The sequence below is a fragment of the Sylvia atricapilla genome, chromosome 2, assembly GCF_009819655.1.
Source record: "Sylvia atricapilla isolate bSylAtr1 chromosome 2, bSylAtr1.pri, whole genome shotgun sequence".
In the NCBI taxonomy this organism is placed as follows: Eukaryota; Metazoa; Chordata; class Aves; order Passeriformes; family Sylviidae; genus Sylvia; species Sylvia atricapilla.
The window spans coordinates 13,169,961-13,241,078 of NC_089141.1; the positions used below are offsets into that span (position 1 = coordinate 13,169,961).

Sequence of the window (71,118 nt, forward strand, 5' to 3'; positions counted from 1 at the left end):
GGCAATATTGGCATGGGCCCTGATTAACTTTTGGCCTGGTTTTCCTTGGCCAGGGCGTGTGATGTCTCCCATATTCTTCACTCTTCCCCTGTCTTTGGGGCAATCTCCTTCAGCATCTGTCTGCTTCTCATGCAGCCATCTTCAGTGGAGTTACCCAGAGAGTCTCCATGAAAATAAATAGTGCAGCACTGATTTGGAAGAGTCTTTGCAATTCTCCATTCCAGAATCCTCTTGAATTTACTGTCAATTTAGACATAAGGATAAAAACAGCGATGAAACACATCCATGCATTTCCAAATCACTGGCAAATTCTGCCCCTTTTCCTCAATCCAGCCACTTTTTTCATCTTTTGGTAAGTCTGCTCAGCTCCAAAGGAGGTAGCTGTTGTTCAGGCTTAAATCTTTGACTTGGCTGATTATGTTTGTCAGTGCTGGAACTGCTGTCAGGTAAAGTCAGACCAGGTTGCTCTTGCATCTCCCTGGTGGCAGGTTTCTCTGAGGGTTAAAAAATGCTGCCTCATTCTAGAGGCTGTTCTGCCATGCTCAAATCTTGTGAAACAGTTTGGTTTGTGTTCTGCTTAGGAAATTTGCTGTTAAACATACAGGAGGAGTCAATCACATTCTTAAAAATTTAGAAAATCATGATGTAACCTCAGTGAGAACAGGTAAGCATTTTAATGTCACTTTTACTGCCGTGGAAGATAATTTATATTCCAATCTAGTTCCAGATATATTAATGCTAAGTCTCTGAGGAAAGACTGCAAGAAATGACTTGTATCTTGTAAATATAAACATCTGCACAGAGCCTAGTTCTTTCAGGCAGAAAGGCAAGTGTTTACTGTTATATTATTGTAAGAGTTGTTGCTAGGAGTGCATCTGTGCACTTGTGTTTTATTTTTCTTCACATCATATTCTTTTCTCTCATGTGCAGCTTTGGGACCCACCCTTCAGCAGCCCTTCCTTTTAAAGAAATTCAGATAATGTGTGCATCAACTGTTTCAAAAACACGAGGCTCCAGTGATAGCTCTCCTAGGGCAAGAGGTGTGGTTGGAAAATAAAATTCATCAGCAGTAGAGAGAGAAAGGATTTTCCTATGTGGGGTGGGGGTCAGATTAAGAAAACAGAGAAGAGATCATTTTCAGAGCATCATACCATCAGTATTCTTCCCTAGGGTCCTGAGGAGAGCCCAATGCCTCTGAAGAAACTCATGTTTTAAATTTTCATTTGTCTGCTGTTTAACTTAGCAGGCAAAGGACTCGACCATTTTACACTGATCTGAAAATAACATTTGTACTGCTGGAGCCCTTCTAGCAGTTAACAACAAGTATTGTGCCAGTATTTATATATTACTTGTGGGTTGCTTTTTTTTTTTTTTTTTTTTCCTTTTAAGCACTTAATTTAGTTAATTGATATGCCAACAATTTAAGTCCTCTGTACCTGGCTTTGGAAATGCAGCTCCAGAATTTACAAAATCAGTATAAATGGTCCAGAGAACTCCTCTGCCAGCCTGTGCTTTTCCATCAATGCATGGAGTTTGCCAGTATCTCAAAATAGGGTCCATGTACCCTGGTACTATACGGACAGAAAAACTATCTGGAACTTTTCTGCCAGTAATATATTCAGTCAGGATTCAAGGCTGTAATCTTCCCTTGCAGTTTTTTTGTCAGAAAGAATGAGCAAAGTTATTCTAAAAAGCATGGCAGTGTCTACATCTGCTATTCCTCATTTACCTGCTGGTCTGGGGCTAAGCACTGCTCCACGAAGGGAAATATTTGGTGTTTATGTTTGAGGAATCAGGCCAGATCCATCAGCCCAGGAGAGGCGAGGCTGGTGCAATTCCACACTCCCGGGTCCAAGTGAAGGGAGGTCAAGTATGTATTCCCAGCCTAACCCAGCTCCTCCTGTGGTTTTCCCATTAGAGATGAGCCATCCTCTCTCCCTCCCTGGCTCTCAGGGCACACTACCTTCCCGCCAAGAAGTCCAGCTGGATTGTAACTAAGGCTGTCACACTCGCTCCCTCCTGGCACCACTGACATGAGGGCTTCTGGCTGCCGGTCTGCTCTAGGGGACAGTAATCCTGGTCACTCCCTCGGGGCTCTGCCGCTGCTGGCAGCCAGCCACACCAGTGCCTGCAGTCCAGGCCCAGCTGGTGGCACCCAGACGGTCACTCATTCCAGCTCCTGGATCCAGGGACACGTGGGGGCCCTATCTACCTGCAGTCCCACTCCAGGTGCTGGCGTTTAAATCTCCTAACTCCTGTCTGTCCAGTCACTGTCACCCAGGCACATGGATTTTCCTACTCATGGCATGACTAGAGGCTGGCACCAGACCCTCATACACATGGACACACCCAAACCAGAGAGTTGTTCACTTAGAATAAAGTTACAAAGGAATTTCATAAGAAAAAAGGAACAGGCTATGCATGGCAGATAAGCCCATCACCCAGCAAGCTCTTCACACACAACTGGCTCCTTCTAGCCCCTTATCCATCTATTTCCCTTACTTGTTCCTTCTCAAATCGCCTAGATCTCTCCCTTTCTGTGCCTTTGATTCTTTCCCTAAGCATCCCACGAGGGATCCTGAATTTCAATCCTGAAATGCTCTTCCCTTGCATCCTCTAGTAAATCCTATATCTGTAGGATGCAATCCCCCTCAGTCCTAAAGTTGCTGTGCTGTTGACTCATCTTGATAGGCTCCAGTCTGCACCCTGGGGCCGAGGCTTTCTTGAGACAGCCCTGGGAAGAGCCTGGAATGGTTTTCCTTTTTTCTGAGTTCCTATCTTAGGGTTCCCATCTGCCATTGTGTCCCGGTGTTTCCTTGGACTTGTGAAAATGGGCCATTGACGAGCTTTTGTGATGGATGTGGGAGGAGCCGGGGCAGGGTGTTAGTTGGGCTACCAACCACTGAAGTGCCATTGTCAGTTGCACTCCTTTGTGTGCTTTGGAGACAAGCTTTTGTCACATAATCTCACGGCTGATTTCTTTCTCAGCCTGGTTATGGAGATTTTAAAACCTACAAATTCTCTGAAGAGTGACACAAAGTATAGACCAGTAATTATTATTGTTTCACACGCAATGCATAAACATCTCAGGGTGAGAGCCTGCAGGCTTCCTTCCCCAAGTGAATGATTTAACCAGTCAGCTACAGCTGCCAGCTTTCTTTTTTGACCTTTTGACTTAGTGAATCTTGAGTTTCTTTTAGAACAGTGCCATGACTGCAAGAGTGCTTTGCACCTCACCTATGTGATGAAGGATGTAACTTAGTGCACCTAGTTCTTTTTACAAGAACTCACCTTGCCTTGTTCCCATGCAGGGTTTTGCTGAGCGTTGGACTTATGAGTGTCCTGGACCATGTCTCATGGGTGGTATCAGCACCTTTCTTCCAGGTTTCTCCGGGAACTCACACTGGAGCTGATAATGCTTCTGTCTTCTCTCCAGAAATGGTAGCGTTTGTGCTGGGCGTTGCAGCGCAGCAGGTCACAGAACTGTGGGATGCACGGGACCTGCTGGGCAGGTGCTGTAACCCTGCTGACCAGCACATCCCAGGAACACTAAACCTGGTACGTGGCAGCCAGCTGCCCAAGTGTGCTACAGCTGCATCCCCTCTGAGCCATCAAACACCTTTAATGCCATGGCTCCAGTGAAACCACCACATTGTTCTAAGTATCCTGCACAAAGTCTGGGAAATCCTTAACATCACATCAGACCAGATTTTCAGGCAGGAAACAAGGACCTGGCTGTGACACCCCAAAGGTATGAAAGCATTACCTTGGGTGTTGGATATCTCTGTTCTCAGGACTATCTGGGTATGCAGAGAAGGAAAACTGTAAGCCTTTAGGCAACTTTGACAGTACATGTGTGCTTTCATTCTCAATCTACTGCTGAATGAGGGTGTTTTTTTAGATTTGAGTTCTTAATGTTAGGTACCAAAATTTTTCTGAAGTCTTGTTTTGGATCTGGCCCTAAGTAGGATGACCTGAGTAATTACAGACCTGTTAGACTGACAGGGATCCCAGGCAAAAGAATAGAATCACTGATACAGGATTTGCTTCAATAATGAATTAAAGAGAAGTAACATAATTAATGCCAATCAGCGTGGGTTTGCAGCAAATACATTCTGTCACATTGGACTGTAATTGCATCAAAAAGATATTAAGTGTGGTTACTAAAGGTAATGCATTCAGACACGTGAAGCATGTGACTTGACCACACAACACTGAATTAAGGATACAGATTTGTGATACAAAGACCATCCAGTCCCTGGTTAAAGCATTAGCTTAAGGTGTCTCAAAATGTAATTTTAAATGATGTATTGTAATCACATGTTTTATTAAGATTTTTCTTAGGTTGTTTCTTGGCTGCATACTACTAAATACTTGTTAGTAGCTTTCAACAAAATGTGTAGTCATCACAGTTACTTGCAAAAAATACAGAGCTTGAAGGAATACTTAATAAGGTAGGTGATAGAGTGGGATATCGACCAAAGAGGAGTTCTCTATGTGATGCTACGTCAAGAGGACTAACAGCATCATCCCTGGAAGGATAAACAAATATTAAGTAGGGATGATGATGCTGTAATACTTCTGCTTTCATGCTTTCAGCAGCTGGGCCTGGGATGCTCTCTCCAGTTCTGGTATTAGCTTAAGAATATAGCAAACTAACAGACTGTTGACCTTCCAGAGAGGATGTTAAGGGTGCTTTGATCACAGCCTGCCATTGCCTCTTCAGAAATGCCTTAAGTGTTCCTTGCCTTCTGGCTTGGCACTAGAAAGTGAAGTTAGATTAAATTAGGGGCAGAATGATGTCCCTTCCTACCCAAAGTAATCTGTAGTTCGTTTTTGTAACATACAGGCTGTAGTTCAAACTAATCGATGTAGTGTGACAAAGTGATGTGGCCTATTTTATTGGGAAGGCTGGACTGGGCAGTCACAAAAGTCCAGGTTGTGAACTCCAAGTCCCTGAAGGTATTTGTGCTGCCCACGGTTCCTCTACAGCCAAAACCTTAGAGGATTTAACTTTTGCTTGTTACCGCCTACATTATCTGTAGATATGCAAACAGAGTTTTTCCTATTGTGTATTTTTGCCTGTAGTGGCACACAAAAGATGGTGAGCTGGGACGATTCACTTGTGATCCTCTACCTATGTGATAACAAAACATTACTGCTGGCATGCCACTGGTGTTTTAAATGAAAATTTCAGGTTCACTCTATAAGTGTAGCAAAGGCATACTGTGGTTTTTGTTGTCTAAAAAGGAGTTAGGAGCAGCATAGGAAATTTATACAGAGGAGTTAATACTATAGGAGGATGCTGTTCTCTTGGGTTCTTCCTAATGCTGAATTTAAATTACAGACCTGAAGGTTCATTGTAGTGAGGAAGCCAAATTTCTCCATTAAATATTCTAAACATTTCTTGGTACAAACATCATGATTAACAAACAGTAGCAGTTTATATATACATATCACTCACTCCTGATGTTAATGGGACGTAAAAGCTCTGTATTATTGTGCTATCAAATGTACCCAGGCAGCTTGGAAAAAAACAACATAGAGAGCGAATATATTTCAACAACGTCTTGCTGTGAAGCTATCAGGGATTAATAGATTGGAGTGTAACGCAGCGAACGAGGAAAAGTTTTACTTAGTAGCTGTCTAAAGAGACTCACTAAACGCTATGAACTGATGGTGTGTCACCCAGTAAGTTCTGCGACGTGCTGATCTCAGTATTAAATCAAGAGAGCGGTGTCTAATGGCAGAGTCTAGCTTGGCGTCCCAGAAAAGATGTTGAACTCACTGTTTCTATGGAAATTTCTACAAGGGAAATCCAGGGGGCTGAACGGCACGAAAGTCTTCATGCAGCAGAGTGGGTTTTCAGGGATGTTGCCGAGATGGGTCATTCTGAGCCAGGTGCTGGTGTAAATCATTCCACGTGGTGGTAACTCAAAGAGCTGACTCTGCGTATCAGCACAGGAAACAGCCACTAAAGATTGGTACTGGAAGAGGAGACGAGGGAGGGAGGAGTGAAGTACTTGGCAGGGAGAGAAAAGAGCCAGCAGCTGCCGCAGCATGAGTAAAAAATTAGTTTGTTTGTTTCCCCATTGTTCGGCTGAATTTGTTCATGATCCCATGGCTTAAAGCCCTCCTTCAGGTGGAGTCACGGTATCAGCAGTGAAATCAAACAATGTCGAAGTGTGATACTCCTCCGATTTTGCCCGGGACTAAACCACGCAGGGCAAACACCGGGAATTTGCTCATCCGGTGTCAAGGTTGTCAAGTGACTGAGGGAGATGAAGGTTTAAGTCCACCAGCGTGTTGTTTTTCAAAGGACAGAGAATCCCTGCTGGGCAGTGGCTTGAAGCCATCTGGCTAATTGCGCAGGAATTTCCCCACCGTTTGAAGGTGAACTGGGGCTAACTGCAGTCATGCAGCTTTCTGTCTTGGGCTAAAAGGAAAGACAACATCCCAACATTAACTATTAAGCCAGCTCAGATGTTGCAATCATGAGATCAAAGGTCTGCAGAGATCTGGAACATCTCTTCAGGGCCTGGGCATCCATCTTAGGTGGATATACACAAATGACAGCTCACGTTAAATGAGAAAGGACCCTACAGTAAGTTTATGAGAATTTCAAAGCAGATATAAATCCAACGCTACATGCGAAACAATGGTGCTTCCTTCTATTGAAAATCTTTCCTTCCTTTGTCGTGAGTCAAAAGTTTAGCAAAAGTGATGCATGCCAAATTTATTTGCAAAAGCTGGAGAGATTAAAAAAAAAAAACAAAAAAAAAAAAACCACAAAAACCCCCAGTAGTAGCTAACAATAATGACGCATAAGGGATTGTACTGCTCCCAGTGTTGAACAGATGAGATAATATCAACATCAACATTGTCTCAGGAAACTCCGGATCAGAATCCTGACCAGCTAAATTACAAAAAGGCAAGGAACCAGGATTTCACTTGAAATTTTGAGGGTTATCAGGAAAAATGTTAAGGGGAAGGAGAGAAAAATAGCTTTGCATTCACCTTTTAGGAGTTTTAGTTCAACCCGTACAAACTTTCATGGATTATATCCCGTAGATAGGTAACAGTGGTGGGGCAGGCCCTGAGCTGATGCAAAGTATTATACTTCCATCTGAATTTTCTGGAACCACACATTGCTGGAGGCTGAATTTTTGGCCCAAAGGTGAGTTTTTACTTTGTCTTCCACCTGTGAGTATGCACGAAGGCAGTGGGGTGTCAGGTCAGTGTGCTGGAAGGAGAACAGCACTGCTGCACATATATATACATTATTTAGTGCAACAGAGACTTCTTAGTAGTAACTTTTAGTACTGCAAAACAGTTAAATTCATTATGTATCAAGTCAGAGGAACATCAGGACACTGATTGGGGTGGGTGTGTATTTTTTTTTAAAGCAATGCTGAGTAAAAATAAACCTCCATGTGAAAAAATATTTTTAAATAACTTTGAATAGCTCCAAATAAAACACTTGAAAACAGATCAAATGTCTAGGGATTATCTCTTTGCTTAATTCCGTTTTAACTGTACTAACAGAGGGACTACACCTGTCTGAAAACAGCCAAAGATGTTTCAACACATCTTTTATCACAGCAAGCATTCTGGTTTGGTTTTTCCTTCAGAAATTATTGATCTTTTTTTCATTCGCACTCTTTAAGAAAAGCTTATCTTGCCTGTAGATAAGTTCAGTCTGAAAGGCAAAGTGATGAGGAATCTACAAGCAACTGGAAAACACCTGCTAGAATGTAGACAGCTTGTACAGATTTCCTGCAGGCGTCCCTGTGCACCCTGCCTTTAGCAGCAGGATGCACCAAACGCTTTGCTTTAGAAAAATCAGAATCGTTTATGTTTTTTGGCTCCAAAATTCCGAGATTCCAGATGAGAAGAAGAGACTACTCCCATCTCTCATGTGGATCACTGATGCCTGCAGCATCCCAGCTGTGGTTACAACACCCCGTGAGAAAAATGCCTGAGGATGAACAACACTCAAAGGGAAGCTGTGCTGGATGCTGTGAATGAGGAGTGCCATTTTGCAAGGTGCTTCTTTCCCGTGCTGAGCCACAAAAGAAAGCATGATGCTATTTTCGCCAGCTATTTAGGCCCATGAATAATTCCGCTGACTTATTAAGTTTTCACATAAACTTTAAAAGTTTTACGTACAGTTAATGTGTATCCACCTGGGTTTGCTGAGGCCAGGACCATTTAATTTCTAAGCAACATCCATATTCTAAAGTTTAAGGCTGTCATTTAAGGCTGTATGTGACCCCTTTCTCAAAGAAAAAAAGCAAAAAACAAATCAAACCCATAACAAGCCAAAACCAACCAAACAAATCTCCATCTCCTTCCAGTGTCATGTGGGCATGAAAACTTAACACCCCGCAACTCGGCTGCCCATTGTTAACAGCCAGGACACCTCCTCCCCTAAAATTATACTCCTTTATCTAAAATCACAATAATTAGTTACTGTGCTCATGCTGGAAGTGGAAACCCCAGGGAAATTTAGAACAGGAATCGTCTACGCTCATTTCCCAAGGTGTTCACCCGGCTAATTTGGGGAGGACAGATGATCGGCGAGGACATTTTTTAGCGCTTACTAGAGAAGTTGTAAGAGCCCGCTAAGAAGCGGGGGTGCCGGCGGCGGCAGGACTTGCAGAGAGAGGGACGTGCCGGGCTGCCCGCGGGCCGAGGAGCGGCACCAGGCGACCGAAACGCGCCTTCGCCGGAGGGCGGCAGGGCGGGAAGCGAGGCAGTTTCGGGAAGCCGCGTCCCCCTCCCCTCCCCGCCGCCCCCCGCCCGAGGCCGGGCAGCGCCGGGGGCGGCCTCGGGGAGCCGGCCCGGGGGAGGAGCGCAGCGGAGCGGAGCCACACGGCGCGGCCGCTCCGCCAGCCCGGCCGGCTCTGCGGGGAGGCGGCTGCCCGAGCCGGGCCGCCCCCGCGCCTCTCCCGCCGCCCGGACCGCTGGGAAGATGGATGGGCACGTCTTGGGGTGGATCGTCCTCCTGTGGCTCGCAGGTAGGGCCGCGGGCCGGGGCGCGGCGGGTCGGTGGCCCCGACGTCCCCACGCCGTGCCCAGCCCGCCGGGCTCCGCGGCTTTCCTGAGGGCGAAAACGGGGGCATTCGGGGAGATGCTGCGGAGGGAGCCGGCTCGGGGCCGGGAGCTGCTCGGGGGCGTCCCGCGGTGCAGTTTGCGGAGACTTGCCGGAGCGGGCCGGGGCCGGGGGCAGCTCCGAGGGGCCCCCGGCGCCCTCTTCGCCTGGGGCCGCGCTCGCCGCGGGGGACAGAGCGCCGGGGTCGGGAAGGGGGAGAGGGGGAGAGGGGGAGCCGGAGTGTCCTTGGCCGCGGTGCCGGAGGGATGGCGGCAAACCCCGCTCCCTCCGCCCGCCCGTCACGGGAACAATCGCAGGAACTTCTCCTTTAGCCGGTGTCCTGCCCGCACATGCCGTCTCAACAGAGGTGTGAGGGGAGGGGGCTGCCCTGCCCGCTTCCAGGGGGACGGAATTTTAGGGCGCCTTCCCCGTGACGGTGCACTTGTGCCCAGGCCTTTGTGAGCGCAGGACGGGGTGCCCCCAGCCCGGCTCGCCGCCCGCCGCTTGCCTCGCCGGCGCCCGAAAGGCTCGGGCAGGTCCCCACCGGGGGCAGGGGAGCCCGAGAGGAGAGCAGAGAGCGCTCGGTGATGGGGAGAGGGCACGGGGGGCAAGCCGAAATGGGGCTGGGTCTGAGAGCTGGGCAGCGAGGAAAGGAGAGCGATTACAGCAGGGCGAGAGCGGCGGGGCAGCCGGGAACCGGGGAGAAAGCCATGTCAGGTCAGGGGCGAGATCTGCCTCCTGTGAGCCGGTGCAGCAGCCAGGAGCAGCAGGCTATAGGAAAAGCTGCAGTAGGATGACTTAGCCAGGCAGGCTGGTTACAGGCTGAAAGAAGAAACAGACACACTTGGGTTAAATGGCATATATTTCCCACTGTCACCTATGTATCCCACAAAAAGACCTCAGCCTCTTCCCTCTTCCTATTCGGATTTAGTATTCACAAGCAGTAAATTCGGCTTTTAGTCATAACACCTCTCTCCCACCACCCACCCACCCCTTTCCTTGCATTTTCACTCTGAGTCATCTTCAACACCGGTGCCTGCCTACTGCTCCCTTCCAGGGTTTTACGGCCTCATCTGGGGCTTCAGCAGCTTCCAGCTCATCCTCCCTCCCTTCTCTCCCTTCCACCTTCCCTGCCGTTTGGCTGCTTCCAAATGTATCCCACTTCAGTGAGTTGGTCTGGAGTGTCAGCGCACCCACAGCGGTCCCTCCTTTCCTACTAGGCATAGTAGTGTGCTGATAAATAGCATCCAAGGACCGGCAAAGGAGTACAGGCTGTAGCTAAACATGACATGACATTCCTCCCTCTTTTTAGAGAGCTTCTTTATCTGGACATGTCAGGCTAATCAGGACTTTTTTATCAAGCTAAAAGCCCGGGCTGTTGACACTTTTCTCCTTCCACTGGGAGCAGTTCACGATTCCTGGCGGCGAGCACTGTTTTGGAGCGTGCAGGGTCAATGCAGAGAGACAGGTACTACCGCTGCAGTGGGAAGACCTTCCAGTTTCCCCTAGCCCTGTGCTTTTGAGACAGGACTGCGTGCTGCCGGTGCTGTGGAGAGCTGGCAGGCACAGGCTTCCGGCGGGCAACAGGTTATCCATGGCTGTGTGCTGAGGGATGGAGGCAGCCAGTGCTCACCTGCTCCCCTCCGTCCTCCAGCAGCTTCTGCCCAGCCATAAATCAAGCGCTGATGTCCCTTTTCACAGCCGAGAGAAAGCAAATAAGCAAAGGTGTGTGTGTGTGTGTGTGTGCGTGTGTGCACAGAAAAGGAAGGGGGGGGGCTAGCAAACATGGATTCAAGGTTTTCCTCTCCCCAGTGGCTGTGCAAAGGAATGAAAGGTCTGCCTCGAGGTAAGGAGCCCTAATCCGGGCAGAGTGGTACACTCCACTCTGGGGAAGAGAAGTGGGGGTTGGGAGGTGGAGGGGCCAGGGGACAGAGTGCAAGATGGGGAAGAAGCAGGGAGACAAAAGGGAGCACGAAAGAGGAGGCTCTCATTCCCTTCCCTCCCCTCCTCCCTCCTCGAGATGAGCTGAGAAATTTCTAATCAGCACTTTCAGTCCCTTTCCTCCCAGCAGTAATTCCTCTCTGTCCTTTGTTTGTGTTTAATTTTTGGCTCTTGCATTTATCTTTTGTTTGGTTTTGCGCATTGTGAGTTCTTACTGCGATTTCAAAAAAATCCTGTGCAAGGTACAATGGATTGAGTTTGGCTTCTCCCCCTCTTGTCCTGCGCTCCCACGTGCCTAGAGCGAGTGTTTTAATAACAACAGCAAATGGATGAAGAGCAGGTCATTCTTTATTCCTTCCTGTGAGGTCACACGGGTTAAGATATGTGTGGGACTGTGCTCTCATTCTATAAAAAGAAGATAAAATTTGCCAAGTATCCTTAGTCCCTATGTAAAGCCTGTTCCTGTAAATTACCAAGTGCAGCTTGATTCTGGAATGAATCCCCCCCTTGTGTTTACCATTTTTGTATAAATGTTGTAATTTCTAATGTATTTAAAACAAGAGCATAGTGCTGCACTAGAGGCTGAACTTTGGTTTTATGTACAGAACAAGCAGATCAAATTTTTCTGCCTCACAACTTGGACTAAGCTTGGAAAAATTACAATTCAGAGGCTGTCCATGTTAAAATGGGATCTCTTCTTCCTGGTAAGTACTTTTCCACCAGTAATTTAGCACTCAGTTCCTGTATACTGTTTCTGTACCTGCTCTTTCCCAGCCACAGCCCAGGAAGGCAGGCAGAGGGGGCATGCTGGAGCACAGTTGTGTTTTGCTGTTTCTGGCCAGCTGACCATGCTTCTTGGGAAGGCAGGGAAATGGTTGGACTCTTTTACTTGTCTTGATTTAAAGTGTTCATCTGACTTCCCTTGCCTGGCTTCACAGAGCATAAGTGTAGTGTAACTGGGAAGAAATCTCATGTTTTTCTTACTTTGTATTCCTGTGAGGTCAGCTTGAGTGAGACTGGCAGGAGTGGAAATCCCAATGCCATCCCAAGGACGGGTATTATGGCTTTATGTTACAAGGCTTGGAGAGACTCTTTGCATTTCTTTTGCTTTATTCTCAGGCTTCTGATGAGTGATATTTCTGGGAATGATTTCTGGGATGCTGAAACAAGTCTAGATCTGGAGGCATTTGACAACTGTAACAACTTTAAGACAGCAGTAAGACAGGATGGGTTTGATCTCATGGCCAGAGCTGAGATCATTCACCTGAGAGCATCCAGAGTGGCTTTTGTAAAACTCTGCGTAAGGGGCTGTATGAGCACAGAGAAGCTGGTGAAGGGAATGAGGTGAGGAGCAGGAGGTGCCTGGGGAGAGCACCACAGAGAATGGGGAAGAGCAAGGACTAGTCCAATGTCTACTGCAGTCATTTTGCACAGCCTGGGCTGTCCTACATGGAGTGTTTTTGTGTTGAGATTCTGTGCTGTGAGTGCTGAGTGTGTAAGGCCATGTTTCTCTGCAGCTGCTTTGGGTTTTCCCCTTTCCAGGTTAAGTAGCTCGAGAGCTGAAATTCTTGCTTTTGCTGTGGAGCTGTGAAAGACAGAACCACGCTTTCACCTCAGCTGCATCTGACTTGTTCAGGCATTGGTTTCTTGCTTCCAAAAAACGTTGACAATTAGTGGTCACGTTGCTAAGAACACAAGTCTGATAAGAACCAGCTCAAGACATCCAGTTAATTTCTCATAAGCACTCGACACATGGTGATGGCTTTTGCTGATAAATTGCATTGGATTTGATTTAGTTTAACATGAGTAGGCAAGAACCTGAACAATACATAATTTGAGTGATCCCACTGGCTCTCCATTCATCTGTTTACACATCTCTTTATAATTTCTGATTTTCTGGTCTCAAAGCCCAGATCTTGCCCCTCCTGATTCAAGCTTGATCCACATATGAAAGTGTGGATGATGTGGCAGTATTCAGCAGTGGGAGAGAGAACAATTTGAAATGATGCACAGTATCCAAGGTGCCAAAAACAATGATATTTTCCCCAAGAGTTTATTTTATTTGGGAAGTGGTATAAGCTACCACCCTAAGTGCACAGTCCCTTACCAGTGAATGGATAATTTTCTGCCAAAGCCCTGAGGTAAAGTCTAGGAGCAGCTTTCCTGAGGTGCCTGGTTCAGGACCCAGTGATTTCCATTCTCCTGTGTGCACAACTGCCACTCCTGTCAATAAAGGTACATGAAAATGGGGGATCCAATTTTGGTAGTTTCATAGAATCAGCTGTACTACCTCAGGCCAGCAGCAGCACGAGCCAAATAATTGCAAAGAAAGAGATGCACAGATAGGGAGACCCATGTGACCTGAAGAATAATGTGTGCTGCCTTCTCTTGGACTCAAGTCTTGTGTTCTAGAAGGATGCAGCCTGAGACGTGTTCCACTGAACTACAGTATCTGGCTTTGTCGTTGCTTCCAGGGTTTGGTGCTTCAGCTAAATTTTATTCTAACTACATGATATTTAAGGTTCCTTCCAACCCAAACCATTCTGTGATTCGGTTCCTAGAGGCTAAATGTGTAGTGAAGCTAAATCTTCCTGGGAGTCATTTCACCTCAGGGAGGCTTAGGCTTCTCTGGAAGTCAGTGGCAAAGCAAGAGCCCCAGTTATCACCTCTCAGTTGCCTTCTCTCCTGCTCAGGGAAGGCGCTTAGGAAGATCAGGCTCACAAGGCTCAAACCCGCCCTTACAAATATCCCCTCTGTAATCGCTTCCTGGAATTTTCTTTAATCACCAGTGAAATGTATTAGTGATAGCTTGTGTGTAGTGTTGATTGCATAGTTTGAATGCATAATCTGACGATACTTCAGGAAAAGAATCAGAGCAAGGAGACAAATGCACATTCCCAATTGAAACAGACAAACCCCATACAATTATATTTCAGAAGTGTGATTATTTTTAAGCTCTTTCTCCGGGAGTCTGTGTATATATATATTTGTACAGACACACAAAACCATGGGTTCTTTTTATTTTCTAAGAGAAAGGATAACTGTGTTTATAAGATGCAATTGATTAATATTTTCAGACCTTTTTCTTTGGGTTTATGAGAGCAAGAAGGAAAGAAAGCAAAATAGTCACATAGTCATGAGACTCCCAGGAGCTAGATTTTTTCCTTGCGAAACTGGAAACATTGTGAAGTTCACAATGAACAGATTCCTTCTCTAGAGTGCAGGAATTGCATTTCCATGATGACTTTGAAGTATGGGCTAATTTTTCTTTGTCTACATCAGTCAAAACATAGCACAACACAATTCAGTTTCTTTTTAGTCCTATTTTTATTAAAGCAGACAAAGAGCTACCATGGTGCTGTCACTAAGCTTCTCATAATTTTTCACATATTTCACTCTTTTTTTTTTTTCTCTTCTGTATTAACAACTCAGAATTCTGCCCTGTGATATGTCTGAGACTTGTGTTAGCTACACTGCATTTTAAGGTCAGCAGTTACTTCTTGAAGGTGAGGAAATCCTATAATTCCCATGGCTAGACATAACTGATCAGTGTAAAGCCACCATCTTGTCTTCAAGCAGTCAAACATCCTGGTAGCCTTTTTGATGGACACTGTTACAGCAGTGACATACTACATGAATCAATTCCAGTAATTCTTTTTTGGCAGAGGAAATAACAGGTGTATAATTTCCCAGTTCAGCCATATATAATTATATATAATTTGACTTAAATAGATCTAAAGTTTCCTCTGCTCCAGTCTCCCAATCTGAGGCACTGTGTTCCTCTTGAATGCTATTCCTGGAAGGAATCTGAAAATAATACTTAAGAAGTTAATAAAGAACTTGGGATAGGATATAGAAGGTGCCAGATAATTTTCTGGGCATCTCCAAAATCCTTTTCGGTAGAAAAAGAATTCCTGTGTTTTCCCAAAAGCTGCTTTTCTTTTCTTGATATAGACATTCACATGGGGTAGGGTGGGGAAAGTTAGTCAGATGAGAATTTGCTAAAGCTCAGCTAATCATTTATTAAAGCAGTCCCTGGCTTGCCAAACTCATTAATCTCATTAGCAGGGAAGGAGGGCTATGGTGCATGGTTAGCTGAGAGCAGTGTGTTTACTAAGCAGTGTGCTTGGTTCACAAGGGAAAGATTTAAATATTCAGTGTGTCAGTTTTATCCCTGAAGCTGAGGTAACGTGATGAGTCACTTGATCAGCTCACGCCACATGCTGGCTTTGGCCTCAGACTGTGAGGGGTCAGGCACGGAGCTGCCAGACACAGGTCTGACATGGACCCATTGGTTTTTCAAGGTGTTCTTCATGTTTCTTGCATTCAGATGCAACCTAGGAAGCGTGAATCTCTGCAGAAGATTAGATGTCACCACTTGGTTCACCTTGAGAAGCAAGTGGTGGCAGTCCCTTGGTGCCACGTGGCCTCTTTACTTGGTCCCTGGGTAAAGTACTCCTGGCAGAAATGTCCCAGCTACCACTTCCTGAATAATGTCTTTGTCTGTGTGTCGGGAAAGTGCAGGAGCTGCCTCATCCCCCGTGCCTGTCCTGTGGGAGAGCTCAGCTGTGCTTGGTGGTACTCTGGAGAACAGCCACACTTCAGCGTTTGGATTTGCATCCAGGCACTTCTGGCAAAACTGATAACCTCCTGTGCAGCTTCCATGTGGCACATGCACAATGTGCATGATGTCCTGCATTCGTTATATGCATGATGTAGCATTTCTGTGCAAATGCCAGAGCACCCTTGTGCTCCTCAAGCCTTCATATAGTAGTCTCCAAGGTCAAATCCTGCCTAGATGAGTAACTCTGTTAGTATCAGTGACCACCTTGCCTCTCTGAAATAAGCTTTCCCCTATGTTCTGTCCATACTGTGTTTTCCTCTCCAGTGAGATTTATAGACTTTGTGCTTTACAGTTCAGACAGTGATAAACTTGTTGAATTTAATATTCACTGTTTTTCCAGCCTCTTCACTTTCCTTTGGTTCTGAATCCTGATCATGCAATCTCTGTTCACTTTTGCTTTTCAGGTCTGCAGCTGTCTCTACCTTGTCTCTTTATATGCCTGCTGTTGTTATACAGTTGATGCATTTATTGCTTTCTGTCTGCTTCAAGCTCCAATGCTTTAGTCCATGGCTTCCCCCCCTCCCCATTCTAAAGATATCTCCTGTCATTTCACTTTCTTTTGCCAATTTCCATCTCCTTTTCATCTCTGCTTTCTGGATTGGGTGGGTTATTTTTGCTGACTCCATTTCCTCTCTTCTCTACATGGTTTCTGAATCTCCTGCAACCTGACTGCAGCCCTTTGTACTTATTTTGACCTGGGCTGAGACACATTCTTCAGCTTCTTCCAATTGAATGAGTGCGTTCTGCTTATTTTTCTGCTTCTTATAATGCTCTGATACTTTATCCTTATTCTTTTTCCTTCTTTCTTGCATTTTCCCTTCTCTTCTACTTCTTGATATCAAGAAATCTTTGTCCTCAGTCTTTCCATTCCTCACTAAGCTTCCTCAAGTCCACCAGTCCCTTCTCCAGATGTTGTGTAGATTTTATCTTCTGCTTTGTTGTCTCGAATGTTTCCTTGTATTTCCTCTTTTCCCCTGTTCCTCTGTGTATCCCCTCTTTTCCACCTGCTCTGGGTGAGGTGTGTGGAAACAACAACATTTTCCATACTGAACCTGATTCCCTTTTTTCAGTGTTGTGTGAGTGCTCTCAGACATTGCTGCCTGCAGCACAGGAAGGGAAGCAATGAAGGACATGCAGGGGAGTTTTGGCCATATCCCTGTTGGGGGGTGGAGTGCCTCACTCTCCCAAGGGCTGACATTGCACACTGACTCTCCCTCAGCTACACAAGGGTGTAGCAGCAGTCCCCTGCATCTTCTCTGGGCCCTTAATGCATCAGGTCCAGGCTGCAGCTCTCCTGTCAGCTTCTAGATAAACATTTTATGTTGAGATCCCTCTCCTCCCTGGCAGTGTGAAAAACTTGAGGGTTTGGGCCCTTTTTCTCCACACCTCCCACATGGAGCAATTTCTCTCAGTGCTACTTGCCAGCCCTGGGAAGAGCTCTGTGATTTGGATCCACTCCTTCGTGCATCTCTGGAGTTTTGCAGAGCAGGCAGCACTGACTGGGCACCAGTGCAGAATGTGCTGGTCCAGGCACTGTGTGTTGCCTGGCTTGTAAAGAGGAGGTGTGATGCCACTGAAATGGGGAGGGAGGTGACTTACTCTGCAGTGGGGTTGTCATGAACTGAGGATCCGTCCCCTTGGCTGACCTGCTGTACAAGTGGAGCATGACCATCCCTAAAATACCTCTTCCTTATGTTTGAACCTGCCACAGAGGCCATGAGTCATCACACCATTGTGTTAGGGCTTCTACAGCATAAGGATGCTGCATTTGAGCCTTTGGCCCCATCATGCTGTGTTTTTCTTCGTGACTGTAAGCTATGAGAAAGCAAACTTATTTCTGCTGCCAACATCCGTGCTTACATACATTGAGAAGTGTTGCGCCCTAGCACCTGAAACAGATGGACAATTTTATGTATGTGGGGAGAATGATGCTGTGATAAAATGCAGTAGCTCCATCTTCAAGCAGTGCCAAGGCATATGATACTCATGTTTTTGTCTTCTAGCTGAGGTGGAAGGGTTGCAGGTCACTGTGCCTGAGAAGAAGAAGGTGGCCATGTTATTTCAGCCTGCTCTGCTTCGCTGCCATTTCTCTACTTCTTCCACCCAACCAGCTGTGGTACAGTGGAGGTACAAATCCTACTGCCAGGACCGGATGGGAGAAGCTCTGGGCATGGTGACTTCTGGTTTGCAAACAATGAGCAAGAGGAACCTGGACTGGGATCCCTACCTGGACTGTGTGGACAGCAGGAGGACAGTCCGTGTCGTGGCCTCCAAACAGGGATCTGCCATCACCATAGGAGACTTCTATAAGGAAAGAGACGTCAGCATTGTCCATGGTAACTCTCCTACCCCAGTGATGCTTGGTGGGGGCTGGAATGGACCCTTGGCAAGTTGAGATGCTGGAGTCTGGCAGTAATTGTTCAGCTGACTCTTAGAAAAGGCTATGGGAAGGGAGCCGTTGTATTTAGGATTCAGCCAACCAACCCTAGACCCAAAGGTAATTTCCTTTGGCACTTCCCCTTCAATGGACTCCATCTAAGTCTTCAATTCAGATACAGTATCCTTTTTTCCCTTCCATGAAGTGGAAGCTTTTTATTCCTGACTTCAGCATATTGCTGTGTATATAGATTTTCCTTAGCAAAGGGGTGGCAGCAAGAGAGATATAAATTCAGTCTCCGCAGATTTGCAAGGTTTTTCTTCCTTGCAAATGCCACTGATGTTTTCCTAGTTCTGAGATACCAAGATTATCCTACACCTCATGTTTGCTCAGCCACAGACTTCACCAGCTTACCCTATCATGAACCTAAACCCACAAAGCCTTGGGCAGAGTGAAAGGAAGGGATTTCTGTGGGGCAAAATCAAATTGGGTGGAGATGGGGAATGGCAGGGTCCTTAAACATTTTTGTCTGGAAGGCTGAGTTGAGAGACCTTGTTCCTTGAAAGTACAAGGTGTCTGATGGACTGGGGTGACCACCTAGACAGAAGTGGAGACTCCATGGTGTGGAGAGCATGTAATCAGCCTCACAAGAGGGAGTGTTTTCCTTTGTCTCTATGTAACCTCTTCACCAAGGACTGAGGTGCTGTAGAGGAGACACTATCTAAGCCATTCTTTCATGACATGAGTAGCGTTGGGACCCCAACCTTAGGTGACAGGAAGGACCGAGAGAGACATTTGTGACCTCTTCTGCTCTTGGCACTTGCAGAATGAACTGCCTCTTCAGCATTATCTGTCTTCCTACCTACAGCTAGAAGTTCTGAGCCTGTTGTTTTTTCCTGAATACCGTGAGATTCTGGATAAGGTTAACCTCTCTTCTTAGTAAGGAAAAGAAATGGATTTGGGACACAGAGCATTCAACACTCCATCCTTCCTGTAAGTGTTGGAGGGAAAGCCTGACTTTTCTTTTTTGCCTTCCAGATGCAGACCTGCAGATTGGGAAGCTGATGTGGGGAGACAGTGGCCTCTATTACTGCCTTATTATCACACCAGATGATGTGGAGGGCAAGAATGAAGAATCAGTGGAGCTGCTTGTGCTTGGTGAGGCCTCTTGTCGGGCTGCTTTTTTGGCAGATACCTGATGCATCTTTCCTTCTGCTCTCTCCCTGTCTCTCCATCTCTGTGCACCGTATTACTATGGGTGTAAGAGCTATGCAAAACAGTCCCTGCAGCACTGTCACCATTGCCTTGCACCTTGTGCAGTCATTCACACCTAGGCAAAGTGGGTGGCAAATGCTACCAAACCAGAATAGTAATGTTTACACCCACACTGCTCACACGTTACACAGGCGTAAATGACTGCAGAAAGTGAAGGGGCTACAGAAAGGCAGAACCCTTGTTTTTAAGGGATAAAACAAAAAAGCTTGCAGCAAAATGAACACTTGAGACAGAGTCTTTTAACAGCAGACACCCAGAAGACATCAGATCCTATGATTTTTGCAGTTCTCATCCCACTCTTCTGACGTGTGAAGATGTCAAAAAGCACTGTGTTGAATGTGTCAGTTTGGGAGATTTTTTGGTGTGCCTAATAGCACTTGTCCAGTTAGAGGTGCAGTTTCACGGTCATCTTAATCAGGTCTGAGCTGGTGCTGCCACTAACAGGACCTGTGCTCTCTGTGGTGTGTGTGCTTCACTCTGTTTCTGTTGAGCTCCCTTGAGTGGTGTACTAAGCAGGACCAGTTTCTTCCCTGTTTGCAGGGTTTGCTTTCAGTGGTGGCTTCTGTGATACATGTCACTATAAAGGTCAGAAAAACAGCCATTCCAGCTAGAGGAGAAAAGCAGAGTGGAACAGAGACTTTTGCTGACATGACTGGAGCCAGCTGTAGTACTTCAACCCTAGATTCCCCAGGAGAGCACACCCAACATACCTTAAGACCTCACTATGGCTTTTGTATGTACAGATCTGTGCATTCTGTGATGGAAATACTAAAAAGCTTGGGTTGATAGCGTGTAGGTGACCTGTGGAGGTGTACAACAGAGCACGTCTGTCAAGCGTTCCCCTGATCTCCTACCAAAGGTCAGAGTTTAATTGGTATTTATATTTGGAGCTGTAGTTATCATCACCAGGTAAACCAGACTGAATAGCTGAGTGGCTGTCACAGTGCCATTGCCTCTCCTCATCCCTTTAATGTCAGTCAGACAATGGACAGTTGGAATGGAAGGTCAGAAAGTGGAAAGTCAGTCTGGTCACTCCAGAAAACAGTGTCACATGCCTGTGTAAATCCACAGTGTGACTGTGTATCATCTGCCACTTAGTAACAGGCCCAGGACCAACTTGTGTGAGTTCAGGTGAGGTTATCTCTGCCAGGTGGCAGTGGTAGCTGTTAAAATCCTCTCCCGAGGTCCCGGATCTGTGTAGTGATGGGCTGCTGAATTTTTGTCCCTTTTTCACCTTCCTGTTTAGGATTTGGTGTCTTCCTCTTGTGTATCTACAACTGTGCTCAGACACCAGTGATGAAATAGTGCCATGGTAACAGGAAGGATTGGTTTTTCAGTGTGTACAGAAGACTGTGGGGAGAAAACACAGAAATCCCCTCCTCTGGAGCTGTCTTGATGTCTCTGCCCGCAGTTCATTGTGGCTGTGTTGGGGGACACCTGTAGCTTAGGCTGCATCACCCTTGACCACATCTGCTTTTCTGCTCAGCCTCTGGGTCTGACCTTGCACTTTATGCAGCTCTCTGCCAAGTTTGGCAGCAGCATGAAAGCAGACTTGTCGTGGGCTTACTTCTGCCTCATGCTGTTAGGCAGCTTCTCTATATTGCTTTTCCTGGGTAGAGGCAACATTCCAGCTTTTGGTGCAGTTCCAGGGTTACCTACCTGTTTTCCTCCTTCCTCCTCTTTCCCTTCCCACCTTATTCTTTTCCTTCTGCCTTTGCTGTTACTTTTTCTTTGCTTTCCTTTATCTCTTCTTATTTATGGCTAAAGGATGAAGCAGCTAGTGATGAAAATACCATTTCTTAATATTCTGCATATTCTGGGATATTTTTTGTTCCATCCCACTGCTTGGAGGGAGATGTTGAATACAGATGTAGATTGTAGCAATTCCACAGTCCTAGGGGACATGTGGTAAAAGGGTTTTGTTTGCTGTTCTGCTGCTCTTTTGGTGGAACCCAGATTCCCTGTTAGAGAGGTTGGATCAGCAGAAGGATAGTGTGTGAGAGATGCTATGATTCCCAGAGCACATTGCTGTTTGCTCCCTGCTGACAGTGGTCTTTCAGATACAATTTACATTGCTTATTTTGGGGTTGCCGCATGATTTCAGCATAAATTAGAATTTTGAATAGAGCAGAGGTTCTACCCAGTCACGTTATCCTTGGGGTGACAGAAAAATCAGAATGGGAAAGAAAATAGGAAAATATCCCTTCTAGTGGTTTCATATTAATGCCAGGATGAAAGGGCAGTTTAATATCATGTTGAAACCATGAAAGGACTGAGAGGCAAAAATGGTAGATATCATACTAATAGCATCAATAAATTAATGGAAGTTTGTTTAGTTAAAAGTGGAGGGTCTTGTTTTACAGAGTGAATCATACCATGAAAAATTGATCAAAAGGCACTTTATCACGACTTAGAGCAAAATCCAAAACTCAGGCAATTTACAGTATTTCTTTTTTTTTCTTAGGAAAGTGATCACAGAGACCTTCAGTGACCTCTTAAGTAGCCAGGGAGCCTGGGTCATGGTGGGATTTCATGCTGGGTTTTGTTACCTGGATGTGTCATGTTGACACACAGAGCTGCTGGCCAGCTCTGGGTAGCATCAGAAAATCCCATGTGCTGTCCTCATGTCACGCTGACTTCAGAAAAGCATACAAGCATTTATTTATATCCATTTGTGCTCAGCAAAGCTGATAGGATTTGTAAAGCATACCTGATGTTATGCTTTACATGTGCATGTGCAAAATGTACTTTGCTGAAAAGACCATTCAGTATCTTCTGTTTAGTCAGGGACTTTAACCCTCCCTAAGGGAATCAGTGCAGGTGAAGGAAGAGGGGCAGCAACCTCTGCCTCAGAAACACAGGAGACTGACTGGTAGGGAACCTCCTGTAGAGTAAGAAGAGAATTTAAATGAAAAAGAAATACTATTACACATTTATTATATTTTAAAATATATTCCTTAGTCCTTACTACTCTCTACAGCTATCTGAAAGGAGGTTGTAGCAAGGTGAGGGCTCATCCTCAAGGTGTGCCAGAGGGGGCAGGGGTTCAGGTTGGACATCAAAAGGAATTTCTTCCCAGAAGGGTTGTTTAAACATTGGATAGGGTTGCCTAGGCAGGTGATGAAGTCACTGTCTCTGAGGTGTTAAAGGAAAGACTGGATGTGGCCCTCAGTTCCATGGTCTGGTGGTGTTTGGTCACAGGTTGGACTTGATGATCTCAGAGGTCTTTTCCAACCTAAACAGTTCTGTGATTGTGTGATATATGTGCATTTTGATGGCATTTGGAATCTCCAAACAGGATGTAGTGTGCTGGAAACTGTGAACTCTGCTTCTGCTGCAGACTAGTCCAGTGTTTAGCAATTCCACAGCAGGAATCAAGTGATGCTCCTTGCACTTGTGTTTTATTAGAAAAGGAGAACCTTTGCTTACAATTACCGCTGGGCTAATGAACCCATTTGCTACTTCATACATTTTATTTTTTAAACTTTTTGATATGATTGAATCTAAAAGGCAGAATCCTAAATTGAAGGAAGTCTACATTTCTGTTGTAGCAGCTGGCAGCTAATGCCTTGCTTCTTGAAACACAGACAGTGCTATTAATCATATTGTTATTTGTAGCCCCTGTGTATTGCTTTTTTATATGAGAATGTCAATGGGCTTCAGTAAAGTAATTCATTGCAGCTTTTCTGAAGGGAACTGCAGGTGTACCAGTGCAGGGATGCAGTGTGCCTGGAGTAACCTTCAAACCAGAAGTACACTGCAGTGTCAGAGTCATCCTAGCTTTGTGTCACCAGCTCACATCAGGAAGCAGTCTGGAGCCAGAATTTACTAACCAGGTGCAGGGACCTATGGAAGCTGCTACACTGCTCCCTTCCCAAGCTAGAACAGCTACAGAGCAGTGCCTCTACATACAGCTCAGCACAGCTGGGCATCCTGGAACACATAGGTCTGTGCAAGCTTGGTGATGTTTGCATTCTGAGATTTTACATTGCTTAGACATGCTTCACAAAACAGTGCTTCCATTTCCCAGGACCTATCAAGTCTCTGGAAGAGGCCAGAAAGTACTTGACTAATCCCAGTTGTTGGTTTGATGCTTTGCTTAGTGATCCATGTGCTTTGCCAGACAGCTGTTGTCTGCTTTCTTTTCCATCCAATTCACCATAAACTGTGTATCAGTGAAATATTATTTTATAGTTAGTCACAGAATCATTAAGGTTGGAGAAGACCTCCAAGATCACTAGTTCAATCTTTGATTGAAGACTGCCATCTCAACTAAACCAGCTACCACTGACTGCCATATTCAGTTGTTTCTTGAACACTTCCAGGGATGATGATTCCACCACTTCCCTGGGTAGCCCATTTCGGTGCTTAACCAGCCTTTCAGTGACAAAATTATTCCTGATGTCCAACCTGAAACTGCCTGGCACAGCTTGAGGCCATTTCCTCTCATTCTGTTGCTTCTTCCCTGGGAGAACAGGTCAACCCATCTTTCCACACTCTCCTCTCAGGCAGTTGTAGAGTGGTAAGGTTCCCCCTGAGCCTGCTTTTCTCCAGGTTAAATACCCTGAGCTACTCCTGATCAGACTTGTGCTCCAGATCCTTCCGCAGCTCTGTTCCCTTCTCTGGACTCACTCCAACACCTCAATGCCTTCCTCAGAGTGAGGAGCTTAAACATAAACACAGGACTTGAGGGGCCTCACCAGTGCTGAGTACAGAGGGACAATCACTGCCCTGGTCCTGCTGGTCACATTATTCCTGATCCAAACCAGGATCTCCTTGCCCACCTGGACACACTCTGGCTGATGTTCAGCCACTTCTGACCAGCACCTTCAGATCCTTTTTCATTGCACAGTTTTCCAGCCGCTGTTCTCAGGCCTGTAGCACTGCTAGCTTCTCCAGGAATATGCTGTGGGAGACACTCTCAAGAGGCTTTAAGACAAGGAAGACACATCCACAGTCTTTCTCTCATCCTCTGGGTGGGTCACCTGGTCATAAAAAAGAGATCAGCTTGGTCAAGGAGGATTTGCCTTTCCTAAACATATGCTGGATCCTTTTGATCCGCTAGTTGTCCTGTATGTGCCATGTGGTTGCACTCAAGATTGTCTATTCCATAACCTTTCCGAGCACCAAGGTCAGCCTGACAGGCCTGAAATTCCCCAGATAAATCTTTTAGAAGCTGAAGCTTCTCCCATTGTTATGCTTTAAATAACAACAGTTAGCACTTGAGGTTTGTGTTAATTTCTGGAGACAGCTTGTGCAGACCCTCCTGCCAAAAAAACACACTGTTACAACAGCTGGCAACTAACATTGGTAAACTGACATCTTCTGCAGTTTATATGACCAGCCAATATCCAAATAGGCTAAACCCGAAATTTAAAAAGTCTCACACCCATAGTAGAAGTAGTAAAGGATGTAAAATAAAGAATATAGATACACATACAGAGAGCATATTGTACAGTAATTAACGTACTAATAGAGACATGTGTTGACTTTCAGTGAGGATAAATCTCCACTGGGACACGTGTGTATGGTGTGCAATGCTAATAAGGCAGTTCTTACTCAGCAAAGTGACTCAATAGCTGGTATAAATATAGCCAGGTTTGGAGTCTCTTCTATGCCAGGAGAGACTGTATAATAAAATTTGACATGATTTCAGAGATTGAAAAGTTCTTGGCAAAATTTTTCCTTACATGATGTTGGGTTTAGGATTTTGCTCTGATTTGCTGAAAAGCTGCCAGTAGCATCTGAGCCAGTGCTCGGTCGCAGGAGTTGGCAGAGTTGTGCTGGTGGCCTTGTGCTGGGGATGTGTTGGCCCACATCTCAGCTGGGAAAATGTCTGTGAAAAACTGCATGGAGAGGGCTTGCTGCTGTGACCAGAGGTGGGTAGTGCCAGCAGGAGAAGGAAGTGATTGGCAAAGGAGCCTTCCTCTTAAAAATCCTGGAGCAGTGTTGATGCACTGCCCCAGACCACTGTGCTGCCGCCTTCCTAACCCACTTTCCGTCCCCCTCTTTCTAGCCCAGCCTACTCCTCGTTATTTATTTCACACCAATTAGAAGTGCTACTTGTTGCCAAGGTTTTTTACCCCTGTTTTCCTCCTTATTTGCCAGCTGCTCACAAAGGAGACTGGTGTGATTAAAAGACCGCGGTTACTGAGGTAGCCATGGCAACAGCCTCCTTGGAGGTCTCTCTTGCCTGCTAAAACTTTGATCTCCAAAAGGGGCTGCTGCTGTTTCTCAGTCCAATTGAAGAGAGGGATGGGAAGAAAGGATAAAGTTTACTCCAAGCAGAGGGAGCATAGAGGAACTCATTGCAGAGCCATGCTCCGCCAATAAATCTCACAGCAGCTGCATTGGAAAAGTGTCTGATTTACAAGGGCCACACTTCCTCTGCTGTGCTTTCCAGCCTCTCCTCAGGGCAGTGTCCTTGCCAGGGGCCTCTTGCTGTGGCACGGCTTGGCAAAATTTTCTACCACTAAGAAGGAAATAAGTCCCTCTGTAGTTGCTGCGTCCTGTAATCCCACTGCAGCAGGTAGGGCTGCAGAATCAACCTTCAAAAGGAAACCAGTGTAGCAGTTGCAGCCATAGTTACCCAGTATTTATCACATTTATGCAATTGCCAGTATCTGCCACGTTCCCATATTTACACAACTACCGTGTTTCTGACTGCACCTGTGCCTACTTTATTCATGCCATCATTTCTTTTCAGCTGCACCACTTACCCTAATTATTTTTGTGTCTCTTCTCTGCAGACTCTCTGCTAATTGTGTGCTTGACTCCAGGTCTTCCCTGCTCCGCTGCTATTTGCTCACTGCTCTGTCGCCTGCCTGCCTCCTGTGTATTAACTCCTGTCCTCGCTCGCCTCTGCTGTGTGTCTGCACCTCTTGGAGCTGCTCTGCATCCCCTCAGCCTTTCCTCTCCCATTCCTCCTCCCGTGCTCTGCCAGTGCAGATGGCGGGCTTCCGAGCTCCGTTGCATTTCAAGGCTGGCTGGGGCCTGGGGCGTGTGAGGTGCCTGGTGAGAGGCCACTATGGGCAGGTAAAACCCTTCAGCAGCATGGTGGGAATGAAGATGGCACATGTCCCAGATCCTTGCAGAATGAGGACAAACTCCTAGCTCTGACACAGTCACCCGGAACAACCCTGGAAAACGGGGCCACTGTCTATTCCCTCTACCCCCTTGGTGGTGAGAGCTTGCACAGAGGACACCAAGCTCTTGTGGGTGGGGGCACAGATCTGTGACTCAGCAGTGGTGCCCAGCCATGGCTGGGAGTGCCTGCAGCCCTTCTCAGGTGGGCAGAGCTGCTGTGCAGAAGGTGGTGTGGTCAGATGGTCTCTTGGCAGGATGTTTTACTGAATTGTTTCTAGCCCCAGCGTCCACTTTAAAATTTCCTTGGAAAAAAACCAAAAAAATGAGAGAAAAGGAGGTGAACTTAAAGCCCAGGGAAGGAGCATCCTAGGCATAGAGAGATGGGTGAGTGCTGGCCATGGGTGCTCTGACTGGCTCCTGCCTGCTGTTACAGCCATGGGTCTAAAAGGATGCCCTGCTCTCTGTTTTGGGCAGGGTGTGACCCACCAGGGTGCTGCCCTGGGATCCCCTCTGTGGCCACCGCCTGGCTCAGGGCTGTGCCCATGTGCGGGCCAGGCTTGCAGAGGGCAGGAGGCGAGGACCAGTGGCAGCCCTGTCCCTGTGTCCCTGTGCAGGATGGGGGTTTTGCTCCACTTGTTGCTGGCAGCAGCAGCAGAGGGGGGAAGTCACCTTCAGTGAGGGACAGTGGTGGGAGCCTCCCGTTGCTGGGGCAACTGCAGGCAGCCTCAGCCTATTGGCTTCCCTGAAGGAATGGTTTGGGGGAAGGTTAGCAGGGGGTTAATCCAGCCCGGGGTGGGGAGGGGGCTGAGCTGTGGAAAGCTGCTGGGGGCAGGCAGTCCAGGGGTGGGCATTGTGCTCGCTGGCTGTCAGCTGGGCTGGGCAAGGCAGGCAGAGTTCAGGCAGAGCTGTGATGGGATTTGCTGCTGCCTCGGGTCCTCCCAGGCATTGTGCATCCCTGCTGGGGGCTCTGGGGGCCCCCAGGGCTGTGGGACTCCCGTTGGCAGGGCAGGGATGCTAATTCCCCAGGCAGCTACTCTGACCAGCCAAGTGAGGCTGCACAAGCAGGGAAGTACTGGCTGCTTGTGGGTAGCACAGAGGAGCTGCTTTGGTTCTCTTTGTTTATACCAAGTTCTCAGGCACTGTTACATTAAGGAATGCTTTTGGATGTGTGATTCCTCTTGGAGATCAGAAGGTACTCAGCACTAGCAGGGTTTGAGTCTCTCCAGGTAGGCTGAAAATAAAGCAGGCACCTATTTGTCGATGACCATTTGAGAAGGAGTTTCTGCTGTTTAAAGGTGTAATTTCCTTGCCTATTTCACCACAAATAGAAGCCCTAAATTAGCTATGTACCTCCAGCAATTTGTCCAGTGGCATCTGCTCTCACACTAGGGCTGCATGTTAGCTTGTGCAGAGGTAATAACACATGGGAGGTGAGCTACATGCTCATGGCTGCCCATATTCTGCATGTATGAGGTTCATGTGGGTGCTGTTCACATATGCACACAGAGGCCTGCAAAAGAATTGCTTATTGTTTTATCAAAATAAGGAATATACCTAATATACACATGGAACATAACATGCTAGTTGTGAGCGGCTTGGACACTTGATCCTACCAGGAAATGGACTGCAAAGAATGTCATGAAACTCTTTGTAAATGTAGATGAAAATTTTGCAGCAGACTGGTGGCAAGAGTCCTCCCTCAAAGTGGTAAATGGGGAGCAATTATGTGAAGCATCACCATGCTTTTGCTAAGGATTTGGGACCACCTCATCAGGATGGGCGTTCCTGTGAGTACTAGTCAGCTTTGATGAGTTGCAACTGACTGCAAAGCACTGTCTGCAGTCATGGTGTACTCATTATGGCTCCAGAGGCTTCCTTGTGGATTTTTGATCTCTACAGAGTCTCTGCTGAAGCACTGAGAAAAAACGGCTGGTGGGAATTTGATTGTAATAACCTTCAAGGACAGACTAGAGGCCGAGGAACTTGGGATCCAGTTCATCACTGTGTCTGAGTGCTGCGTAGTGCAGGACCTGGAGGGCATGTGGGGAGGTTAAAGGTAGCTTTCTAGCACTTTTGCTTTGGCTTACCCTTAGCTGCTCCTGTTGTCATGCCCAAAATGTGTGTCTCTCTTCAGAGCGCAGCTCTCCTACCGTATGCATGTCTTTAAAAATCCCAGCATGATCCTGGGGCTCTATGGGAGAGTTCACAGCACAGCTGCACTTAGGGCTGTTCTGCCAATGCACAGGTGTGTGTAAATCACAGCTGAGCACTGTGCAGGATGTTTGCTGTGTACTGGAAATATCCCAGACATTCTGTGCCAAAACAAACAGGCATCAAGCTGCCTTTGGGCTTGGAGTTTGTTTGTATTTGGTTGTAAATTATAAATCTGAAGTTAATGTGCCTTTTTTGTTTGTTTCCTTTTCTTTTCATTTTTTTTTTTTTTTTTTTTTTTTTTTGCAAAGTGATCCCACAAATTTCTACACTAATCCTTCCCTGGCTGGTTTGCTTCCATTGGGAGTTGGCCTTTGTCACATAGTGTCACCAAGATGCTCATGCATCTCCAAATAATTAGCACATGTGCACAGCATTCCTTCAAGGCTCCTTTCCTGGAGTTGTTGGTGCACTCACAGAGCCCCACATGGAGAGCAGCATCCATGGGTTTTGGAAGCACGTGGCTGATTTATCAATAGCCTTGGGTTAAAGATGTTTCACATCTGTAGAAACTACATCAGTACATTTCAAAAATAAACCGTGTCCTTCTATTTAAGGACTGTTGTGCATTTCCAGGAGCTTTTGCATGTGTAGAGTATTAACTCCAGGAAGATGTTACCATGTAACCATGCTAAAGGGACTCCTTTTTCTTGTCATTTTGTGCCTAGATTGGAGAAGCTCTGTTCCAGATTCTTTCCCCCCAGCTCCGCTGATAAAGATAAAATACAAGGACACAGAAATGGCAGAAGTGCAGAGGCAGACACCAGGCATCGAGCAGGATGACATCTGTGCTTGATAGGAATTCACATAACGCAGAGTGCAAGTGGGCTGATGAGGAAGGGAGCTGGAGGCTAAGGCAGGGGCTGGGGAGTGTGTTTTTCTTGCAGTAACCTCTCTCCTTCTTCTCCTCCTTCTGTCTTTTCTAGGCAGGACAGGGCTGCTTGCTGATCTCTTGCCCAGTTTTGCTGTGGAGATTATGCCAGGTATTCAGTCATTTCACCCTTAATCATCCATTCCTCTGTCATCTTGTCTGTTTATCCTTCTGCAGCATCTTTATGTGGTGTATGTTTCACTTGTATGTGTGTTTTATTTGGGGATTTAAAGAGAAAAGCCTATCACTTATTGGAAAAGTGCTGGGTTCAGATCTGGTGCTGGGCCATGCTGGGAGCCAGCATACAGAGATGGTTGATGTCATGCCAGGATCAGTGTGAGAGCAGAAATGCCAGAGCTGTTCTGGGGAGGTTTTCTACCAAGCTCTCTGCTCTCCCCCTGCTAGCACAGAGGAAACTGTGCTGCAGCCTGTGAGACCCCACAGCCCTGCGTGTCTCTGTGTGTCAGCTGCTCCTGTGCAGTCACTCAGCTCCCCAGAGTTGGCCTGTGCTGTGCTCCACCATCACCACAGATGGTAGCACAGGAGGGGCTGGGAATAGAGCATTGGCTAGCAACCCATCAGTGGCACAGCCCCTCTTGTGCTGCATGGCCAGGCCATGAGCTTGGAAACACCAGGTGGCTGGCCCCAACGTGAGAGCTCCATGCCCGCGATAAATCCCTTGCTAGCCAAAACCAGCGAGAGCCACCAGTTCTGGTGCTCCTTGCAGAGGGGAAAGAGGCTGTGCAACAGATTGTTCTTGAAAGGGAAAAGCTGTGAGAACATTTAGCCCTCGAGTCATCTGATCGTTCCCTGGTGGTGCCCGAGGAGCATTTCTTTCACACGTTTGTGCAAAAATGCAACTCGTCATAAATGTGTGAAGCTATTTTCAAGCCTGTCCCAGAGATGCAAACAGAGAGAAGGCAGACAGTCACACACCTTCAGTGTAACCCAAAGCTCCCTAGAATTCCTGCATGGCAGGAGAGGGATTGGTCTTTTCAGCATAGATAACAGTTGATTCTCTACTGCCTAACACTTTTACTCCCCCCCCCCCCCCCCCCCCCCCGGTTATTTGAAATTTCACTGAATGGGTATAAAATTATGGTGTGTTGGCCAGATATCCTTCTGGTACCCTTACTGTATGGGTAGACAGCAAGAAAGTATAAGATGCAGCAGCAAACCACATTTCAGCTGTTGGTGTTGCCTGTTACCTGAGGAAAGCAGATACTTATACAAGCACAAACCAGTTAGTTTCCATTTAGTGACGACACAGGTTGTCAGCTTGGTAGTCATTTGAATCTCAGCATTACACAGGTGTGTTTGGAACTGGCTGAATCCCAGTTTTGTGCATAAAGGAAGAGCTAGCAGGCTCTTTTTGCTGTTTTCTTAACCTCATCAGAAAAGGAAATGGTCTAACTTCCTGTGAAATAAAATCCTGACTCACAGGTCCCTGTGGCTGGGACACTGATTTCAAACATCCACTTTATATGCTGAGTGAGTATCCTGCAATGTGCAATGTACACACTAACCTGACCTCTTTTTGTATTCCTAGAGTGCTTTCTGGGAGACCACAGATACACTTCTAATGGACTTGCTGTCTGTTTTTTCCTCTGCCAGGCTTTTACCCTTTATGGAGTGGTTATAAGCTGTTCACTAACAGCTCTGGAGATCTGACATCTGAGTTTCTGGATAGCTGTGGCTGGCCACTTGTGTCAAGCAGTACTTTTTCACCTCCTTCTCTGTGTCCATGATGGTTGTAGAAAACAAGATGAGAACACAACAAAGAAAAAGTCACTAAGCTCTTGCTTAGATTGGTGTAGATTAGGAAGTACAGGACTGGAAAGGATAAACTGGCTCCCTGTCTTGCATTCTATTCACAGCACTATGTAATTTCATCCTTTCTGTTAGCATCCTTAGCAAGTTTAGGAGTAGCCTAAGGTTTGGCCTTTGTCTTCCCCATTGGATCACTTTCTTTGATGGACTTCTTTTAGCTTTTCTCTATATCACTGATCATCTATTTCTGTCCATTTATGTAAGATCTTTATCTATAATACCTGCTTTTCCTCCTGCATTTATCCTCCTACCATATTTACAGGCAGGAGCTACATCTTCCCTCGGCCTTCTGTTTAATAGAGTAACTCAGCAGGCTTCAGATCCCCTGCTGCCAGGCAGGCTCCAGAGTCCCTTCATCCCTCAAATCCCTGCTTTCCATCGGATCCGACCTAAATTCGTCTTTTCTGCTGCAAAGATGACCAGAGCTGTATAACATCAATAACTTCAGATGAAGTTATGTGGAGAGGAGGCCTTGTGTGATGGCATTGATATTTCCTTAATACTACTGGAAATTCTTCTCTTATTTGGCCTAGGATTACATTTGCCATTTTTGGCGGCTGTATTGTGTGAGAGGTGACAGTAATTCTATGTGTACTGGATCATTTATTTTGTTTTTCAGTTCTTTTCAACCAGTGAAGTCCTGTTCAGAAAAGAAATTGTTCTTGATCTTTGAACCTGTGACATTGAAAGTATTGCTGCATACTTTGAAATTCAGGATAATACTGCATTTCACATTTCCTATTGTAGACCCAAGAACAACTGGCCCTTTGTATAACATGTCCCAGCCTTTAGTGACAATGCATCCCTGCTGCTTACTGTCATGATATTTTAACACATTCTTATTTTCTATGTCAAGGAAATTTGTGAAAATATTAAGCAAAACAGCTGCTAGAAGCAGAACCTGAGGGACTGTGTCAGTAATCTCAGCTCTTGCTTTCCCGTTCATGAATGCTTCCCTTCTGCCCTTTTCTTTACTTGTTAGCTGAATTTTTCTCAGCATATAGTAAGTTCAGCCCCAAAAAATTATTCCACAGGAACCAACATTAAATGCAAATTTAAATGAAATTCATCTGTGTCAGCCAAAAAAAGAAAATAAGAATTAAAAAAAAATGTTTCACTTCACACTTCTGAAGTGTTTTGGTTTGTAGATGCCAGATCTTTGACTGACATCTTTCAAAGGAAATTTTAAATTCTTGATTTAAAATGGCATTTTTAAAAAGAGGAATTGTTTGTAAAAGAGTTAAGGAAAGCTCCAACAAAGTAAAGACTCATACTTTTGTTCAAACAGAACGCTGTTGATGGACCAAAAATGACACTTCTTATTTTTGCATTGTATTAAGAACTGGGAGAAGTTCTATTTTGAATGGTCCAAGTGAATGGTCCATTTTTCCTTGACCTTTTAGCTTAGCAATACAGGTCAGAGGTGCACTGTTTTTCCAGTGTGATTCTTCAGGCACATTACAGTCCTTGTATTAATACTTTTTCATCTCAAATTAAACTGTCCCAGGAGACTCTTTAGTGAACACTGGACTTCTGTTTGGAAATAGTGGTCTGCTGCTTTATTTCCTCTGAAGTGGGGATGGACTCCTTCCCACTGCAAAGCAGTCCCACCATGTCTTTATTTGCTTTTTGCCACTTTTCCAAGGTGGTTGAATGACCACCTGGGTACACCTGAAGTCTTTTCCCCACCAGCAGTCTTGCTTTGAGATAGGTCGGTGAATTTCTCCGACACAAAACCAGCTCCAGGCCTCCTCTGTGTTCAGAGTTCTTGTAAATTTTTGGTCCAGATGTGTTCACTGATCATTCCCTTAGTCTGTGGAATTCTTTTGTGGCAGTAGGTGCTGCCCTAGCACAGGCTGAACCCTGCTCCCTACCAGACTTTTCAGCAGCGAAGTTTGAGATATCTTTTCTCCCTCCCCTTCCCCTTTAAGCCCCATCCTGGTTTTTGTGGGCCAGCTCTTGCATGCTTTCTTTCATTTGTAGGGTGTTTTTCAGCTGCTCCCTTTTGGGGCCTGGCGCACATCATCTGAGGCTTCAATGAGGGAGAAAAAATAGTGGTTGTTAGGTTTCCTGGCTGGCTGTGGCTCCTGAATAGGACGTTCATTCGGCGCATTCAGGAGAATAATTGCGTGCGTAGGCCTCGCTGCAAAGGGGCAGGCCTGGCTCCTTTACTGGGCTATTTATAGCCTGCTTTTCACCGGTTTGTCCCATTGAAACCAGAATGTGGGCAGGGAACAAACATATAAGCAGGGCATGAACATGGCCAAGAAGAATGAGTCTTTGATGAGGTCCAAATGCTAATGGGGCATTGGCGCAGGTCTGCTGTGGGGCGAAGGGTTTTTGGCTGGGGAACCAGGGCTCCTGCCTCTGTGCTGCTCGCCTGTCAGCCAGCCAGAGATGCTGCCAGAAGGGACCACATTTCTGTAGCTCATTTCTCACTGTCATGTGCCATTTCTGCTTTGACACAAGAGGAGGAGTAGACCTAGCCCTAGACCCACAGGCAGTCGCTCCACTACTGTTATTCACCTGTGTGTTTTGTCTCCTCGCTCTCCGCTGGGAGGATGTTGCTGATGTTCTCTTCCACAGCAATGTGCAGCCCTGTAAGTATCTCCCTTTCTCCCCTTGTTTTCCAGAGTGGGTCTTTGTGGGCCTGGTGATCCTGGGGGCGTTCCTGTTCTTCCTCCTGGTGGGGATCTGCTGGTGCCAGTGCTGCCCACACAGCTGCTGCTGTTACGTCCGCTGCCCCTGCTGTCCTGAGTCCTGCTGCTGTCCCCGGGCGTGTGAGTAACCCTGGCCAAGCCCGGTGCAAATCTTCTGCCCTACTACTTCTGCTCCCTGTCAGAACAGGAGGAGAATCTGCTAGTATTGCTTCCTTTGCCCTGAGCACTTTTCTTGGCTAAAGGACTGGTTCTTAGGGAGTGAAGCATCTGACCTATTACTCAATGGTTGAATGCTCAAAGTTAATTACAAATGTAATTCACCAAGCCCTCCCTGCCTTGGCAGCTGTGCCTGCTTTTCCAAAGTGTCATGCTCCCATTCCAAAGTTGTTGTTGTGTCAGTGAATGTTGCGGGTCAGAGCTAAGAGCATCCTGGGAGGTTTCTTCCTGGCAATGCAAATCAGCTGTCCTCTACAACAGTGCAAAATCCTTGCAACCCAGCAAGGTTCCTGGTCAGGCTCAGTCAGATCTGTCAAGTTCCATGAGCCTCATCCTGCTGCTTGAGTCATCAGTTATTTTTAAAGCTGAACTGCCACTAAATCATGGCAGCGGTAATGCTGGCTGTAACACTCTGAGTGTCTTTCTGGGCAGCTCGCAGTGCATTATTATTATATACAGTATTATTATATGCAGTGCATATTTTAATCTCCCTTCAGTACCCTTTGAGGCTTAGAGAAATTTGGGTTGGTCCTTGTTAATTAATTTATCTGGTTGTCTCCTGTGGGGTTGCCACCAATGTAGGTGTGAGTTTCGTCCATGTGTCCAGTGGGTCTGTGGGGGGGCTTGGTGTGTGATGCTGACTCTTGTTCTTTTTATTTTTCAGTGTATGTAGCAGGCAAAGCAGCAAAAGCTGGGTACCCTCCTGCAGTTTCTACTATGCCAGGTCCATACTACATCCCCAGTGTTCCTGTAGCTGGTGTCCCGTCTCCTGCTGTGCTGATGGATAAGTCACATCCCCCTCCCTTAGCCCCAAGTGAGGCCAGTGGAGGAAGCCAAAATGGTAATTTGCAGTGCCAGGCAAACATTCAGTCCTCTGACTGGGAGTAGGGCTGGGAAGGGGAGGAATGACTGTCACTGATCGAGTGGTGTAAAGAGAAGAAGCAGAGGGAAACTGCATTTTAATCCTGTCTCTGACAATGACATTTGCATTAGGGGAACACGATCTAACTTCTCTAGGACCATCAACACAGAGTCAGTTTGGGGGTGCTAATTAGGTCAGCAGGGAATGAACAGGAGGCCAAGCTCCTGTACAGGACCCCTCTCATTACTGCTGCAGACATTCCCTTGCAGAAGACAAAAGGATGAAGATGATTTCAGGGGAGCAATGGCAGGAGCCATTTTCCCCTTAGAGTTGATGCCTTGCAAGCTGCTTTCTCTTTGTAAACTGTCTTTCCAACCCTCTGCAGGGCACTGTTTGGCCTCTGGCAGCAGTTTATGGTGCAGCATGTTTTACTGTGCCCATGGCATTTTGGGTCAAGTAACCTATTCCCTTGGTATTTCCGTCTAAGATCTTTTGGGGCTGGACCCTGTCCTCTACTTTACAGAAGTCAGTAGGTCACTTTTTTGTTCAGCCTTTGCATTTGTGAATGTGAGTGATGAAAGGCTTCGTGACTGGAAAGGAGTTGTGGATCTGTGTCAGACCTAGAGTGTCAGTGTGATGCCTCTTGCCTTGGGGAGGGTCATTTCTGCTGCTGCAAAGGAAGCAGCCATCAAGCAGAAAAGAGGGCAGCTATTTAGCCACATGCATTTCAGGATCAGAGTGGCTGTGTAAATTCAAATATTCTGCAGCAGAAATGACTCTCACCAATGTAGTCATCACTGACCCAGCTACATGTCTGATTTCAAAGCACTACACTAAGTATCAGTTGTTAAATTAACTCACAGCAGTGTGTTGATAAAACGCATATGAAAAGACAAGATTAAGTAGCATAATTAATTAAGCTTCTGGAACAGCCCTACACATGCTTCTGTTGCCCCAGTCAGTATATTAACCTTTCTGGAATTACAAAAAGTATTTTTTTTTCAACAATCATACTTTTTTTTTGGCCACTGAAATCAAAACAGAGCTCTGGAATGGAGCATTTTGAAATAGGAAATAAATCAATCACTGATCCAATGCAGAATGTATCCAATTCAAAAACCTTTGTCAGAAAATGATGAATGACACCTCAGTGCTTCAGATTTTTTCTCCTGTGAAAAATGTCACTGCATGTAGAGTGTGGTGTTGGTTGTGGGAACTCCAGGGATTTTTTAAGAGTCAGATCACACCTCCCAGTCTTGTCTCTGCTAGCAGAGCACAGGTTCAGAATAAAAAACAATGGATATGTTTGGTAGCCAAATGGAATAGCTCTTAGCGTCCCATGATCCTTACACAGAAGGATGCCTTTAATATATAATGCATCCAAATCAGGTTGTCTGGTCTCAAACCCTCACCTCAGGACTTGACAGGAAATAGTATATATGACAAAAACATTATCACAGAGTTTTAACCTGTGTGGCAAGACAACGGAGATTCTTAAGCTTTTTTAAAAATTAGTTTACCTTTTTTGCAATAATACGGACAAACCTTTAGTCTGGACCTGTTGTTCAAGGTGCTTGAACTGTGGAGCTAAGGAAGAGTTATAGCCTGTACTCTTCTTTTACTCTAAAGGTCCTCCACAATGCCAGAATATCCCCTAATGACAGGCTGTAGAAGAGAAAACATTCTGTGGCTTTTCCAAGCTACTTATTAGCTTGTTGGCCATGCAGCAAGCTAAACAAAACAGGTGATGGTTGAGTTTATAATAAAAGCCTTTCTCAGAAGGAGAATTAAAAGCCTCTGTGTCCTCCACACAGCTGGTGTAGGTCTGATCTGAAACTATGTATCTTTGGGACTTGGACCTTTCTGTCAAGTCCTTTTAAAAAGATGAGATCGGAAGTGCTGTGGGACAGACGCTGGAGGATTCTGTAATTCTGGCTAAAAACTAAATACTTTGCCCTAGATAGAGTCTGTGCTTGTAAATGACCCCTGTGAGAGGATCTAGGGAGCAAACACAGGCCTGAGAACAGTTAGAAAAATTGTCAGGGCTTACCTAAAAGCCATGTGGCAAAGTTCAGACTAAGCCTAGGAACTCTATCCTAAGCTTAGGGCTGAGTGGAGGAAAAAAAAAAACCAACCTCAAAACATTTAGCTCTTTTATTTAGAAGAGTGTTGACAACACATAAGTTAGGATTTTTGCTCTATTTTAAATGCACTGGTTACCTAGAGGCTCTTGCATTGATCATTTAAATTCTGCACGCAGGGAAGCTTTTGGTCCTAGATCTTAAACATGAAAAGGGTATAAGGATGAGACATCAATTACTTCCTAAACATACTGGTCTGAAAAAAAATAGTAGTGCTGTCCTTTCTGGGGAGGGAGACAGCTTATAGTTTTGGCTGAGTTGGTTCCACCCACAGAAGAATAAAAATAGTGTCTAGCTAAATACAAATTAAACATTAGAAATCTATGAACTGTTCAAGAGAAGAAAATATTGGAAGAATGTTCCATTCCCTCTGACTTCAGTGAATGGTTCTGGACATGTGGTCAATATCTCTGCATCTTTATTCCTTTTTGATTAAAATGGGCTTAAAATGATTCAGACCTGATTAAAGGATTATGGCAATTTAGCGATGAAGAGTGTGAGGAAGAAGCAATAAGATCTTTGGTTCTCAGCTAAAGGAATAATGAAGAGATTTAATAAGTTGAACATTTAGTATCATTATGAGACGTATTTAATAAACAAACATAGAGACAAAACTGCTTCCTCTGTAGTGAAAAATACTTTTTATGAGCTGTTCACAGTCATCTTTGCAGATTTAAATCCAAAATTAATTTCTAGATACTTGCAGAATTAACCAAGAAATTAGTTTGCCTTTTGATACACAGCTGCAATAGCAAGTTCAGTATGAAGCTAGCATGAAGCCTAGCTAATTCTCCATCAATTCCAGGAGCTATAGATATTGCCCAAACAGATGTTTGGCACAGCCTCAATGTGAGCAGTGGCTCTGGGGAGACAGAGTCTGGAAGCTGCCTGTTCACATTCCCCTAAGGTTATGAGCAGATCAGAGTGTTTTGCTGGCCTGTGTATAAATGAGGTGACAGCTTAGCTGAGCTCTTAGCTTGTACAGTAGAAGAAAGAATAGTGAGAGGCACAGTACCAGACAAAAGTGAAGTACCAGCTACAATGGTGAGATGGAGAACTGCCCTTGTTGCTCATGCAGTGCAGCCAGAGGTGCCACTTTTGAGGCCAGTCAGTCCAGCCTCACTTGAGGAGACCTACCGTGCTTCCAGTTTGGGAGGCAGAGGCAAGATTCCTTGTGTTCTGTAAACCACTGTCTGCATTTCCAGCCACTGTGCACTCACTCACAGGGATAATAAAACATATGCTGCTGCCAGCTGAGTTGTCTGGAGACATGTTAAAAGAAGAACCTTGATAGACCCCTACTATACTTTTACATCCTATACCATTCCCAAGTGGAGACACACAAGGTAATCTCAGGATGTAATCACTTATCTTACATGTGCCAAACCCACAGTAAAGCACTTTGCTTCTGAAGCAATCTGTGGGGTTATGGAAGGAATTGCTCTGCCCGTTTCTGTGGCACAGCCATTCCTGAAACATAGCATGGTTATTTCCTAGTGCACAGACACATGCACAGCAGTTTAGGACAGGAGGTGCCTAAGAATACCTCTGCCAAGTCCTTGCTCAGCCCACACAGCACATACTATGCGACGTACTACCAAACCCATATGTTAATAGCTCGATGTGTTGCGGTGGTGAGGGATAAAACAGAAGGAACAGGTTGGCTCAGAACCACTGCCCAAAGTGTTTAAATTGTTCCCCAGCAGGAGCATTCATACTGCAGCAACACTGCAGTATTCCCACAAGGGAACAGGTTAACCCCATACAAGGCTGACAGGTTCCATTTTGTAGTGCTAAGTGAATTGTCCTTATGATGGTTCTCTAATGAGGCTGAATTTGAGGGTTGCAGTCCTCTCTAGTACCTAGCGCTGAATTTCTGTCAATCCTGAAATAGCTCCAGGATGAGACCTTTCTTAAATAATCCGCTATAAAACCGTTATTTTCTTCAGAGTGGAAAGGTAGAGTTCTCTGCTTGCTGACCATAGTCCTGCCTTAAGGTAGTCAGTTGTTTGTAGCTATTGTTAGTAGTGCATGGAGCTAACCTGCCAGAGTTAAATCTGCTTTGGCTCCAAGTGTATAGGGCCTTCTTTTTTACACATAGGCACATGGACAAGCCAAAAGCTCTCTAGACTTCCCAGAAGTTGAGCATTTCATGTATGTCTTAAGATACATACCTTTTCTGTAAAGTAAAGCTTGTAAAGAATCCCAGAGCAGTTTCACAGCTATCAGTGACCTGGTTGGCCTCATCCCTGGAGTCAGTATAAATCTCAAATCAGTGTGATGTGCTTTGTGGGACTCTGTGTTTCCTTCTGTATTCTCTGGAGCTTCTACCACATGCTCTTCAGCCTGTGTGAGGAGAATTCATGGGGGTGGGAGAGTGGAGTGGTCTTGCACAGTGACAGCTCCCAAATGCTCAGCCACTTCTTCTCCTGCAGAGAGAGGTTAGAGGAAGCCTGATCTTCTGGGACTGCTTCTCCCATACCATGACGAATCCTTTCAGTAGTGCTGAGGAAGGAGAAATGAGTTCTGCTTTTCTCTCTGCCGTCATCTGTGGGAGTTGGAATCACTCTGTGGCAATGAGGGGGTTGCTTTTGTTTTAGCTGGGCAAAGTGGGCCAACTCCAGAGTGAGCCTGTCTCACATGAGGGAGGGTGAGGTGCTTGAAGATGTCCCACCACTCTCAGTGTCCATCACTGGATGCACTGGATTGTACAAATTGGGCATTTCCAAACTGCTTTTGCTGTTCCTGCAAACTATTAAAATGATGCGAGTTCTTACAACCTCACATCCCACACTGTAGATGAATTTCTGGTGGAGCAGCGCCTGACTCAGTGTGTTTTGACGCAGCCTACCTGCCTGCAGACGTGAGCTCAACTATAGGAGCAGTGCTGTGGGAAGGGCACCTTGTTCTTACGTGGGTTTCCCTCTAATGTTTTCTTTTTCCTCCCTAGCAGTGCGCAAAGGGTACAGGATCCAGACTGACAAGGACAGGGACTCCATGAAGGTGCTGTATTATGTTGAGAAGGAATTGGCTCAGTTTGACCCGGCTAGGAGGATGCGAGAACGATGTGAGAAACGACCATGGTTTGATTTTTTTTTTTTCCACTGACCTAAGAAAGACTGGGAAATTCATAGTTAGAAGTTCACTTGGTTTGTTTCAGAGTCAGCCCTTAGGATATAATATCCAAGATAAGCTAATTGGGACAGACAAACTCTGGATTTTAGGTATCTGCAGGCGTGCTCTGATTTTAAAGCTCTGAGGCTTACTTAATCATTCTTATAGCAAAGTGAGGGATACTGAAAAGCTCAGGAAAATTGTCCACTCATATAATTGAACTTTGGGATTATCAGCATCTGAAAAGCCAAGCCCTACCCATACTTTCTACAGCCTGTGGTGTAATAATACCTCTGATATTGTTTTCACAATTTCTTAAGAGTGTGATGTCTGTAAATTCCCAGCATGACAAAGTAGATGAGGGATGATTTTACTGAAAGCGTGTTTTGTGGGCTGCAGTGACCACAGTGGGGCTGGAAGGAAGCAGGAAGTTTTTTTGGAGTGGCTGTTGCCCTCCAGAGGGAGCAGGGTGGTGAACAGGGACATAGTGCAAACTCAGAACTGAGCTTCTGTGTGGAACTCCTCACTGTCTTCCCACAGCCTCTTGTAAGCTTTATTTCCTTAAATAAAGGCTGAGGCTGCACTCAGCGTGTGTCAGAATACAAACCCAAGTGAGGATCTTTCCACATTAGGAGGCAGAGTTGCAGAATGGGACAAGGTGTGTGGGGAGGGCTTGCAGTACTGCTCCTTGTCCTGTGGCTGCTGTGTGCAGAGGACAGTGGCAAACTGGGGACTCAGTTTCTGTGGGCAGCACACTGAGCTAACCCATGTTAGGCACTGCTAGAGGCTCACTTAAAACAGCCATGAGACATGTGGGATCCTGAAAATCATTGAAGGGAAGGGCTTTAAGGAATGACACTACATCAAAGCTCTGTACAGATTAGGCATAACGAACAAATTATATATACTTCTAAAACAGTCATTGCTGAGCACACTGTCTTCTCCACCCACAAGATTTACTATAAAAAGACCTCTGCAGATTGGTATGTCAGGCCTACAGATGTCAGTGTGCTTGATGGGGTAGAGACTGACAGTGATTCAGACAGACTTTTACTTTTTTCCTGATCTTTTTTTGAAGGGGTTGCTTTTGTTTTAGCCGGGCAAGTCAGGCCAAATCCCAAGCCAGCCTGTCTCACACCAGGAAAAGGGGAGGTGGCACTCTGTGCTGTAGTGCTGTCCCACCAAGCTTGGTGATGTGCTTTGTGATGGACAAGCTCAACACATGAGCTCCCTGACCTTGCAAGGGCAGGGAGCTCATGTGTTGCTGAGGGGAACCTCTTCCTGAAGACTGAACTCAGTTACTTGGGACACACAGGCTGCTTGTGATACCCTCAGAATCCCCCGCCCGGCTGCCATCAGGTGATGCTGCCCATCTCATTTCTTCCCTGCAGATAACAACACAGTCTCTGAGCTGAGCTCTCTGCACGAGGAGGACCTGAACTTCCGCCAGCCCTACCGGCAGGCGCGGAGGAAACCTCTGCCGCCCGCGGGGGACATGGACGGCGACGCCGAGTACTGGGCAGGAGTCGTGGGCGGGGGCAGCACCTCCAGGTCACAGGCGGTGTCTGATTACAGGGACGAGCGGGACAGCTACTGGCACAGGTGAGGGATGCTGCGGCGGGGGGCAGCTCTGTCTGGCAAAGTAGTAAAGAAAAGCAGAAGGGCCAGATGGACTGGTAGCTCTCCCCTATTTCCTGCTGCCCTTGCTCTGCTTAGCAGGAGAGAGGGGCTAGAGAGAAACAGGAAATCTGGACATGTCATTAGATGAGGTCAGAATGAAGCTGATTGCCACAAGCCTGCTGAAGCTTACCCAGCTGGGTAAAGCTAGCCCCAGTCCCAGTGGGATGTAAAAGTGAGATCAAATATGGGAAACCAATCCACCCTTCCCGTAGTGGGCAAGTGCAAATCTCTCTCTTGAGATTTGTACCTGATGCCTCCAGCACTTCCCAGTCCTGATGTGCTTTACTGTATAGGAGTCACACCCTCCTGCTTTGGTGCAGCTAGACCAGTGCTCCAGGCCTAAAGGAGTTGCATTCTGGTGCCTAGAGTTGTGCTATCTCTCAGCCTTCCCTCAACTGCAGGGATTTCCTTCCTTCAGTAGAGGGCTATTGTACCAGCTCACCGTCTTTAAACCTGCTTCAAAACTGCCCCGCTGTGAGCTTCTATAGCTGGACTCTTGGGTTTTTCCAGCAGGATATACACCTACAAGCTCTAGGATGAAGGAGAAGCAGGTACAACCCTGTGTATTGGAGGACAGGGCAGGTGCACCCCGGGGGTAACCTCAGGTAACATTAGACATGAAGAACCTGAGCTATCTGCACTAACCTGCCTTTACAGTCAGCAGAGAGAACCCTGGCTTTCAAGGATGTGATAGATCTCTTCTTATGGAAGATGATGAAAACAGCTCAGACGATTCATGCCCCTAGGAGGGCCTGTTCCCCTCCACTGTCTGTGCAGGCAGCCGAGGGGATGAGTGCTGCTGGATCCTGCCCTCTAACTCTACCTCCTCCCTCTTGCAGTCAGCAGAGATCCAAGTCGGAGATGCTGTCCCGTAAGAGTTTCTCGGTGGGCGTGCCGGCCGTGTCCATGGACGAGCTGGCGGCCTTTGCCGAGTCCTACAGCCAGCGGCCACGGCGGGCGGACAGCCAGGAGCTGCTGCGGCGCTTGGAGCGCTCCGAGTCGCACGGCGGGCGCGGTGGGGGCCTGCCCCACCAGGACAGCTCCATGGAGGAATACTACACCAAGCGCTGCAGGGGCAATCGGGAGCCGCTGACGGACTCGGAGCGGGGCTGGTCCTACAGCCCGCCCCGCAGACGGGCCCACGAGGAGAAGCACCTTCCCAGGCTGGTGAGCCGGACGCCCGGAGGGAGCCAGAAGTACGATCACTCCTACCTCAGCAGCGTCCTGGAGAGGAAATCCCGCAGCTATGACGAGGGCGGCGACCACTGTGCCACCCCCTCGAAGCTGAGCTCGCAGCCCAGCCAGAGAGGAGGGAGCACATACTACGCCTGGTCACCGCCCTCCACCTACAAAGCCGAGAAGTCGCAGCCGCCGCCGCAGCAGTCGTCGTCCCCCGAGCAGGACGAGGAGGAGGAGGACAGCCTGCCTCCCTACAGCGAGAGGGAGCTGAGCCGAGGCCCTTCCTACAGGGCCAGGGAACAGGCCTACCTCAATGCCTCTGACAAGAAGAGGAAAAAGGACCCCAAGAAAACAGTGAGGCCATGTCTGGTGGTCCTGGTCCAAATAGGCTGAGCGGAGAGCCACCAGGCAGGGGTTACTAACCAGAGTTGATGGGCAAGGGGGTTTTCCAGGAGGGGAACACCTGGATTCTGGCTGACACTCCTTGTGGGAAGGGGAAAGGAACTGTGGGGGTAGGAAGCCAGAAGGGATAATAGCTCCTACAGAGGAGTCCACGATGGAGGGGAAAGCCAGATGTGCCTGGGACTGGGGAGGTAAGGGATATCTTTGGCATCTGGCCTGGTTATCCAAGGTGGTGGGAGTTTATCTGGAGTTTGGGAGGATTGTGGTAGGGAAGTTACCCAGGTCTTACATAAATTAAAGGGCTTTGCTTTGGCCTTGATACTTGTTAAGGAAGGGTTGAAAGGCTCTTGTTCTTCTGGACTGGGGCAAGGCTGGTAGGAGGGGATGATGTTAAAAGAGACATCTTTCTGAAAGGGGTGAGATCACAGACTCCCATGGGTGCATGGGCTTCGTGAGGGCCATTCATACCAAAGGCATTCCTCACCCAGGATACCAGCAAGTGCAAAACATCTTGCCACAGTCCAAGCTAGTGAAGACTGATGAGTTCATGGCTGTTGGAGAAGGGGATCTTCCCCATCTAACCCAACTGGGGAAGTCTGCACCATGAGGGAGACCTTATCATTAGAGTAGCTTGGCTGTGGGAGAGAGGATTGGATTGTGAGTGGACAAAGCTGTTGCTGTTTAGTTGTGTCTTTGTCAAATCTTTGTCTGTCCCTTTGTCTGTTCAAATGAGGGGTTTTCTGTTGACATTTAATCTTCTCTCTTTCCTCTCAGAATGATTTCCCAACAAGGATGTCCCTTGTGGTTTGAAGTTGTTGTGGACCTGTCATGTTGATGGGCTGGATATCATGAGGTGACTGCAGTGGAGAAGATGCAGAGCAACAAGCAAGGCATGCCTCTGTGAACCTTTGCAGCCATCAGCCATGGACTGTTTCAATTTTTTGTTTCATCCTGGGGAGCTGAGGCTTTTGTAAGACACAGACTCCCATGGACAGTACTCGACCTCAGAGGCTCTGGAAGTCTGCCAGGAACATGAGGCTAGGGCTCTCTTTGGCACTCTGTTTTCCAGTGCCCCCCATTCTGCACTGGATGGCAGCCACGTCCCTACTGCCCCTGCAGCCCTCCCTGCAGCCCTGAACTACAAGTGAGCTGCCTTTGTGCCTCTTGCCCTGTCCCATGTGCAGAGGGAGGCGTGTGTACCTCTTGCTCTCACTGTCTCCTCAGTTCTCTGTTTGGATCAAAGTTGTCTCCATGCTTAAAGCCTGTCTGTATCACCCCTGTGCTGGGAGGAGGCCTTGTTCTTACAACTGCAGACTGCCTCTAGCTGATCAGGCCCTAAATCAGAAAAGAAAATCCACATCCTTTGAGACACTGTAAGAAAATGACTGATTAGATGTTACCTTGATAAGGGCTGGATGGGGAAAGAGACAACTATGAGCTGGTTTGTTTAATATATTTAGTTGTGTTCGTTGTGTGATGAGAGTTGCAGGTGAGATTGATGTATTGTTTTGAAAGTGGGTCAAAGTAGCTTTTATTGTGATGAGAGCATGATTTGTTTCCCCCTGCCCCCAACTGTGTTTTGTTTTGATGCTGTTGCATTTCTTTGCAGCTCAACTGTGACCCTGTAGAGCTTCAAGCTGGAGTATCCACTCCACCGTTAAAAGCAGTGCTCTAGCCTTCCTGGTGCTCTGCTTCTAGCAGCACCAGGCACCTCTGCCACTCCAGTGAGTGGCCTCCTTGTTTCAAGGAGGCAAAAAAGGGGACAGCCTCAGTGAGAGGGCAGCTGCAGACCTTCATCCTGTGCCACTGGAATCACTTCTTTCTGGGAATAGTTTCCCAGAAGAAACTACTACTGAAGAGAGAGTAACAACAGTGGGAGAAGAATAAGCACTGTGGATGGATACAAGCATCACAAGTCACCCCTTTTCACTTAAAACCATTCCATTCACTTTTGTTGGGATATGGTTGGTTTTAGTGGCTGTTGTCTCAGGAATAGCTTTATTTAGAAGTGAGTGCTTCCCGCCATTTGGAAGCCTGACATTCTGGTTTTCATAGGGTATTATGCAGTCATTTATTTAGCTGCTAAAATCATCATGTGAGGGAAGATGATGGGAACATTTTAAGGTCCAGTATCTTGATCCCTTTTACACCTAGAAACAACTTAGTGCCCCATTGTGTTATGGACATTGTCAGTTTCTGAAATGACATCTTTGTTGTTCCTCTGGGAATTTGGGAAGATGTCTGGCCTCAGATTCTCTTACTCACAATACTATTTGGAACACAAGGTATATTAACATCACTGCAGTTCTCCATAAAAATAATAGATTAATTTCTGTATTACTCCTTTGCCAGATAGTTCACCCACCAGGAATGGTCAAGGGAGAGGAAAAATAATCTCCATAGATTTGATGACAGTTTTCACGTGAGAAGATGAATTGATGAAAGGATGACATTTTTCTCCTACACTCCTCTAATGATGACTGTAGCTTTGGAAATCCCAGTTCTGGATCTTCCTGGCCAGAGATGGATTAGCCAGCAGGAACATACAATTGTGAAATTGCAGAATTGTTTGTGCAGGAGGTAGCCTTTAAAAATACCAAGATTTAAAGTTTCAACCCTCTGCCATGGGAAGGGATGTCTTTCAACTCAATATGAGGTTGCTCAAAGTCCCATCCAACTGGATCTTGAACACTTTCAGAGATAGAACATCTGCAGCTTTTCTGGGCAACCTGTTCCAGTGTCTCATCACCCTCACAGTAAAGAATTTCTTCCTTGTATCTAATCTAAAATTACGCTCTTTTACTTGAAAATCAATGCCCTGGTAAAAAGTCCATCTCCAGCTTTCTTGTAGATCCCTTTAGGCACTGGAAAGCTCTTAGGTCTCCACAGAACCTTCTCCAGGCTTAACAGCCCCAACTCTCTCAGCCTGTCTTTATAGAAGAGGTGTTCCAGCCCCTCTGAACATTTCTGTCTCCCTCCTCTGGAGCTGCTCTAACAGGTCCATGTCTTTGTGTGGGTGGCCCCAGATTTGAACACAGTACTCTGTGTGGGGTCTCAAGAGAATGGAGGAGAGGGAAATTTCACTCCTTAGCCTGCTGGTCACTCACCTGATGCAGCCCAGAATATGGTTGGCTTTCTGGGCTGAGAGAGCACATGTCTGGCTCATGTCCAATCCTCATCCACCACTTTAAAATCACAGAGTTGTAGAATGGTTTGGAAGACACCATAAAGATTGTCCAGTTCCCCAAGTCCTTCTCACGCTCCCAGTCCATTCTTCCTCCAGTGTGCATCAATCCCAGGGGTTGCCCTGACTCAGGTGTAGCACCCCACACTTGGTTGTGTTGAACTTCCTGAGGTTCTCGTGGGCCCACTCCTCAAGCTTGTCCCAGGGTCACTGGATGGCATCCCTTGCCTCCAGTGACTCCATGGCATAATTCAGCTTGGTGTCACCCACAGGCTGCTGAGAGGGCGCTCAGTCTCACTGTCTGTGCCATCAATGAAGGTTGAACAGTGCCAGCCTTTGCGTGGGCCCTTGAGGGACACCACATGTTACTGATGTCCTTTTGGACACTGAGCATCGACTGATGCTCTGGATGCGGCCATCCAGCTAATTCTTTGTCCATCAAGTAGTCCATCCATCAAGCCCATGTCTCTCTAGTTTAACTTAAGTGTTGTGTGGGATTTTGTCAAAGGCCAGAAGTCAGGGTGCATGACATCAGATGGATTTTCTTTATCCACCAGTGCAGTCACTGTCATTAGAATGTCTCCAAGTAAACAGGCATGATTTGTCCTTGGTGAAGCCATGCCAGCTGTCTTTAATCAGTCCTTTCCCATCCGTATGTTCTGAGATGGCTTCCAGGAGGATCTTTCAGGGCAACAGAGGTGAGGCTGATTTGGTCAAGAGCTCCCAGGGACCTGCTCTTTTATCCCTTTAAAACGGGTCTGATGTCTCCCTTTTGCCAGTCACTGGAGATCTGACTGCCTCAATGCCATGACTTTTCAACAGGGAGAGCAACTTAGCAACTGCATTTACCGTTTACCTTGAGATGGTAGAGAGAGTCTCTCTATGGCTGGAGAGACTAACATTTTAAGTGTTTAAATCTTTTTTTTTTACCATTAATTGTGTGTTCTTAGGAAAATCACAGCACAGTTAGCAACAGGTGGGCAGGTAGCTGCCATCTGAGGTCTCTGAGGCCTTGAGAAGTCTACAGAGCTCTACTACATGCTGTTTTAAATGAAATATTTCATTCCTGACATATGAGGATTCTAGCAAGTTGATGTTTTGTTAGTCTGAAAACTTTGGCAACCCCTGTGCCATGAATTTCAAGGGAGCTTAGCCTGCTATCATGTCCATCAGACCCAGGAAACAGTTAACATAAAAATTTGAAAGTGCATCTAACTATGCCAGAAAGGGTCCAAACCAGTGCTTTTACAGTCTCTGAATACCTCTGTCTTTTGAATAATACTGAAAGCCTGAGCATTACAATCTCCTCATTTCAGTTATATTCTGTCCCTTATCTCAGTCACTGTAGTTTATTTGATCAAGCCCTCAGGAATGAGTTGTGTGTATTAAAAAATACAAGTCTTCATTTATTTGAGTCAGTTTTGTTTATTCAGTGCTGGTACTTTAGGGCATCTGTACACTGTGTGTAAGAAGTTGCCATTTGTGTATCTAGCTTATAAATAAGTAGTTGCAAGCTAATGCTTTTAAGAAAACACTTTTAATTGTACAAAGAACTGTTTGTGAGAAATTGGAAGCATCTCTTGAATCCAAGTACCTGGAAAAGTATTGATGATTTTATGACTAGTGATTCTGTGAGTTTTACCAGATGATAAAAGTTTCAGCTGCAGAAAAAAAGGTCTTAATTCCCTGAAGTCAGATTTGAACAGCAGCAACCTTGCTCTGAAATTTTGGATTTTGTATCTCTCTTACAAATCTGCAGGAATTTTCAGTTACTGATCATGTCTGTCCTCAGGCCACCTTTATTTTTCCCATTAGAAATGTGTCTGCAGCAGCAGGAAATGGACCAAATCAAGAAGTGAGGGGTGACAAGAGCATCTGCACAGCTACACAACCCTAATGACCTGTGACTCCTGCAGCAGGGGAGCAGAGGGCCAGAGACTGACAGACAGCTCGAGAGGAGCCTCATATTTCAGGAGAGGAGTAATGATTTGTGTCTGTGCCATCTTTCAGAACACCTGCAGAATGCTGGCGCTGGGAAATAATGAGCCTGGTTATTATGTGGTCTCAAATTATAAGTTTTCCAGTGATGAATTTTTATTGCTGGCATAAAATTAAAATCCTTTTCTTACTGGATACAGATGTCTGGGTCATGTCAAGGACATGGAGTGTTTTGTGGTCTTAAAATCACAGTGTCACACCAGTGACTTGCTAAGAAAACAGATGATGAGAATACCCTCTAAAAATTTTAAAGAGCCCCTAGAGCAAAAGCAGGATCAAACTTTAGCAGTAGATTTGGCTGTGCTGTCAAAAAGTGATCTTGGCTACTGAAAAAAAAAAAGGATTTGACATAGTGGAAGGGGAAAATAAATACCAATGGTAATGATTTCCCATCAATCCCATTATTCCATTAAAGTACATTGTAAAAGTTCCAATGGGTGGCTTCAGTGTGAACATTCTCAGAACACTCCATTTCCACTGAAATGGAAAATGAACAAAATTAGCACTTGGAATACTTCAAGTTTTTGAGAAACTCTCAACATTTATAAGCTGAAACAGGCATCCAGAATTACTCAGGCCTTTGTGCTGGCATATGGTACAGGGGACTGGAGCTGTAACATCCCCACCTTTGTTCCCAGCTGGAGTTGGGTCAGGGGTGGCCCTCAGCAGTGTACGCCAGAGCTGCATCTCTGAGTGATAAAGGACAGCTGCTGAGAGAGATCGCTGAGAAGGAGCAATCACAAAATATTTCAGAAGTCAAACCTTGCCACAAACTGTTCCAGGTACATAAACGCAGCACCACCGTGTTTATCATTCCTGGGCTGAAAATAATTTTAATGATGTGGAAACTGTTGAGAAACTGCATGGAGGTGTCTTTTTCTCCAGGTAGCTTTCACACAAGATGTGGGTGAGGATCCGTTATTTGTTACCAAGCACAGGGTTTGGAACATGTGGAAATAAAAGCTAAATTTGCTTTAGCCCATTTTTTACTGGAGCAAAGTAGAATCCAGGAGCAAAGATACCTTTGGCATCTGCCAGGTGCTGCAGATTTGCCCCTGTAATTCCAGAAACCTCTGTGGTGTAGCATCTCTATTAGGCTCTACTGGCTCGAGGTGCTTTCTACAGCAGCTGTGATGTTGAGACCACCCTCCTAGTCACCTCACCTGGGGCTCCTAAAGTCCCTTTCTCATTTCCTGGAAGATCAGAAAAGGTGTCTATTGCATAATGTGGAGGAACAGCTATCATTTTGATGTGATCTCAAAAATGCCAGCTGGATTATCCAGCATTTGAAACAGCAAAAATCTAAAGAATAAAGTTAGCTAATACTAAAGGAAGGAATGTGCCATGAATCCTATGTGAATTCTCTTGTGACCTTTATAATTCTTTCTGACATTCACCCCTGCCTGCATAAGGGCCTTTGCCAGGGGAGGCCATCACATCCTCTCCCTCTTGCCTGTCATTTTTTGTCATGCTTGTAATGCCTCTCTGACCCCTCTGCTTTTCTCTGGCTATTTCCAGTCAGCCTTCAGTGGGGTGCCGAGGGATTCCAACCAGTTTGGATGCAGAATGAGTGGCCTTTTGTAAAAAGGCACTTTTACCCCCTATAAAAACAAAAATTACAGAATGCCCACAACAAAACCTCAAGCCTTCCAGATACTCTCTCAAGCCCAAGGAGGGGTGTTACTGGTAACATTTAAAAAATTAAAGCTGGACATGATTTCAAAACGGGTCAGTCTTGTTTTCAACCCCAGGGCAGCTGCAGTCAGAGCTGTGGAGTGCAAACAGCAGGAGTAAATGCATTCAGGTTTGATTGTCCTTGGTGAGAGCAGTGGTAGAGAGGTGCAGCATTTAATGACTCAGAAAGCAAATGGAGTTCCAAGGTGCTATTACTTACATGTGGGTTACAAGTGTGAACCAGAAGTCGACAGGCTTGGCTTAAAAACCAAATTCAGTCCAGGGAAACTTGAGGCCTGGCCCAGGGGTACAATCCTATTGCTGTTTACAGATAGGCTGAGCTTTTTTCCTGCCTCTGTTGCTGCCTACCACAGCCATTTCCCAGCCATTACACAGTGAGCGAGTGGCTTTCTTTGCTGCTGTTATTTTACTTAGATTGTCCTCCCCTGTAACGAACTTTTTCAATATGAAGGGGAGAAGGATCTAACAATACTCTATAATGAAAATGTAACACTTTTATAGCTTTTTGGGAGACGTCCACATCCCCAATTACCAAGCATTATACATTTGCCATGTGTACAGTATCGAAGTCGTTGCCTTTAAATTGTCACCATGGAGAATAAAAGCAGGAAAAGCTCCCACCAATCTGCCATTTTTATTATCCTGCAGGCAAACAATTTGCCCAATTTTTGCTAAGATATGAGCAGTTTACATGAGTAGTTTTCAACCCCTTTTTTTGATTAATGGGCAATAAACCAAATATTTTCCAGTGGAGCAGCTGACCTTTCATAAATCTCCCACCATTCACAGGATAACATGCAAAAACATTCTGTCCAGCATTTTCATACAAAAAAATCCTTGCAGGTACCCTATGGAGCCACATTCCTTCAGAGAAAAGATAAACTCTCCCCTGCTCTTGCAGACTTAAAATCTTTCTTTTTTTTTTAATTCAGAAAACGTTTATCTTTTTACTACAGACCTGTTCTTTTGGCCTCTTTGTCCTTAGGTCTGCAGTACTCTGGACTGATGATTTTTGTGTCATAAACAAGCAACTTCAGTTGAATCCTGTCTCAGTGTTGTAAATAATGGATTAAGACTCACACTGTTTGTAGGGTTTGTAGGCGTAACCTGAACAGCATTTACATGTTTAGATCGTGTCTGATAGGTGTTATCAGCAGTCAGGGGCAGGAGAAGCAGCTCCCAGCACTGCTCTGTATTTCCCTGTGCAAGGCACAGCATCCTTTGGCTCTGAAAATTGTCACTCATCCTTTATTTTACCACCTGTAAATGTGCTCAGTGTTTCTTTGGGCTTCTTTATCACTACTTTGTCCATCCCTCAATTATCTCCCTCTGCAGAAGTCTCCAAGCCACCATGGAGCAGGAAAGGTGCCCATCCACACCTTAAAGACTAATTGAGGGTGAGGAAGACCTACCAAGAGAAACCCTGACAGATCACCCAGCTCAGAGCTCTGCAGGAAGTCACCTCTGGGTGGGACAGTGTTTGTGCCAGCCAAGGCAGAGGTGCCCTGCAGCTCCCACCATAATTCCTGGTTACAACTTGTACTCTTCCATGCCCCCCAGTCACACTTATCCCTGAGCACCCGACTGAAGGTACGGGTTTGTGATTCAGGGCCATTTCTGAATTAGAGAAAGGAGCCTGAAAAAATTGCCTCAAATGGCACAGGACCACTTAATACAGCAGGTGTACTGTTTTCATTTAGCCCTTGCTGTGTGACAGAAATCCTTTCTGCTTACATGGCAAGATGGTTTCCATCAGCCTCTCCAGAGCAGGTGGGAGTGATTTTCATGTCCCAGTTGTCAGATCTTCTCTTTTAGCAACAAATCACTCAGTGCACTTGTCTCTGAATAGGTACTCCAGGCTAGTGAGAGGCAGAGCTCCAACTGGTTGCATTTTACAGTCAAGAGCCTGCTAAATCATTAATTAATTTAGTCTCTCAAAGTTCTCTGCTTCTTGGCAAAACCAGAATGTGTGTTTCTGCAGGCCTCAGGCCTGCTCACCTTGGAATTACAAGTTTTGCCAAGGACTTAAAACGTCCAGTAGGGTGGAGCAGTAGCACAAAAAGCTAAAAGCTTTACCTTGTGTAAAAGATGTGTAAAGTGTGTAAGAAGTGTAAAGATACACTGCCCACTGCCGTGTCCTTCCTAGGAACCAGTATTGTCTATTTGTCATCATTAAATTTATGTGCAGTGACAGAAAAGACACCCCTGGTCCTTGCAAATGGGCCTCTGAGAGGAGGATGTAGGGGGAAATATGGGTTACAGCAAGTCAGCCAAGTGAGAATGCCTAGAGGCCTCTGGCACTCGGGACTGTGCCCTGTTGGGAAGGACATAGCCCAGCAGGATTTACTGCTCCTGGCTCTGGGCTGCCCTCAGGGAACAGCCTTACTGCTCACAGCATCCCTGACAAGGGGTTTGCAACCCCTCATCTTCACATCACTGATCGTGCAAGGAGGGTGAGGCCACTAAAATGAAGGCTATCTTAGCCATGTATCCTCCTGGATTTCTCTTTCAGGTTTTTGGCAATCTTAGACTTTGAAGAATAGGCCTATGCAGTTGAAGTTTGATCAATACCTGTCTGAAATGCAGGTCCTACAAATCTTCATGCATGAATTTGACCACCAGTTACTGAGTGCATACAGAAAGGGGGGTGGACTTGGCACCTGGAACACTTCTCTTTATAACTTGGGGTCCCAGCTTCTTGAGCTGAAGCTTTCAGCACTGTCAAGTGCTCAGGATTTCTGAGAAAGTAAAACTACTCAAACTGGTAAAACCACAGCGCACACAACACCCCAATGCAGCTGATTTAGAGACAGCAATGTGCCGCTCTGGCAGCCAGAACCAACTGATGAAACTTGGAACTACATCTTAGTGCAGCTGAGCTGCCAAGGCTTGGAGAGCACTTGGTCCCAGGCACTAAAAGGCCTTCACTCCATGGACAGAGTGGCAGAACTTGTGTGAGTAACAACCTCCGGGCCTAAGGTGTGTTTTAATTAGTACTGGGGGAAGGAAATTATGAAATGTGTTTGGGGTTTGTGGTGGTGTCTGTTGTTGTTCTTTTCTTTTTTTTTTTTTCTTTTTTTTTCTCTTTAAATAGAAATATATATTTATATATATAATTTTTTGTCTTTGCTCCTCAGAAGACAGATTCGAAGCCGCCTTCTGTTCAGGCCAGTATGGTGCCTGAATGAAAAATTTCACTCCCCAGTTTCAGTAAAATGCAACCTGGGCTGGTTCTTGTGAATAGCTGTAAAAGGAATTTTACTGTAGCAGAGCTCTGTAATCAAGAGGTCTCCGTGGGCAGCCTGTCATCCTGATGTGAGACACTTTAATTAAGAGAAGATGCTGCATTGTAGATGAAACAATTCCTAAGTGTCCCAACTTCCCTCATCATATCAATGAGCCTAAAGTTACAGAGCTCCCAACAACAAGGGGCTTTAGAGGATTTCAAGAGAATTATGAGTCTAAAAGTTCAACACTCAAGCATGTGCAGCATGCAGAGAACACATTTGAAGAGCAGAAGCCTAGTTTTGTACTACTTCAAAGATCTTTGAAAGGCAGTGTGGATAGCATCCCAAGTACTGTTAGGAAGATCTGAGATCCACACACTTCTGTGAAAAGCTCGACATTACTTGCAAGAAAATCAATTAAAAAGCTGCCCTTGCAGCTAAGCTTAACTGATTTCCTGTTTGAGCATCTCAATTACACTTGATTTAATGATTAAACTTGTTCAGATTAATGGGAAAACAAAGCAAAACAAAAAGGTCAAAATACTGGATAAACTGTTTAGGTGAGTCAGGGAGAACTCTGGTGTTTGGGAAGCAGCCGGTAGGGAGAGTATGGAAAAGGAAAACAGCTGCCTGCAGATTAACACTAAATTCAAGCAAAGTGAAGGCTGGTGTGCTTTAGCACATCAAGTGGCAACACAAAAATGCTGCATGAGCATCATTGTTCATCCTACTCAGCTGATTAGGACTCTTATCTTGTCTACACCAGTGTGCCACACAGCCCCAGGGAGTGAACCTGGGCGCTGTCCCTGCCCACCTGCTCTGCATAAGGTATTAGTGTACTATATTCTATATACATACAGTATATTCCAGAGTACAGCTGTTGGCCACAGCCTGCATTCAGTCACTGTCACTGCCAGAGGAACAAGGCTGTCCATGGAGACACTTGCAGCAAGAGCTACAAGTCCAGAAGACCAGAGCAGAAGATGCACCAAAACCAACATGTGGTCCAGGCCACAACCAGTTAGGTGGCATTTTTAGAACATGACAGCCAGCTCTCTGAGAAGTCATGCAGCCAGGCAAGTCCTCACAGCAGTTTTGTTTGCCATTTCTAGAAAGAGGCTGATCCCAAAAGGGCCTGTTGCCTGTTCTTCCTGTACCTCAGTTAATGACTAAGAGAGAATATGAGAAGTGTGGGACAGAAAATGTCCTCAGATGTTCATAGTTCTCCCACTGGCTGGCTCCCAGCTAAGGGAACTTGAATTAATCTTGTAATGAAGCCGAATTGGATGCTGTGGGCTCTGAACCAAAGGGTTTGTAGTGACTGAAGAGAGAGAGCACAAAGTGCCCTGGCTTGTCATGGCAGGAGTGGAGAGTGAGTGCACAGGGGCTGATCAGCAACAGTGTCTGTGTGAGGATTTTCTGGGTGCAGATAATGCCCATCAGCAGGCTCTCCATGTGCCCAGTCTGAAAGATGAACAGAAACAGTATTAGAGCAGAAGAGCTCACCTGGGCAAATACTGCTTGGCTTCTGTGCCCCTGGCACCTTTTACTCTGTAAATGTCACCACCCTGGCTTTGCTTTGTCCATTTCACAAATGTACACAGTTGGCTGCAACTCCAGCTCTGAGGCAAGAGACATCTTTTCAGCCATCTTATGGGCGCAGAATTACCATTCACAATAAATAAGTATTTTGGTAACAGCATGTGCAGCAAGGACACCACCAAAATGAATTGTAGTTTCCATCCTCTGGTGGCAATGGACTTTCTGATGGGGCTGGGAATGCAGAAACAACAAAGGCAATGTGTCCGGCTTTTTCAGGTCTAGCCCTTCATAGAAACATTAAAAAAAAAGAGGAAGAAAAGCAACAATTCTCTTAAATGATGTATTTTTTGGGAACTAAGAGCAATACTGGTCACATTATTTCTTCCCTTTTTTTTTGACCTGTCTTTTCTCTGACTCCAAGCCTCTCAGTGGTACATAACCTGCTCCTTGTGAGCCTGTGGTCTAGACTGGACTAATCGAATTTGGAATGAACTCTCTGAAGTCTGTAATTTAAAACCCATGGATCATCTCATAGATCTTAAGAGCACAGCCATGTGAACACTTACTCAGCACAACCGCATTAATTCAGGCTCTCGGGGAGAAGGTGGGAGTAGAGACCAAATGACTTAAACCATATCTGCTGCCAAGGGAGCAAGAAGTTGTGCCCTTTGTGGCAGCACTTGGTGACTAAGGGAGGTAGGATGTATCCACATTACTCAGTAATTCCAGTCATATTCTGGTCACAGCTTGCTTGTTTCCTAGGGATCCTGTGCTCTTCATGCTAGGCATTCTCTTTGCCCTAAGTGGTCTCCCCTGTTTGGGATCTCATCCCTGTGTGAAAGTTCATTGTTCACACCAGGCCTTTGTGTGGTGCTGAAAATAAAAATTCTGCAGCACAACAGATTTGATGGCTCGTTTCCTTGCCTGAAGCACACTGTGATTCCTTCCCCTGTTTGTCTTTGTGGGCGGAACAGGCATTTCAGTATATACTGCCACACTCATTACAGGGAGTTCTTCCATGCTAGAGATATTAACATCTTTGTTATTACTGCCAGTTCCCTCCTCCTCCCCCGTACCAAGCGGTCGCCTGAGCTAGAATTTCTATTAAGGACAGACTTCCAGTAGTAATATTCTCCTCCTCAAAGTGAAGAAGATCTCTTCAGAGGTCAGATCCTTCTGCTTTCTCAGAATCCTGCATCCCTCATGTTCCTTAGAAAGTTAATGATTAAAACTGTCAAAACCACTCACAAAAACATCACAGAAATTCTCGGAATCAGTAGAGAAAGCTTTGTAATCATTAACAACTCAAAACCGTGGTGTTGGAATTCAAAAGTTTTATGCAAGAAAAAATGTTTAACATTATACATAAAATCAGTTTGACACACCTTATTTTTCAAATGCCATCATTTTTCTGTTCATCATTTTCCTATTCGTTTTCAGTTCATCAGATGATTAAAAGACCAATCGTCTTGACAATTGAAAAAGTCATCCTAAATACTTTTTAAAGCCTTATAAAAACATTCATAAAGTGCCACCCACAAAAGCACCTGAACAAGACTCTGAGAGAAACACCTATTAGGATGTTAGTTAACTGATGCTGAGGACTAAAGCTGCCAGACAGCAGCATCATTTGTGGAATTGTCAATTTACCAGTGATACAACCCAGCAAACACACTGTTCCACAGACATGGCCCCAAAACAGCACCAGCTGGGCCCACAATATGCATACAGAGGCACCCAGCTCAGCGTTGCGGGGGTTTCAAATAAATAGATGCGAACACCATCTAAAACCAAGACTAGGGCACGTGGGAGATGTGGATTCTATGGGGAGCAGTCATCCCAGGCTGTGGCTTTACTGTGGGGGAAAACAGAGGCAGCTTGTACAGGCAACAGGTGCAATTTTTAGCTGGTTTTTACTGGGATAAAGATCACTCCTCTCTAGAAATAACAGAAAAAGACGCTGATCCTTTCAACGTCTCTAGGTTCTCTCTGTCCTTTAATGTACCATATTGTGTAGGTACCTTTCTGTTCTTTATCCCCAAAAGTGAGGCTCACAACAACCACTGGACCACAGTGAACGTGCTCTAGTTCATTTAGTTCATTCAGCAGCGGCCTCCAGCCCTGCTTGAGTGTTTGGGCGGTGCTCACGAACAGATTTGGATAAATCCAACAACAACAACAACAAAGTAGAAAAAATTTAAAAAGGAAAAAAGAAAAAAAAGAAAGGAACAGGCTCTGAGGGCTTCCTCCACCAAAATTCATGCCCTGTACAAGATGTCCAGGGAGCAGCTTTATGTCTCGCCAGCACCAGCCATCTCCCTATGACGGGCGGAGCTTTCTCCTCTGCCCCACGACTCCGCTCCAGGCGCCGCGGCAGCTGGGGCTGGAAACGAGAGCTCTGCCCGCTCTGCCGCAGCTGTAAGGCTTCTCCCCGCTGTGTGTGTGCCGTGGGTGCCGAGGTGTGAGCTGTGCCCGAGGCGCTCCCCGCACCGCCGGCAGGCGTGTGCCCGGGGGCGGCCGCGGCTCTTCCCGCAGGCCGCACACGCCATGGCCGCGGCTCTTCCCGCAGGCCGCACACGCCATGGCCGCGGCTCTTCCCGCAGGCCGCACACGCCATGGCCGCGGCTCTTCCCGCAGGCCGCACACGCCATGGCCGCGGCTCTTCCCGCAGGCCGCACACGCCATGGCCGCGGCTCTTCCCGCAGGCCGCACACGCCATGGCCGCGGGCCCGTGGGGGTGGCTGTGCTCGGCGCGGCTGGAGCTGTCGCCAGAGGACTCCCCGCACTCGCTGCACGCGTACGGCTTCAGCCCGTGGGGCGCGGCGGCGCTGGCTGAGGCGGGAGCTGTGGCCGAGGGCCGTGCCGCACTCCCGCTCTGGAAGGGGCGCTGCCGCACTCCCGCTCTGGAAGGGGCGCTGCCGCACTCCCGCTCTGGAAGGGGCGCTCCGCCCTGTGCAGGCTGCGGCTGCAGCCCTCGCCGCGCTCCGAGCAGATGGTCCGGCGCTCCAAGCGACGGCATCGCCGCGGAGCCGCCGCCCTTCTCGCCCGCCTTTTCACCAGGCTGACATCAGAACGGGGCAGCTCAACCTCGTCTTCCTCCTCACAGGCACCTCGCCGAGCCTCTGAGCACCATGCTGACTTCCATGGCTGTGCCCAGACTCTTCCTCTGTCCTCTGGAGCCTACTGCCAACGCGTCCTGCAGAAATGTGCTTTCAAGGTGATCTGGAAGGGGCTCCAGCTTACCACCCGGGAAAAAAGTGTGGCTGTGATTCCCACTGGGAATTGGCACAGCAAACAGGCAGGCTGCTACCTTAGGGAGCCTTGTTTGCACCACACAGGAGAAGCAGTAAAGGGAAGAATAGGAGTAAATGGAAACCCAGTTGGAGACGCTCTGCAGCCTCATTATACCACCCAGAGAAGACATGCCATGAACAGCAGAGCCAAGGGCAATGCTACACGTGTCTCCTTATCTCCAAAAAGACCTTCAGACATTCCAAATATTCCCTTTTCCTACACACCCTTACCTGGAAGCTGACAAAGGCAAGCAGGCTGCCTTCCCTGAGGGGGAAAGAGCAAGTCTCAATGTGACTTGCATAAAAGAGAGTGGCCCAAAACCACTGAGGCAGCCCAAAGAGCATTTCACTTGCTCTGTGTTTATAAACTTACATAACTTGTTCCTCACCCACGTGTGTCTCCTCCAAGGCTTTGTATTCTTGCTCTTCTCCTTGGTCCATCTGTGCAGGTACATCAGGTTCAGCAATCAGGAACCCTTCTTGCAGGAGCAAACAAAAGCAATCTTAGTTGAATATTTGGCAAGAGCTCATCATATTGTCTTAAAATCTACTGCTCCTGCTGAATATTGGAAAGAAACAGAGTGGTTACTTAAAGGAATGGAGTCCACTGAGCAACAAACATTTATGGACATCTTGTGTACTACAGAGGCATCTGGTCTAAGATATTTTTCTTAAGGAAGATTCAAGGTTGCACCTCTTCTGATAACACATTTTAGGACATGCACCAGACATGCTGGGCTCAGAATTGGTTGACAGCAATCATAGATGCAGGTGTCAGAAAAGAGCAAAACCTGCCACACATACACTTCTTCAGTAATGACAGCCAAAAGTCTAATTACTCTCTTAAAAGTATTTTAAACAGAAGATTACTTTTTAGACATCTGATTTTTGTATTTGCTATCTCATCTCTTCTTTCTCCTCCAAGACTCTCAGGCTGAGGCAGAAAAACCCGACAAAAACCCAATCAGATGTCTTGCCTGCTCTAGCTGGATTCTGTCACTTCCCAGCCTGGCATCCCTGCTGAGCTCCAACAACCACCATGAATGCAACTGTTGGGCAGGCTGCCCTAATAAATGCCATCAACACCCAAGACAAGAATTTTTCTGTCAGTATTTACTGTTTTGAGGCCAAAACCAGCTAAACGGTAAGCAACAGCAGTTAGCATCAAGAGGGCTGGCATTAGCAGTTGCTGCAGAAAAAAAAAACCCAGAACAGGGAAAATATAATGGTAAGAAAGATCTCATTTTATTTTAAAAGGTAAGAATCAAAGATAGCAGGAAAGGGATACTGGGGGGATAAATCTAGGAGCAGGGAGCAACATGTACCACAGCTAAAGCTGAGATCACACATGGGAATATTTTTAAAGCTTTTAAGACATTGCTTCTCCCCACCCTGCTTTTAATCTTTAGATTCAAAGATGTTGCACAACCACTCAAGCTCCAGATGGAACTGACTTACTGGGGAGATGGGCAGAACGCTGCAAAGTGATGGGTGCCCAGACCACTTCATCCACCACCAGCTACTCAACGATGGGAATAAGGGATTGGATAGTGTCGGAATCGAGGAGACAGCTCAGGTGAACAGAACAGTTTTGGACCTCAGATGCCAGGGATTACAAAATCACCAGTCTTGAAATCTTTTAGTCTCTGTGGCAAAGCTGGACAGAAGGAAAGTGTGAAAGCAAAAGAGAAAGGCTGCAATTGTGAGGTGCAAAATCATGAAGAAAAACATAAACAGATGAGCAAAATGGAAGCTTTAGCAAAACTAATAGTTAAAAAAAGCACCTTAATCTGAGTGCCTACTTCGAGTATTTGCTGAATGCTGAAGTGGACCACCTGTGCAGCTGAATTTTTTCCAGCAGTACTGAGCTGATATATAAAGGGAGCTGCTTTCTGCAGCCCTGCAGCTCTCAGGATTTTGCCACTCCTGAGCATTTCTGCTGCAACAGTTTGGCAGCTCAGCCAGGTCAAACTATTTATATGCAGCAAGGTGTACCAGATGGGCAGCCCCTGCTCCAGAGCTGCCCTCAGAACTGTGTCCAGACACAGATATTTCTCCCCGGGCAACTCACCACAAACAGGACTGAAAGCTGTCAACAAACAGGAACTTTGGAGGAGCAAATCCATCAGCATTTCAGAGGTGGTACCAGCATCTGACAAATGCCTGAGAAGCACTGCCCTGGGCAGCACCTCAGCAGGCAGACAGGGTAGAAGGAAGAGCTCCCTTCTGACCCTGCAAAAATTCCTAGTTCAGGTTGCCACTGACAAGCTGCTGCCATGCTCAGATTTGCTATGGCAGGAAACAGGTAACTTCTATACAACAGGGTAGTCAGGAGGAAAAAAGAATTTCCTCTTTTCCCAGGATCACAGTCATGTCTCTGTGAAAGGAGAACACAGACTGCATCAACAGAGGAGACGTTCCTGCAGGGATTTAATCTGTTACTAGCAGAAGCATAGCCTTGGGTGTGTTGAGTTATTGCATGAACGTGAAAACCAAGACAGGGAGATCATCTGTGTACGTGAGGTTCCTGTAGGCAACGTCCACAGCTTTACTAAAACAAGGTATGAAGGGAACCCCATCTGAACCTCCATCAAGGGCTTTGTAAGCAAACCCTACAGCTCCCGGGGCCTTGGCTTTGGTGTTGTCATAGCCTATTTTTGCATCTAGGTCCTACAATGAATGCTCTTTACCTTGGCTACTCAATTTCTCTTCCCACCACTCAGCCCTGTGTTCCTGCCCCGGCTGTAGCGAGGTGTGGAGGTTGTGGGACTCATCCTAGTGCAGAGCTTCGTGCTTTCAGCTTCCCGTGCTCCTGACATGCCACCAGCAGCCAAGAGCTCTTCCCACGGTCCTGCTGGGCACGTTCAAATCTTTCTCTCCCTAGCTATTTTTTTGGTAGAATCAAAAGGTGATTTTTTTTTTTTTAAATCACAGAAAGCAGTTAATTATGCAGCTGCACCCTTTGGTGTGGTGGGAGCCCCCCTCTCCTGCTCTGTCAGACTTGATGATAGACTTGACAATACACTAGGGTTGGAGGCAGAACGGGAAGGTTCTGCCAGAACAAGTCTGCCAGAGGCAGGAGAGGCAAGGATTTCTCACTGAGCAGAGAAAGGTGCAGAGCTGGTACGCTCAGAAGCACCGGGTGGAAACTGAGGAAGGACACGGTGGGGAAGGGAACTGCGTTCTCGGCAAGGGATGCAAGCAGACAGGGACGGCAGCGGCAGGAGGGACAAGCTGCTCCTCGCCTGTCTCCTGCTCCGGCCGGCTGCTTCCTCCGCAGGGCCGGCACACAAAGGCTCTGCCATGGGACGGGGTCAAAGCCCGGCCCCGGCTCCCCCGGCCCCATCCCGGCGGGCGGGGACAGCGCCCAGCCTGCTGCAGGGCTGCTCCCGGGTCCTGCTCCGCGGGCAAGGGGCGCTGCCTGGGCGGGGAGGGAACCTGGGGGGCTTCTCCTCTGCACCGGGATACTGCCACCCAGCCGCGGGATAACCTCCCGCTGCCCTGCGATAATCCCTCCAGCCCGGGGATAATGTCCCGCATCCCCGGGATAAACCCCGCTGCCCTGCGGTAATCCCTCCAGCCCAGGGATAACCTCCCGCATGCCCGCGGTAAGCCCCGCTGCCCCGGGTACGCCCCTCCTCATTCCCGGGATAACCCCGCCCGCAGCCCCACCGCCCGGATTCAGCGGGAGAAATAGTGCTGATGACACAACGGGGCTTTAGTTTCTGCTAGGTCGTGTTTATCCTAAGTCAAGGACCTTTTATGTGTGTGTGTGTGTGTGATGCTCTGCAAGCGAGGAGGTGCACGGAAGAAAACTAGGATGGGTGACTGGAACTGACCGAAGGGATATTCCACACCATAGAACTCATGTCCAGTGTATCAGCTGGGGAGTTACTTGGAAGTGGGACCAGTCAAGGTTCAGGGAGGAGGTGGTGAACAATTGCGTTGTGCTCACTCTTCCCCCCCTTCCCTTTATATTGCGATTATTATTTACCGTTATTATTACATTTTACTTTCTTTTCAATCATGAAATTATGTTATCTAAACCTAAAAGTTTTGATTCTCCTCCCCACTCCACCGGGCTGAAGTGGAGAGAGTTGAGCGAGAGGTTGTGTGGTGCTTCATTTAAACTGGGTTTACACCACGGACCAAGCAGGAGCTGTGACATGTCGCTGCCAGGCTTAACTTCAGGGCAGAGAGGAAAGCAGCTGATGTGTGTGTGTGGAAGGTACAGTACTTTATCAGTAGTAGAAAACAGGACACACAGGAGTTCCTTGTGAGGACACCGTGCGAGGTAGGAGAAAAGATAGGAATTATTCTTCTGGAATTATTTCCCTTATGCGGAGTTTCCCCAGTGGAATAAAATGTACACATGTTTTTACACTGTGGTGCCTGCTCTTCTTAATTTCTCCAGGTAACGCATACCTGGAGGGAAGAAGGAATTTGACTCTGCGTGTTTTCATGAAATGTGGCGGAAAATGTGAGAGCTTGGGTGTTCCACACCGAGTTCTTCCCACACTGCTGCCGACGAAGTCCTCCTACACAGGAGGTGACACAGGAGAGGGTTTGCTTAGGCGTGGTAACGCTTAGGTTTCCCTGCCACCTTACCGAGGACCGTGAGCAGGTTTGCAGACAGAGGAAGCCACCGTGTGGCCACAGGCGTGAGACAGCAGATGGCTTTCCCGAGGCCGTAAAAAAACAAGTTATATTTCACCTTGGACCCTGTATCCCAGCTGATGAATACACTGCATTTATGGGTGATGGTTTTGCTCCCAGGTTATAATACAGAAAATTACCCAGCCTTTCTAAGAGTTAAAACGCCCAAGTACGTAGTTTGTGCTTAGCAGTGGTACAAAACAATTTAGCTATGAGTTGAGCACCCACAGCATGGCAAAGAAAGGAGTGTTTTTTTCAGGAATCTGAAAACCTTTCCTGCTAATGAAGGGAACAATACTCTAAAAGCCCCCAGATTCTCTTTTCACTTCAAGCTATTGTTAGCAGGGCACAAATGATGTGAGTTAGTCAGCAACCTTAATCACTGTGTACCCTGAAGTGTATGGGAGTTGCAGTAAGAGACAAATGAACAGAGTTCAGTGTTGTTCTGCTGAGGCTTTGTTTGTTAAGGTTCAAATAGCAATTTGCATTAAAGACCTTTTCTGTTGGAGAAGTGATGACTGATACAGACTCATTAGACTCGATGGCTGTGTACAGATACAGATGGAGAAACAGTCGTCAACAAAATAAGATGGCAATACTGAAACAGAATGAAAGGGAAAACAACCCTATCGATTTACAAAACACTACAACTGGCAGGCACATTACAGCATCCTCTTTGTGCTTGTGCCATACAGCACATTTGCTTACAAGTGTGGAGGGTTGGAGATCACTGTGCTCACAGTCAAAGTATGATTGTATACTAAAGGATGAAAGGGGAAACTGGCTGGTTGCTGGATCTCCATCACTGGAGGTTTTTGAAGTGTGGCCAGACAAAGCCCTGCCTAACCTGATCTGGTGCTGCTGATAGTCCTGCTTAGAGCGGGATGTTGGATTCTAGCGGTTTCTCCCAATCAGCATTCTATGTATTATTTCAGCAGTTTCTGAGATATTACAGACATTTTGAAATGTGAGAACTCTTTTTATACCATACTGTCTCCATCCTGCAGACAGTTCAATAATTAAAAGTTGGTAACTGGGGAGAAATCTTCAGAAAAAGATTTGTCTGTCTTGAAAATGCATAAAGCAATGAAGTGTACAAAATGGGTAATGGGACTGTATTTCAAGGAAAAGAAACAAAGTAACTCCAAGTTGATATAAATGACAAGCCAGCATTTAATAGATCACTATTAAAATAAAACTGCCTGAATCTAGACAGAAGGTATAAAAAAACCATCTTGCATTTCAAAATATCTGTAATAGTTCAGAAACACCACATCAAGCCTTGGCTCCATTTTTTTTATTACATCAGAGCAATTTCAGTCTTTGATTACTTTGAACTTCAGCTGGGTAGTGGTTTAAGTCACCTTTCCTTTATTTTTTGTTTTGTTTTGACAGGGCCAATATATCAGTTTTTAAAGTCTCTATGCTTTTATTCGTAAAAGTATTTTGTCTTTGAAAAGTCCACAATGCTTAAAAATAGTTGAAATGACCAAACCCCCATGTTGGAGAAAAGTAATGAAAAAATCCTGGTGGGAATGACAGAGTGAGGAGAAATACTGAACTGTTTTTCCATTTTGCAGCAAGTTCTAGCTAGTCTTAGCCTTTGCATTTCTTTTGGTATTGTAGTGCTGAAAGGAGCACCATACCTACCCAGGAGCTTTTATAGAAATTCATTTACACTGAGCAAAACTGCCATCTGAATAGCAGGAAGTAAGTTTAATAAAGACATTTGAAGAATTGTGGCTGCCCACTGAAGATTGTTTCTTAAACTTAGGTATTGATCAACCATTTTCACCTGCACTGAAAGAACTTTTGGCATGGAATGATACATCAATCACTTATATGCAGAGGGCACCAACACTCTGAAGAGCTGCTAAAAGAGAAATAAACAAGGAGAACAGTTTGCTGTCTTACTCTTCTTCAAGCCTGTTTGACAGGAAACTGTATTCCAAGCATTTCAGCTCCATCAACACAGGCAGTTTTCTGTAGCCTGGAGAAAATTGCTTGTTTACACTGCTGAAAGTTAAGTGAAGTGCTTTCTGAGCAGATAATGGCAACCCTAGGTGTGGATGTGAGGTATTAAGCCTTCCCCCTCTCCCAGTAGTTTCTGATGTTGGGGTTACAGGACTCTCCAGGCACCCCTGGAGACCACCCTGTCCAACTCCCTGTTGAAGCAGGTTCAGCCAGAGCAGGCTGCTGAAGGCCATGTCCAGCAAGTTCTGAGGATCTCCACATCTCCATGGCATTTAAGGGGAAAAAATGGCAGAAAGCAAACTGACACCAGACTGACTGAAAAATTGGAAAGCAAACAGTTGCTGTATCAATGCTGAAATGCAACTGCCCTAACCTAGGCATGTGCTTGTGGAGAAAACAAGTGAACGAACAAACCACCAAAAAAGCTTGGCAGCATCACCATGTCATGTTCCATTTTTTGGTAGTTCAGGGCACCTTCACTGTGTTTCGTGGAGATGCACATTCTTCACACCACAACAGGTGCCAGCACTGTGAGAGGATTCCATCTTAAGGTATTCATATTGTGTTTGATTAATAACTGCTGCTTTGAACTTCTTACATCGAGGTGAATCTCCTAGCAGCCTTAAAAATGGGTGCAGAAAGAAGAGCTTTTTTCAGGACATTCAAGGGCACATCTGTGACAGACTAGGACTGAGATGGCCATCAAAGTTATTGCAAACAACAAGGCCAACAAAGGGCTACCACAAACTTCTTGCTAGGTTGGATTCAAGCTTACCTGGACTGGATAAATTGCAGATTTTCCAAATAAAAAAAGATGAAAATGTGTGCACATCTGTGGACCTGCTATTTTTAATGCCTTGTTTTGTTTACAAATGATGACATGAGCTCCCTTTATGAAGAAATTGATCTCTGTGTTTGGCCAATTACATATGAAATGCAAAATGAAAGTTACATTTGTGCACCAGGTTCACTGCTTTGGCAAGTGACACGTACTTGAGGAGATTTACTTTATTTGGTGTATAATCTCCCCTGTAAAACACAGGGGGAGATCACTGGGAGTTTTCCTAGGTACACATATGTACCAGCAGTCTGTAGCTGACATGTGTGAAGGTAAATGTAAGGAATCTGAGAGGGACCCTTTCCTCACCCAGAACAGAGAGTAGCTGTCGTTGTGTGATTTTTAAGACTCCCTAAGTAAAATTCAAGGAAAAAAAAAAACCCTTGTAGACATAAAGGAATGTAACAGGTAAGGGAGGAGAATCAACCACTGGCGGCAGAGGCATTCCCAGCTTTGAGTAACTGGCAAAAAAAGTATTAAAGAGAAGACTAGAACACAGAACAAATAAAGACACCTGTGTGAATTTAAGAGTCAGCTCCCCAGACTCATGCACTTATAAAACCAGCTAAGAGCTGAAAGCTGGAAATATCCCAGAAAAGCAACCAGGGAAACTGGATTGAGAAGTCTTTCAACAGGTGCTCAGTTTTGTTACATCTTTAGAAGACAGACAAGGTTTAAATACATCGCTGGTTAAATAGGCCCCAAGTTGCTCCAGGGGAGGCTCAGATAGGATATTAGAAAAAAATTCTTCACTGAAAGCATGGTTAGGCATTGAAAGGACTGTCATACTGAGTCACATTGGAGGTCCTCCTGAAGGTGGAGGCCTTCAGGAAAAGCAAGTGGGTGAGTGCTGCTTCCTTGGTGAGACCCAAGATGTAAGACACTTGGTGAGACCCTTCTAAGTCCAGTTTACCTGTGCCCTGACTACTTTGCCAAAAGGTTGTGGTCCCAGCTTTGTGTTCATGTGCTTGCAGCAGCAGGGCTCTGTTATGTTGTAACTTGCATTGTCATTTACATCACAGTTTTACACATTTGTTTTTCATAGTGTTTTCCTTGTGAATATTGGAACAGATATTCTAGTAAACTTCTTTCTCCAGCTTTCTGTATCTGCAAACAATAGTTCCTACTGATTTCTTAGTTTTAATTAAGCTCAAAATATAATCTAAGAGGTCTAGAGGAAGAACTCAACATATAAAGGGTGAAGTGCCCTTAGCACGTGTAAGTTTTGCAGTAAAACACTGTGGTTGTCCCTCATGTTTTTCACTGAGGTGTTTCAGACTGCTTCAAGGATAATGCAGTCTCCCTTAGTTAACTGACACTTGCCTGTGGGAGGAAAAAAGGCTTGTTTGAGGAACGTGGTTGAGACACCCTCAAGTAAAAGGCAAACAAACATCATAGATCACGGCCTCCAGTCGTCCCTTGAGTCTGGCATTGATGAACTTGGTGTTGTCTGCCAGTGTATTTGTAATACCCAGACAGATCTCAGCATTGTACTTGGTGATTTGTGAGTCAGTTCTCTCATTCTTTCCTGTTTGTGCTAAATAAATTAGGAGATCAGTTTCATTGGGGATGCAGAGTCCGTGTCGGAGCATTGATTAGGTATTTGGAAGAAAACATTCAAAAATACCATGCTGAGCAGCAGAAGTTAGGGAAAAGGAAGTGACCAGTATAGATGCATTTTTCCAGCAGTTTTTGAGGAAGCAGCAAAGCAGTTCTAATGGAAGTATGGAAGGGCATCAGGCAGTTAACAGCATTGGGAAGCCAATCAGAATGGGTGAAGGGAAATGCTGTGTACAATTGTGGGAGAATTGGAAGGAGAAGCACGAATGAAGGGCTTGTTATCTGTATTTGAAAGCTTGTTTTTCACCAGAGAGAACTTGAAACTGGTTTTTCATGGCTTTAGCTCTGCTTTGTTAATTTTCAAAATTACATAAACGTCCTGGAGTGTGCTAAGAAAACTGTATTTTGCTCTCAGATATCTGGGAAATAAGACGTTCTTGTACTGAAGGGGTCAGTCTTTTCCCACTTTTTTCCTCAGGCAGTGTGTTGTTAAATTACTTCATTTTAGGTTATGGCTGATTCAGGGAGTGAGCTATATTAGCATGGTTATTTGTTTAAATATTTATTTTCCCAGTCTCATCAGGGTAATCGCATTATGCAAAGTGAAAGAGAGCAGCCTCTGGTCCCGCTGCAGCTCCATTTTATTGTTAAAAATATTTTGTCTTTGGGCTGACAAGTTCCAAGTGCATCTGTGTACCTGGAATTGCATGCACCAGCCTCATCTGCCCAAAGGTAATGGCACATGCAAATTATCTGGGCTCCAGTGGTCTGTGGGTGCTGAGAAGGAATGATTAACAATGATTATGAGACTACTGGAGGCTACTGCTCTGTGTAGTTTTTGCACAGCCAAGGGAGGCTGGAGTTATTCAGCTGGTTTTCTCCTGAGCCTTCTCTAATTACCATGACTGCCTGAGGATCCAATGAGCAAGACAAAGCTTAAAATAAAAAGCTTAGACAGAGCTGCCTGTAAACATCTGCACAGGTACAGGCACATCTGCACAGGCACACAGTTCTCTATGGCATGAGGATAATGCAGGGCACAATGGTTTTAGCAGGACTGGTGGTGCAAGGTAGCACCACTTCGAACCTGGTATAAAGCTGTAGCTAAAACCCTAACTAGCTCTGCTCAGCAGGTCTTGCTGCTGGTTTGGGCTGTGCAAAGGCTCAGCCACTTGCTGGCTGCCTAATAAATTGGTATCCATGTGAGGAGGAACACCCCCAGTTTAGTGTGGCAGGAAGGCAGAGGAGCTGTGAGGCAGAGGAGGGTGAATGGGTTGGTGCCTCTGGGGACCTGCACTGCTTGTGGAGGTCATTTAATGAGCCTTTGTGCAGGTTGTGCTGCAAGGATTGATACTGGGGAAGGCGCCTCTGAGGCTGCACCCCGTCCATCCTTGTTACAGCAAAATATGTTAATTATTGGTGTAGCTGCTCTCCTTCAGAGATCTTGGGAAGCTGAATGACATTTGCTGCCAGTGGCACTGACAGACATCCAGCTTTTTTCTGGTTTCATTAAGCTGCTCTGTTCATTTAGATCTCTGAGTTGCTGCAGGACTGCACATGGTTTAGACTTCTCGTATTTGCTGGCTTTTTGTGCTCGTTTCTTGCTATTTTAATATTTAATTTGGTTGCTTTTGTGTTGAAAGGAGCTGGTTTGTGGTTTATCCCTCCCTATCCTTATGAATGTGTAATCATAGGTGGTTTGTTTTCCATGTGCTATGGTTTTCACAACAGTCTCTATGTTTGCAGAAATCAGGCAGTAAAGAGACCCACAAAGCTGTGGTCAAACACTTCCTGTGAAAGCAGCAATGAAAGTTATGGAGGCTCTGGTAAAGTTTGCATATGAGAAGTGCTTGGCGTGTTGATTGGGTGGCAACACATATTTTTAGTCAGGCTGGAATCTTTCAGATGGTTGCCTTTGAGATTTGTCTCTCTGGGTGTCTGTAAACAACAGCAAGTAGGTTTTTTGGAGAGTCGCTGTGAGGCAGCTGACATTTATTTCATTTTAAGGCCTTTGGAAGGATGTTCTTCTCTGACCCTGTACTTGCTGAATTGGGGTTCAAGGCATTGCTTGACAAGCAGGGAGATAGCCTGTTCTCCTCCTCGGGAGTTCTGTCTGTTTTGATGCCCATCCTGAGTGTCAGTCCTGCCCTGTGTGCAGTTTTCCTTGTTCCTTGTTGAAGTTGGTGATTTGTGCAAAATCAAGAGGCAACAAAGACAGATTCCATCAAGAATCTGCTGCTCGAGTTGCGGTCTTGATGCAATGCATGTACTGCAGAGGGAAACTTCCTCCTGCAGGCTGCCTCTCAGGCTGGGAAACCAGATTCTGTGAACTCCAGAAATAAATTTACTTTCTGAGGTGACTGCTCAGCTGGCAGAGAGGCGTTGGAACCACGGGCTTCTCTTAGAGACTTGCAGGAGTTTGGCTTCTTCACATATGCTCCCTTGGCATATCAAGGAGAGCTTTGCACTGTCTCCTGTGGCTTCGTATGGCTTGTCACATCCACAGGCAAAACTGGAAGCTGGGGATGGGCTTTGGGTTTCTGTATGAGGTTACACTGTTTTAAATAAATTTTGTTTCCTTGGGGGAAGCTCTGATGCTGCAGGTAACTGTAATGTAGGGTTTTGTCTGAGACATCTTCATGCTTTTGATGACAAAGATGTGCACCAGACACAAACAGGAGCTTTGGCAGTGTTAGAGTGTTTTTGCTGAGGGCCAGAGAAGCAGTTGCCAGTCCAGACCTGCAAGTCCATCTCTAGCAATTAATTTTCCTTGGATGACCTGCAGCTACACCTTTTGATTTCTTTTGGCTGTGAAAAATCGTCTGATGATGTGAATCTCCAGTGTCACACTTATGGCATGGAAAAAGGGGAAACTCACCCACAAGTTCATGGCAGAAACTGCTGGCAGTTGATGAAACTACTAGTGTGTTTTTGTTTTTTTTTTTTAATGAAACAGCTATTCTATCTAAAAATTCTCTGCTCAGATTCAGTAAGGAAATAATTAGCATGCAAGCATACATGGATCTAAGTTAATGGGATTTGAAGGCTTCCTGATGAACAAGCCCATGAAAAAATGTACACATAATTGCAAAGAAAAGGTCACTTTTGAATTGTTAGCTATTTTAAAATGATTTTATAATTATTCATATTTTATAATAACTATTAAAAATATTAAGTATTATTAGTTACAGGCTGCATTGTATGCACTTGTTCTTTTTGACGGTAAGAAAATTTATTTAATTCCTAGTAATTCCCTAGTAACAGCATGTTTTTATGCTAATCTGGTTTGGAATATCTGGACGTGTTCTTAGAGGTTTAGGCTGTGAGTTTATTAGCTGCAGGACCAGAACAGCATTTGAGTGCTGGGTTGAAACAAAATTATATTCCTAAAGTGTTTAAGGATGCTGCACTTGCTGTTGTTAAGCAGCTTCTGCTTGAAATTAATTCCACTGGGAAATAAAAGACCTCAGCTAATGGAATTACGTCAGTATATTTGGAATATGAAAAAGGCAAGCAATTAAAAATAGAATATTAATTAATTAAGCTTACAGCTTCCTCTTAAAGATTTAATGTTTGAAGGAGCACTGT

At 46.0% G+C, this 71,118-nt stretch overlaps 1 protein-coding gene across 5 annotated transcripts; it reads left to right on the plus strand.

Moving 5' to 3' along the window:
• Window positions 1–8,905: 8,905 nt before the first annotated feature.
• Window positions 8,906–50,079, plus strand: ILDR2 (immunoglobulin like domain containing receptor 2). 5 transcript variants are annotated; one of them, XM_066340873.1, is made up of 10 exons: window positions 8,906–9,020; window positions 17,663–17,995; window positions 19,075–19,194; window positions 29,535–29,591; window positions 33,943–34,089; window positions 34,850–35,026; window positions 40,139–40,255; window positions 41,694–41,904; window positions 42,822–43,515; window positions 44,338–50,079. In XM_066340873.1, the coding sequence occupies exons 1-10, from the start codon at window positions 8,975–8,977 to the stop codon at window positions 44,371–44,373; spliced, it is 1,938 nt and encodes a 645-aa protein (XP_066196970.1). In that variant the 5' UTR covers window positions 8,906–8,974; the 3' UTR covers window positions 44,374–50,079. The 5 variants fall into 5 exon arrangements, with proteins under 5 accessions (XP_066196970.1, XP_066196971.1, XP_066196972.1 ...); XM_066340874.1 differs by having other exon boundaries at window positions 40,142–40,255; XM_066340875.1 differs by lacking the exon at window positions 29,535–29,591.
• Window positions 50,080–71,118: the final 21,039 nt, after the last annotated feature.

Bases quoted from the DNA above. Each gene is read 5' to 3' on its own strand.
- ILDR2 (XM_066340872.1), top strand. From the start codon at position 8,975: ATGGATGGGCACGTCTTGGGGTGGATCGTCCTCCTGTGGCTCGCAG. The intron at 29,592-33,942 runs GTATTCAGTCAT...CTTGTTTTCCAG, and splicing joins TGCTGTGGAGATTATGCCAG to AGTGGGTCTTTGTGGGCCTG. The intron at 35,027-40,138 runs GTAATTTGCAGT...TTTCCTCCCTAG, and splicing joins CAGTGGAGGAAGCCAAAATG to CAGTGCGCAAAGGGTACAGG.